This window comes from Protopterus annectens, chromosome 2.part0 (genome assembly GCF_019279795.1).
Source record: "Protopterus annectens isolate FY-2018-M chromosome 2.part0, PAN1.0, whole genome shotgun sequence".
Lineage (NCBI taxonomy): Eukaryota > Metazoa > Chordata > Ceratodontiformes > Protopteridae > Protopterus > Protopterus annectens.
In genome coordinates, this window is record NC_056728.1 from 1,857,422,057 (window position 1) to 1,857,494,145 (window position 72,089).

Here is a 72,089-nt window from a genome sequence, read left to right on the forward strand (position 1 = left end):
CACCTCTTAATTTTTTATTTTTTGTTCCCCTCCACCCGCCAGTCACTGTGGGAAGGAAGTAATCAGAAGGATGAGGAGATTCCAGAACAAAGTTTTAAGCAAGGAGCAGCAGGAGAGACTAGTTTAAAGAGAACAGAGTTGGGAGAAAATTAGTTGAGGGGTAGAAACTCAGAGCAACAGGGGAGAAGTTCATTATGTCTGTCTTGTAGAAACTCAGAGCAACAGGGGAGAAGTTCATTATGTCTGTCTTGTAGTAACTCAGAGCGACAGGGGAGAAGTTCATTATGTCTGTCTTGTAGTAACTCAGAGCGACAGGGGAGAAGTTCATTATGTCTATCTTGTAGTAACTCAGAGCGACGGGAGAATTTCATTATGTCTGTCTTGTAATAACTCAGAGCGACAGGGGAGAAGTTCATTATGTCTGTCTTGTAGTAACTCAGAGCGACAGGGGAGAAGCTCATTATGTCTGTCTTGTAGTAACTCAGAGCGACAGGGGAGAAGTTCATTATGTCTGTCTTGTAGTAACTCAGAGTGACAGGGGAGAAGTTCATTATGTCTGTCTTGTAGTAACTCAGAGCGACAGGGGAGAAGTTCATTATGTCTGTCTTGTAGTAACTCAGAGCGACAGGGAGAAGTTCATTATGTCTGTCTTGTAATAACTCAGAGCGACAGGGGAGAAGTTCATTATGTCTGTCTTGTAGTAACTCAGAGTGACAGGGGAGAAGCTCATTATGTCTGTCTTGTAGTAACTCAGAGCAACAGGGGAGAAGTTCATTATGTCTGTCTTGTAGAAACTCAGAGCAACAGGGGAGAAGTTCATTATGTCTGTCTTGTAGTAACTCAGAGAGACAGGGGAGAAGTTCATTATGTCTGTCTTGTAGTAACTCAGAGCGACAGGGGAGAAGTTCATTATGTCTATCTTGTAGTAACTCAGAGCGACAGGGGAGAAGTTCATTATGTCTGTCTTGTAGTAACTCAGAGCGACAGGGGAGAAGCTTATTATGTCTGTCTTGTAGTAACTCAGAGCGACAGGGGAGAAGTTCATTATGTCTGTCTTGTAGTAACTCAGAGTGACAGGGGAGAAGTTCATTATGTCTGTCTTGTAGTAACTCAGAGCGACAGGGGAGAAGTTCATTATGTCTGTCTTGTAGTAACTCAGAGCGACAGGGAGAAGTTCATTATGTCTGTCTTGTAATAACTCAGAGCGACAGGGGAGAAGTTCATTATGTCTGTCTTGTAGTAACTCAGAGTGACAGGGGAGAAGCTCATTATGTCTGTCTTGTAGTAACTCAGAGCGACAGGGGAGAAGTTCATTATGTCTGTCTTGTAGTAACTCAGAGCGATAGGGGAGAAGTTCATTATGTCTGTCTTGTAGTAACTCAGAGTGACAGGGGAGAAGTTCATTATGTCTGTCTTGTAGTAACTCAGAGCGACAGGGGAGAAGTTCATTATGTCTGTCTTGTAGTGACTCAGAGCGACAGGGGAGAAGTTCATTATGTCTGTCTTGTAGTAACTCAGAGCGACAGGGGAGAAGTTCATTATGTCTATCTTGGGTAGAATAAGTCCAACATAGAGGTAGTGGACTTTAAAGTGAAAACTGACTAGAGGTGGAATAGAAAAGGAAGAAATAGATGATAACGATAACAGGATGAGGACATCTTAGTCAAATATAAACTGTGGCCTGCTACGGATCACCTTCCATGACCCAGAATCACCACCCACCTACCTGGAGACAGTGGAGAACATGACAGTCCTAATGCACGCCCTGGCATTGGTCGATGTCAACTACCATACCATTAACTGGGAAACTTACTCCGGTACTCACTTCCAAGCCCAGCGCTTTCTGGAATTTATCACCTCATATCAGGTGATAACCTCCCTAACGTGGGGTGGACATTATTAGAAGTGGTCATCACAAACATGGGCAACAGGTGCACCACAGCGGAGGTTAACTGGTCACTGGTTAGATCTGACCATGAACTATTCACTGTTTCCACACCCAAGCATGTCCCCCACCCACGGATACCACAGTGTATACCTTTACTACAGCTAAATTTACACTACTATTGACAGGGGTGGGGGGTTTTACAGCCCCCACTCTAAGGGAAAACACTGCTCAAGATACAGACAGATTTACAAATGCAATCTATATGCACCTACACGGATGTATGGATCGTTCCATCACTGGTAAACCAAGACTCACTCCTTCTAGACAAGGACACCAGTCTGGTGGACCTCTGCAATAAACAGGCTATACTACAGAAGTAGGACAGTGTTCCAGACAAACAGCAAATCCCACAAAGGGGACATCCATGACCACTATTAGTATGATACATAGTTCCCTCATGACATCATCCAAGGCTAACATCAGCAGGAGAATACACAACAATTCAAAAGATAACCACAAAGCCTTCTTTGGCTATGTCAAGGATCTACGTGGTGACACACTGATTTGCACTGTGCCGATGAAATATAACACAAAATATGCTGACCATACTGATATCACCAACATCCTTGCAGATACATTCAGTGCATACTTCACCCCCTAAAAAGCCCACAACACTACCCAAAAGGTACAGTATCCCACACATCAGAGACACACAGGTGGAAATGGCCCTCTCTAACAGCAGAACACAGCGTCAGTGGAGGCAGATGTTGTCCCAGACTGCATCTTCCAAACTGTACAAGACAACCTGACCTCCCACCTAATTAAGCTTTCCTAACTCAGCTTCTCCACAGGCTACATGCCCATACAATGGCACATGGCAATGGTTATTCCACACCATCAAGGTGGAATCACAACTGTCCATGGTAACTACCACTCCATAAGCCTGACTAGCCTGGTCTGCAATGGTATGGTTCGCATCCTCATGGCACTCATTAACAAAGACAATGGCAACCTCCGAACACATGACCCAACCCAAGTCAGCTTGGTTGAGTGCAGTTCATGCCCTCTGAACCTGTTTGACGTCTTACATACAGTCACCAAGACGTTAGATGATGGGGGAGGTGGTTCACACATACTACCTGGACCTCGCCAAGGCTTTTGACACCATGCCCCACTCAGGTATTATTGATAAACACACCAGCCTGTACATACACCTATACATCATAGGTTGGGTTGCCAATGGGCTTACACACAGAACCCACATGGTATGACTAGCAGTTTCCAGGTCCAACTCTTGACCAGTCACGACTGGTGTCCCACAAGACTCAGTCCTGGGAGCCCTACTGTTTGGCATATACATCTCACAGGTACAGGCAAACACAGGTGGACTATGGCAGACAATGTTTGGCAATGACTGTGAACTGGGAGCCATGATTGATAGTCCAGCTGACACAGACATCCCTCAAGGGGCCTCACAGAGAACATCACAGGGTGTCAACATCATGGCCTCCAGCCAAGCGCCACTAACTGCATGGTTATTCCATTGTGGAATTGGCACCCACATATTAACACATAAGTGGCAGCCACTTTAATACAGATGAGGTAATGGGGTATCTGGGGAATAAGGTAGATAGTGATCTCCCCTTTGACAGTCATATCTCCACAGTAGTTTGAACATCCTTCTATGTAGGCCATCTGATTACTAAAGGATTCCCATCTAGACATACTGGGGTTATAGTGCCCCTTTACTCATCATTCATCAGTCCCATCATAGGGTATAATAATCCATGTGGGATGTACCTCAGAAGACACTTCCAAGAGCTGAGAGGTCCATGAATGTACCTCACCAAGGGGAATACTGGCCTCCAACATATGGCCTATGCAGCCAGTCTGAATAAACTCCTGCTTTACTCAGTGGCATCTCGTTTACCCAGAGATGATCTCCACTGGCCAACACAGCCATGTCAAACTCAGGCTTGATGGATATGCTCCACCTATGGGAATCCATGTCACAGTGAGCCACACACTGTAGTGAGCTAAACCTTGCCACAACAACAACTGGAAGATGCTAGAGGGACAGCTTCCTGTTACAGACACTCCCCATACTTTGGAACAACATCCCTAACTACATTATACAGAGCCCCTCACTAACACTCCACAAGAGAAACCTTGAAGAGTGGATGGGGAACAGTAGATGCACCCCTGGGATCCCGCCATTGGCTCTGCTCCACAGAGGGACAGTTAATGAATGAATGGGGTGGCAAAAGCAGTTGGCCAAGTATCTACCTATGAATCTATACATACAGTATCTGCATATGCTGATAGCTTAATTTACTGTTCAGGTGGTGACTTACCTTGTGCCAATGGCAGTTGTGTGTGCAATAGTTGAGGGCTGCCTGTGTTGGATGCACACAGTAGACTGCCTATACATGACAATTTACAGGTAGTCTTGTGTGTGTGCCATCCATATTTACTATGTATGCAGGTGGAGAAAGGTGTCAGTCCCTAGGTGCCTTCACTGTCAGTGTGTGTGCTATACATTCCCTCTTTGCCAAGGCATGGGCATACTGGGCATGCCTCTGTCTGCCTACTGGGGCTGGCTCAGTGTGTTCATGGTCTGAGTACCTCTGTGCCTGTGGGGCCCTTGGCAATGGTGGTGGGCTGTGAGGGCCTTCACCATTCTGTCCCTGCTGCAGCTGTTTCCGCAGGACCATATTGTGTAGCATGGCACACACTATGAAGATGTGGGCACATTTGCCTGGAGAGTACTGCAAGGCTCCACCAGATATGTCCAAGTAATGGAACTGTGATTTCAGCATCCCAAACACACACTCTATGATGATTCTGGTTTGTGCGTGTACCTCATAATGGGTGTGTGTGCATTTCTGGTGGGAGTCATCATCCACAGTTCCAGTGCATATACAGCATCCCTCACGAGGTGGCCATTTGGGATGAACCCCTTGGCAAATAACTGATACAGCTGTGAGGCATGCCAGATGTGGGAGTCTTGATAGCTTCCAGGGCCGCCAGCATACACATCCATGATAATGTCCTGGGCATTGCACACGACCTGGCAGTTGATCGAGGGGTATCCCTTGCAGTTTATGTAGCGCCTACCCTGCTCACCGGGTGGTGACTTGATGTGTATGTGTGTGCAGTCTATTGCACCCAGTTCCTCTGGGTATTCTGCCACACAGTGGAAGAGACGCATGTTGCTGGCCAACTCCTCCTGCGTTCAGGGGAAGTATATGTGCTCATTGGCATGTGGTAACATGGCATCCAGGAACTGGTGTAGTACCCTGGGTGCTGTTGCCTGTGAGATCCCCATGATATCCCCAGTTGGTCTTTGAAAGGTACCTGTAGCTAGTATTCTCAGGCTTACACATACTTTCATATCCACTGGGATGGGTTCCCCTCTGTTTGTTTTGGCTCTGAGGCGTGGCCGGCACAGCTCCACAAGTTGCTGTAGGATGTCCAAGTCCACCCTGTAATGCTCTAATGTCTCCAGATCATGTAGCCCTTGGTAGGTTACCCTGAGTCTGAAAACTTTCCTCCTCCTCTGGTGCCTGGGGTGGTTGTGTGCATCATCCTCCACACCACCTTCAGTCTCCAACACATGCTGGTGGATCAAAGCTATGGCAGCCCCTAACATGTACATAATAAAAGTTCCCCATCTATATACACCACTGGTGCAGAGTGTATGCGAATACACAAATGTGTGTGAGGTGCTTTCACACTTTATAGTATTGTGCTATGGATGGTGCTGATGTCAGTGGGTGTGTATGAGCTATTCCAGCTGCAGTGTGTCTTAATTATGGGTTTTGCAATGAGTACTGCAAGTGTGGGTCCTTTACTGTGGAGATCTACTTGCCTGCCTTGATTAATCTGTTGCCCTTTAATTCACTTTTAGACCTGGATCCCCTCCCATTATAAGGCATGCATCCACCTGCTGTCTTTCTTGTTTTGTACTTTCCCTACCCAGTCAAATGTGCCTTGTAGCTGATATACTGCAAATCGGCTTTGTTCTGCTTTGACACTTTTCTGTTTTCTTTGCAGTACAGCCCCTCTCCTTTCCTGTTCTGCAGGTAGCTGCTTGCAGCCTTGTTAGCTGTTATCAATGGCCCACTGTAGGCGCCTAAGTGTTAATTAGTCATTTGTACTCCAATTTCACTGCTGCAGCATTTCCTTATTTCTTTCCTATAGCCTTCCTGTTTCAGCTGCAGTGCTCGCTGCGCATACCCATTTAACGGGTTTACACATGTTTTCATCTCCATTCACATGCATAGTCAGTTACCTTGTATACTCTCAGCTAAGCATAGCTATGGCCAGTTCGACACACCCCTATCCTGCAGCTTTGCCTAGCTAGGGGCAAACCGGTTTAGCAATGCTCCAATGTACTTACAGCAATGGCGACACACCCCTCTCTTGATGTCATCTTTATCTCAAGGGCACACCTCGGTATTATAATGCTACGCTGTAAGGTGCACCCTTACACCAGCGGGGAATCTGCGATTCACTATTACTCCTCTCATTTGCATGGCATTGCCTACTAATTCCTAGCTACTGTGCATAATATTGTCACTGCCCCTTAGCAACCCTTGCGACATAGTATGGTGTAGCATGCCTGCCATTGACTATTATGGGGAAATCGTGATATGTGTTCCATTGTGGTTTTATTCTATATTATTATATATTCCTTGCGATCTCCTTTGTGCACCTCTGCCCTGCGCTTCCACGTCGCGATAGTGCGACTATATATATTAAATGTTAATTTTAGATTTTGCACATTTTTTTTATGCCAATGGCTATATATTTAGCTATTGGCATATATTAACAATATAATAAATGTGTCTGGTCGGCTGTCATGGCTCTGATTTTATGTTTGCAAAAATGTAAACTATTTTCTGCGGTTTACATTTCTGCATGCTTACACTACACCTGCACCACTTCCTGAATCACTACATACCTTCATTTGCATGCTACACTGCTGAACATGGGGTAATTAGCATACAAGGCTTGGGAGTTGTGCGGGTATAGCGTACGCAGGTAGTGCACATGGAAACAGCTCGTACCTGAATCGCTCTGCAGCCATATTTGGTGTTAGAATGCTGACACTACACCTGCACCTGGCGCAAGCTTCATGAATACTTTTATTGTGTATTTGTATGTTTCACCTGTCTAGCTGGGGGGGGGGGGTTGATGCTACGTGTTACATGTTTGTTGATTGGGCCCCTGACCCCCATTGGCACGGCCTGTGAACATATGTAATTCTTAACTGCTGTATCATATCCTGGCTATATTATGTCTATATTTACACACACACACACACACACACACACACACACACACACACACACACACACACACACACACACACACACATATATATATATATATGTATTTGTATGCATACATATATATATATATATATATATATATATATATGTGTGTGTGTGTGTGTGTGTGTGTGTGTGTGTGTATATATATATATATCTGTGTGTGTGTATATATATATATATATATATATATATATATATATATATATTGCTGTACATATATATCTAATGACATATGGATGTATGGGTGTCTGCAGATGTATATATCTATATGTGGGTATTTATATATATGTCTGTCTATGTATGTGTACATTTGTACCACAGAGAGGGGGAGGTATATATCTAGTTATGGGTATTTATACTAACACATATAATTCTAAATCTTTAGCTACATATCCGGTAATGTTGACTGGTATTGCTGGATACTGTGTTTTGTGTGCATACCGGCCAACCTTGTGTGCCACGTATGCTTTGCAATACCTACAACTAAATCTGCTGGTGTACACAGAGTCACACGTGACATCTATTGTTAGTACCAGGAATACATTCGTCCCATGCAGGACGACCCAAACATAGGGTATTCAACCTTCATCTACACCCAGGGTTACATAGGTACCCCTGACTATGTGCCTGGTCTCCGGCGTGTGCCACATCTAGGATACTTGGGTCGGGACATCATACGGGATGGGTCCCGAGGGGTTAGGGCCGGTAACCAGGGTAGGGGTGGTGACTGCGTGTGTGCTGCAGGTGGGGGGAAGCAAAACTGTGGGTTATGCATGTATGGTTGGGGATGGCCTGTGTTGGATGGGCCTGTACTGCTCGGCCCGCCTAGTGGGTGGGGGAGAGGGGTATGTGATGTCGACATGTGACACATAACAGAGGGCTGATTTAAATCCCTAGTTCAATGACAAACGTACAATACTATGAACTTGGTAGTGTATTGCAGGGCAGACGTATTTGGCTGGGCGGGGGATGCAAATTCGTACTTGACGTATATTGTTTGGGGCCTCTCATATATGTTTCTGTTCATCTACCGTTGGTATCTACAGATGTCTGGCCATATATACCTCTGTGGGTATATATATTTGCTTACATATGTCTAACTATGTCAGAATATACCTACAAAGAAATAAATGTGCGTACATATGTCAATTGATGTGTATATGTGGACATATAGATGTGTAGTTGTCAGCATTTGCATGTATATCTGTTCATATACTTGCATATATACGTATATATCTCTGGATATTTATATATATATATATATATATATATATATATATATATATATATGTATCTATCTATATATATATATATATATATATATATATATATATATATATATATATGTGACTACATCTATAGATATGTTGTATCTGTTTGGATAGTGATATATTTGTAGACACACTCCCATCTAGCTGTAGGTATACATTCTCTGTACTGTTGCATGACTGGGCTGGGTTATGTTTCCGACAACATACAATTTCTGCATATCTGGCATGGCTTAGTGTTAAATAGTTTTGTGTATGGTGTGCACTGTCCTGGGTTCCGGCCTTGCAGAGGCTGTTTGTTTTGTTGCTGGGCATGTTGGATACGGTGTGCTTAAGGCACTTTCAAGTGGTTGTAAGTGGCTTTGCGCAGAGGTAAGCATTGCTGACTTCCAGTCACAGTGTCTTACATGAAATTAGCTTCTCCTTTGCTTAATCTGTGTCGATGGTGCTTCACCCCACCCAAACGCACTTGCACACACTTACTAGTGCGTACATATGCTTACTACTGCTTATCTGTGCTTACGCTTGCTTACTGCTGACTTATTCATTATGGTATGGACTCTTCACATGTGCATTTAATGCAGTACTCCAGTTCACATTTAAATGTTATTTAGTAGGTTATACAGCAATAAAATGTAAATAAGTGTTCGTATACAGATTTCACATGGAAAATGGTATGTGCTGCAGTGAGACTTAAATTGGGAATGCCTGCTCGTTAGGCAGATGCTCTGACCACTACACTATTGCTGTGCTGCTTCATTTGCATATATCTTCCTTGTTATCCTTTTCAGCCTTTTAAGCTGCTTTAACCGTAGCTAAGCGATGGGCACACCCACGCACCTACGGTTAGCTGTACTCGGAGTTTTAAAAATAATTACAGGGGTTAATTTTTTTATTTTTATGTCCTGTTGCTGTTGTACACATGGGAGACTGTTGGTGGGGATATGTGGACACCTATGAGTGGTCTCGCTCATTTATTTACAGTTTCTGCTGTTCTACTTTGCAGGGGCGTGTTTATTCTGAGAGCGCTGCTCTCAGACACACCCCCTGCACTCGCCCACACTTCGTGTAAGATTAGCAGGTCAGGCAGCGCGCCTTTATTAATATGCTTGGCACATTGCCATCCTCCTCCTAAATAGCCACTTCCGTGCAGGACTAGACTAGTCCTGCATGGAAGATTAGTGAATCCGGGGGATCCTCTTTTTGCCAAACAACTAAAGACAGCCACCTCATGTGTAAGGTCTGTTTTTGATGGTTAAGTGAAAGAAAATATAGCCAGCTTGTTGCTCTTAAATATATTGCAAACAAGTCACCCCCCCCCACACATACACACACACACACGCATAATGGCAATGCTGATGATGTTTGTGCTAGAAAGTTAAATAAATTATAGCCAGCTTGTTACTCTTACACTGCAGCATACAACACAGATACGCATACATGCACATACAAATTTTGCACAGATTTCAGCCAACAGCAATACATTGTACAACTAAGTGTTGTTTAGCAGTTGTCATACTAAAGGAGGGTTAAGTCATCTGTGTATACCTCATTCATGCCTGTCACTGTCCACAATTCCATAGAATGTCCCTGATTTTGCCTCACAATTTTGCTCTGTCTCTCATAAATCATTCAGGATTACAGACAGTCAATAAGTCCAGACATTGGAGTTCCATACGTCTTGTTGTCCAAAGCATGCACGTTGATGCAAAATGCGTTATTCTATTAACTATTAAGTGACCTATTGTAATATTTTAGTTTCCTGATATTGAGCCTTTTATTCTGCTATTATTTTTGGCTTTGCTCAAAATGTTTATGTATATACTCATGTATGTCTGCCCTTGGTGTTCTTTGAAAATGTATCCATTTAGTTGTTTAGAACTTTTGAAATTATGTATCATTCTAAAAGCCTGAAGAACTCTGGAAATAATTCATCATTCGGAAAGCCTGAAAAATATGACATATCACTTGTGTAACATTGAATGGAAGGATTTCTTCCAGAAATAAATTCTTAATTTGTCTTAAAAGCTGGATCAGAATGACCAGTGCTCTATAGAAAGCACTGTATGATCATATAACTTCCATTCTTAGTATAACACATTGACTTGACAAAGTTAATCTAACATTATGACACTTGAACGGGCTATGTTTCCTTTTTCAAACCTTACTGCAGCTCATGGTATTGAATGTCAAAATTTTTGTGCTCTTGTTTGTATGCTATAGTTCACATTTTTGCAGTAAATGCTGTAGTATCTCTTCTCAGTCAAGTATTAACATTTATAGCCATGTTTTTCATTCAACCTGGCGTGCATATTGTCTTCCTTTCTGCTGCATACTGACGTCTGTTGTTCAGTTTCATTCATGCCATGTGTGCATCAGAGAGTGATGCAAGTAAACATTTTATTTTTGCTCCCCTCCAAATGATCACACTGCTCTTTCATTCTAACTTCGAGGGAAGGTTGGGGTCCTAAGAACAAATTCTGAGTTGTGACATCTTCTGTTATGTTCCCCTGTGCAAGACATGTTACGTATTAAAATGTTTGTAAACATTTTCTCACAGCATTTTCATTGCCACAAGTTATCCTCATTGACAAGACTGCTGACAGCTGGCTAGTCATACCAACATCATGTCAAACTGTAGAATATTTTCCTTAACCCTCCACTGAGAAATCTGAACAGGCAATATGCTGCTTATTCTGAGTCTATGAAAGCTAATCATACCATGGATACAAGCTGTTCAAATTTGAAACAGAGGCTCTGTTATCAGGAAATGAAATTAATAAAGGGGTTGGTTGTAAGCAACAAAAAAGGAACGTTTCCATGCTATAATTGTTCGTGTTGTAAGTATATTTTAACAGATATGAATTGTGTGCATCCAAATATTGGTCAAATGTTTAAATTTGCTTGTTATGCGAACTGTATTACTGAAAATACAATATATTTAGCTACCTGTATTAAATGTGAAAGTTTTTATGTAGGGAAATATAATCACAGACTTAAGATCGAATTATTAAACATTTATCACATATTAGGATAAATATAGGTACGAATTTGCTTGCGAAACATGTCCAAGAAAAAGGAACACACCATAACCTTAAGTTTTGAGTTATACAAGTGTTACATCAAAACAGAAGGGGTGGCAACTTAAAGAATTTTACTGAAGTATGTGAATAAAATTGGATAACACAGTTGAATGCGGATAGCCAATCTGGGTTAAATTCTGTTGTCAGCTTAAACCTTTTATTGAAAGTTAAACAAAGTAAGTTGTAAAATGTATACTATGTGATCTGTTTTTATGCTGCATTTTTAGATGGGTTATAAACTAATTATGTACCTAGGATACAAAGTGATTGCCTAATTGTTTAATTACAAAAAACAAAGAGCCAGTAAAAGTGACTGAAAATAATGTATCCATGTTTCTGACTAAATATTTAAAACCTTTGTTACCATCTATTTGTTCCAGGTTACAAGATACAACCAACTTTCTACAAATAATATCGGATACACAACTTGAGGCTGATTGGCTTCTATGTACACTTGATGTGAGTGCGCTATACATGAATATACCACACCAGGCAGGATTAAAAGCTTTGGCATATTGGTTGGACATTACTAAATTGTATAGTTCATCATTTAACTCCTTCTTGGTCGACATGGCCAGGTATGTTCTTACATGTAACGTCTTCTATTATAAAGATCTGTGCTTCTGGCAAACTAAAGGAACAGCTATGGGGGCATCTTTTGCCCCCATATATGCTGACCTTTTCATGGCTTATGTTGAAACAATGATTATTTATGATTCCACCAGAAATACATATCTATCTGATATGGACATTTGGAGACGTTACTTAGATGATGTGTGGTTAGTTTGGAGAGGTACTGAATCTGGACTTGCAGAATTTCTTTTATATCTTAACAATAATGAATGGGGACTATCATTTACTGAACATCATGATACCAACAATATTACATTTTTGGATGTCCTTGTACATAGGTTGCCTGATGGCACTTTGGAGACAGAAATGTATAGAAAGTTCCCACAATACAACTCACTTCTGCATGCTTCCAGCTACCATCCACCGCACATAACTAGGAACATTCCTAAATCCCAGTTTATAAGAGCCAAATGTATTTGTTCGAAACCATCTACATTTTGTCTTAATCAATGTGATCTAACAGACAGGTTTAAACAAAGGGGCTATAAAGTTGGCAATATAACAACTGCCAAAAATCCGGTGAACAATATGGAGAGATCAGATTTACTTCAATACAGGGATCGTACATGTACAGCATCATCAACATTAAGATTCACTACCACTTATGCTCGGAACACTAATTGTCTTTTAGATAGTGTCCGTAGAAATTGGAATATTTTACAATCTGATCATACAATTGCTAATATCATTCCAGATAGATGTACCTTCTCATATAGAAATGGTGAAAATTTGAAATCTTATTTCATTCATTACAAATTTTGTGATAATAAATATTCTGTATCAAAACAGACTACCATATCAGGGAAGACTATATTTGGATGCTTCCCATGTGGTCACTGTTCTAATTGCAAACATGTCAGTACATCCAAAGCTTTTTCCAGCAGAAATTGCTCCCAGGTATTTTATATAGGCTTTTTTGCTAACTGTAGTAATGATTGGGTTGTTTACCTAGCTACATGCCACTGTGGAGCATTCTATGTAGGTCAGACAGCCCCTTCAGATCACGTATTTCTGAACACATGAGTAACATCAAACATAAAAAATTGACAAATGCTTTGTATAAACATCAGTTGATGCATCCGACTGCTGAATTCAAGTTCATTGTTATTTATGTAATATATGGGAATCGTATGAAGAAAACTGGATGGCATAATATACTAAACAGTAAAGAAAAAAAGTGGATTATTAAGCTTGGGGGTCTATTTCCCCCTGGACTAAATGAATATTTATGAGTACTCAACCAATGGGTAATGACTTTATAATATTTAAACAGCATGTTTTTTGTGATTTGAATCTATACACTGAGGAAGGCTGTGTTGTTCCAGCCGAAACCGGTTTGTTTTTTGCTGTATGTATTTGTGAATACATTATTTTCAGTCACTTTTGCTGGCTCTTTGTTTTTTGTATGTATTTGGTTTGTGAGCCTGGCAATTGCTCTCGCGCAGGGGGACCTTGTTTACTAATTGTTTAATTGACATTGTCTTTTGATTGTTTTTTTAAACATCAGAGAAAACAGGAGTGACCAGAACCACAAAGAGAATATAAACTGCTTATTTGCAAATATTACACTTTCACAGTTAGACTGCTTCCTCAGCTTTGCAAAACAGACAATGATACTAAAACTACAGCGCTTTAAATAAGTATACAATCAATTAATCAATTAATATAATAGTTAACACTTTAAGTACATTGCAATGAAATGTAACACTTAAAAAGAAAGATGGTGAATAATTTACTATGTAAAGATATGAATAAAAATAAATAAAAATTATTTAATGCAATTGTGTAAATATTTTAATTCTGGTTTCAAGGTAAAAACTTCATTTAAGCCTGGTGGGTAAAAGGACTTAAACATAGAATCCGTTTGTTTTCATGTCTTTCTGTCAAGTTAAGAATGTCACCACCTCTGAGGTGTACTGGAATGTGTTCCATACCTCTCAAGTGTACCTCATTACGAGGAACGTACCTTATTTGGGGTCTTAAAAAGTTCATGTTCCTCAAAGTTCCTCAAAGTTCCACATTGAAAGACTCTGTCACACATTCAGTGTTAGGAATTTTTTTAAGTGAAATCCATGGTAAATAGAAATTAATCATATTATTTCATTAAAAGATCTTCTTTATAAGTAAAACCAGCATATTTTAACCACCCTATGACCTTCCTAGTTGGAAGTTGTTAGTAAGCCATTAGTATGTGTTCCACATTTTGCCCATTTGCTCCACATTACGAGGGCTAGTGCTCCTCATTTTGGAGATGGAAGGTTGAAAGCTATTTTGTGTTCTAAGATTAAAACATTTAAAACCATGAACATGATTTGTGTCTCATATATGTTTATATAATGAAGTTGTTTCAACACATCTTATTTTAGATAAATGATTACATATACAATCCTTCAACCTTTGATTGGTTTTACCAACATAATAGGAGGGACACACAGTGGCTCTTGCCATGTATATTAAATTTTGAAAGTGTAATATTTGCGAATAAACAATTTATATTCTCCTTGTGGTCCCAGTCACCTCTGTTTTCTCTGATTTTTATATTTTGCGGTTGCACCAGATTTATTGAACCAGGACTGAATTTTCATTTTAATTCATGGTTTTTAAAACATTTGATATGTTTTTTAAAAAAAACACTGCTGCTTTGGGAAATTTTGTATGCATTGATAAAAGGTGAAGACCCAAAAGCTTTGCTGACTTATATTAAATGAATTTTTATTAGTGTTGAACTCGGATGTGTTCTTTGATATGCTTGTCCAGCAAGAAATAGCTCTCCCTAGAATGATCAGAATTCATGTTCAATACAGTCTTAGAACGCAGGAATGTGTAAGGGAACAGAAACTGAACAATTTTGTAAGTAGTACTCATAGATTAGGTGATCACAACTGTTTTGTCAGTGTGGTCACCTGTGCACACATAATGGCAAAAATGTTGCTCACAATACAATGGTCTTGAGTCTAACCCATTTAGTGCATACTTGTTGACATCCAACAGTGGCTGACTGTCTGTATGAGAAACTGCCTAGTGAATTCATTAAGTAAAGCTGGAGAACTGAAGATCAATGGAGAAAACTGAGCCTCAGTTATACAGGCAACATTCATGTACCCCTACATAAACAGAAAAAGACTATCGTTCTCAAAATAGTTCATGACAAAGGCGTGAGATAAGACGTAAGAAGTAAAACTAGTCTCAGAAGCAGCAGGGTTGCCACTCAGTTACAGAAAACTCAGTCAGTAAGGCAGTATAAACAATAAATGTTCACACAGATTAAAAAGAATAAACATTTTAAAGAAAAATTACAGAGCACAAAATGGCAAAGAAAGCTACAGTGAGACTTTATGAAGCAGGCAGCTGTGCTGGAGAAAGACAGAAAAAGACAAGTCAGGCAATTATATTTTTCTGGTAGTTGCCAAAAAAGGGCTGGTTGCAAAACCATTCTGGAAAGTCTCTTGGCAAGGTAAAGCACTCAAAAGGAAATTGTTCAACTAACAACAGAGAAAGTAATGATCCTGATTAAATTCAACCTAGGAAAAAAAACTGAAGTGATGGATATGTATTAAACAATTAAGTTATAATACAGTAAATCACAGGGGGTGGAGTAGCATCTAAAGACAGAAAGAGAATGGCAGCTGTGACTTACCAGTCATAAGAACACTAGCAAGACAAAAAATAAAAAATACAAATGTGATGGTTTTAATTTAACACAAGGAAAAATAAACATATGTTTAAAGGGAAAAATACTCTTACATAGAAGAGGCAGGTGGACCACAGAACAAGAGGCAGCATGGATTAATTTCATAAAGTTATTTCTATAGAACTAAATACTTGTCTTTAACCTTCAACATTCTTAGGAAAGTTATAGTCAGTAAAATAGTATACAAACTATATATCTATGGCCTAGTTAGTCCTCAGATGTGTTTACCATGACTTTGTTATGAAAGATCAATACATTTTAACAAACACACTAACAAACCTAGCAGCAGGTCCCAGTTAGGGCGCTTGGATACCAGTACAGTGGCAGGCCCTGCTACTTCCCACATCTAGAGTCTATAGTTCAATTCTGACTCCATTTTACTCTCACGTGTGAGACTTGTTTGTGTTCCCTTCAACTAGTATATTAGAGTCAGCACTTTGAAATACATAACAATCCATATTAGCAAGTAGCCAGGCTCACAGTACAAAATAAGGTTGCAGTACTAACAAAACAAAAATATTGGAAAATGGGGACAAAAAGTTATTTCAGATGTTTCTCAGATTAGCAATACCAGAAAGCAGTAAGTAAAAAATGGTGATATAGCAACCATAGAGCCATTACAATGAAAAACTTTAAAAAAAGTTATTCCTTTCTACAAAAGTATCATATGAAGTTTTGAAGAAGCTGCCTCACCAACAGCATAAAAATGAGGAATGTCCAGAAAGTTGTGACTGATAATTCTTAGTGGAAACATTTTAATCCCTGTGTTTCAAGGAGTAAACTATGGGTGGACAAACATTCAACTCTCAAGCTTCAATTGCACAAGGTTCAACCTTCCAGTGATTGGAGTCCTTCCACAGGAAATCACTATTCATGAGTTCTGCTGGCAGTGATGCCCTTTTTGGGTGAAGTTCCTGCTTCTATGAATTGGTGCAACCATGGAGTTGGTATATATAAGACAGGGGGTGTGAAAGGATTGCTCCCCACATGGGGGGGGGGGTGCAGGAGGGGTGGGCAAATAATTAAAAAAAATGTGGGAGTTGGCTTTTTTTTTTTTTTTTTTTTTTGCAAATGTGATAGTCATCCTCGGTGCATTCATTTTCATCCTCTTATTGTGGAGGCTCTTAAAGTCAACTATGATTCCTGATGATCCATTAGTACTTAGTATTATGGGCTGCTATAGGTTGGTGGTCACAAACTAGTGTCACAGAAACTGACCACTTCCATATAGCCTGGAAGCATATTAGCAATGAACCTTTTAGCTCAAGAATTCTGGACAAAGCCAAAAGAAATGGGGGAAAGGGGCAAAGGCCCAAAATCAAGGACAAATTTTAAACATCACACTTATAAAATCAAAAAGTGATATAATCATGGTTTTTGCATATCATGCTTATTCTGTAGAATTATCAAGTCTGAAAATCAAATGTCTTTCATTATTTAGCGACTTTGATCATCAGTTATTGGCCAAAAAAACACAAATTGTATGAGAATCAGACTAAAAATATGAAGCAAAAATCTGGGCATTCTGTGAAACTCTAGACAGTTGAGAGTCATATATGGAAGTACAACTTTCAGGCAGTTCAATTTATTTTGATAATGTTTACTTTATTCTTGCATGTAGCTTGCAGGTAGCTTATTTTATCTATGATCTGTTTATTTTATTCTGCAGCATATAAGCATGCATATTTTTTTCTTGGAAACATGATTATACGCAACATATAAAAATAATATACTTGTAGCAAATCAGAATACCATTATAAGGTATTATAAATTATTTAAAACATTTGTAATGAAAATGTTACTGCAACAAAATCTTATGTTTCATTTTAGATAGTGCAAGGCCAACACAAGTGTGTCCTTGGGTTAAGAAGGTTGTCATCAAGCTTTGATACAAAAGGTGACAATATAAACAATGGCTTGGAATGGTAGTTATGGGTCAATAACGGGGCCCTTCCAGAAGCCGATTTCAGTTTGTCCAAAGCTTTAATGGCTAAAGAGGACATAATAGTGTGCACACTTGTGTGTGTGTGTGTGTGTGTGTGTGTGTGTGTGTGTGTGTGTGTGTGTGTGTGTGTGTGTGTGTGTGTGTGTGTGTGTGTGTGTGTGTCTCTATGCTCAGGATGCATTCTTGTAACTTATTCTTTCAATATGACCTGCGGGATAGATAAGGGTCAATGTTCATTGTGGCAAAAAGACATTTATGAACAAATAAGTATTCAAAACTACATGGGCGGGATCCAGATGCATTAAACTTGACATTTGCTGGCTTCTGCTGAAAAATTAAACCATTCTTAAGGAATACCAAATACTTTGTTCCTGGGGAACAACCGGTAGTGTTTCTGCCTGCCAGAATAAAAGCAGACTGTAAAGGAGAACCATTTGACAGATAACAATATGATAGAATGGCAGCATAAATAAATGAGGGAAGTTAGCAATAAATGACAGAAATAGGATTTAAAAAGAAATTGTCAAGTTTTTCTCCAGGGCTGGGTCATGCACTCATCAGGATGGCTCTGCCAAGCTGTGTCTGACATTTTCATTAAAACCCAGACTGACTAGCGTGATATTTAGTTGGGGTGGGAAGCATCTGTAAATCCTAGAAGATTTGGAACTTTTTGAAGTTGGCTCATGTTGTTACAAGATGCCTCAGTATTTCAGACCACACAGGTGTCATATAAAAATAGTTATTTCTCGGCTGCAGTTCACAGTACTGGGGATGCAGGGTTAGTGGGATTATAAACTGGGACAATAATGTAAGTATTTTTATAGTGTGCCACTTAGTCTAGTGAGACTACAAAATATTATGTATTAGTATTACTTAAAAGCTCACGGATCATCTACAACCCTGCCCTCAAACTTTCTAATTTAAATGCTTATCATGATGCATGACACATGTTTTTTGATTCCTAGAGTGAACTTTCCTGACTCAGTCATGAACTTTCACATAGGTATAACAGACTCTACATGCCATACTAGTTCTTCTTGGAATAAAATTACCTGTATGCTCATTCTGTGTACTGCCACATTCCTTCTTGGTTTTACTATTTACCTGACAACTGCTTCTCTGGTTGCTAACCTTTGTGTTCACTGTTATTTATTTTACAGATTTTGCCTTATACTGTGATAACAAAACAGCTTCTTGTGCCAAGCGTGTTTATTGACAATGTCCATTTATGGTTCTGCCATCATGTCCTAACATTGTGGCTTAATATTTTGCTGTGTTGATGTTTTCTCCTTGTAGCACAGATGCATTATAAAAAGATAATCTCAGAAACAATTACTGGGCAGAACAACAATTAAATCAAACTGCTGTTATGTAGAAGTACTGTCTGATACAGAAACTATATCCTCTTCCAGGATATTTCATTGGTAACTGCATTCTGTCTTTTAAAATAAAATCTACTCCAGTAGGCTCTTCCAAAAAAAGTTTTGTTGGCGCAATGGCTGTTTGGGAGCTAGCAGTTTAATTTATGCATTAAATATGATGAAAGTGAGAGAAAAAAGGAGTGTGCAGACACAAAGCTGCATAGTTACCGAGTGAACATATATATACCACACACACACAGTGCCAAAGGTTAAGAGTGACCTCCAGACCCTGGAATTGTAAAGCACAAACATTACTGAACCACCATACTGTCTAGTCCCTGATTTTCTCATCAGTGTTCATTTAACAATGCCTAAGCACTGAAAAGGCCAAAAAAATTAGAGCTTCAGCAATTGTTCCATACAAAGGCTGTCAAAAAAATCACTAATACAAAATGGATTCAGAAGACAGGCTACCTATGTGTGGAAGAGGTATGAGGAAGGCGAAAGGTGGAAATGTAAGATGGAATGGGGAGGGTTAAAAAAAGTCCTTCATTCTTCAGAAATGAATGAGTCTATATAATGGTCTATAAGCAGAGCATATGGAGTAAACAACAGTTAAATCATTCCCTAATTTTCACATTAGGCATTAATCTTTACCATGACACAGAAGCAATAATTAGGAGGCAAGTTAAAAGTTACTGCAGTCCCATGTTGTTCAAACAAAAATCATTGTAGTGTGCTACAAAAGTGGTGAATGGCAAGAATTTCGGAGATGCTTTTTTCTGTGCCTTTTCTGATATGTGTCCATGCTGATTTGAAGTAAAGGAGAATTGACCTACTTCACTTCAAATTTCTCCCTGCAGGAATCAATATTGTCCAGTCATACAATGCAGCACCTGACTCCCCACCACCATCCAGTGTTTACTAGGCAAATACAGTAGAGTCATATATTTCCCGAACTTTGTCCCATATCTCACACACGGCAGAAACACCCATGGATGACCAAAAGTCAATCTTTGAGTTGGGAAAGAACAACGGAGTACCCCTAGAAAATCCATGTAAATGCAGAGACAACAAGCAGACTCTGCACTGAAGGCACCCCTACCAAAAACCAAACGGGAAGCTCTTGCTGTGAGGTGATGATGTTACTAAGTGCACCACTATACTATTCCAATAGTTGAAGCAAAATACTGCAGCTGTAGTCCCAGACTACTCCAGAATAAGTCACTATAGACAACTGTGAGACAGTGCTTCCCAAGGGCAAAATTGTAGCTATTCAAATAGCAAATACGGACCCTTCCTAGCACTTCCTATCTCATCAGCTGAAGGTAAGAGTTCGGCTATGAGACAAGATTCCATGATAAACTAATACTAAGCATTCATCTAGGTGTGACATAAGTCCTCAGTAGCAGCAAAATTATGTTTGCTTGGCCATAGAATGACAAGACATAGCTGAAGTTAAGTTGTGTATGCTGAGAGCTAACACTGAAGTTGATGTTGATTGTTCTACTAGGGATACATTTCATTATACTTTCATTCACAGAAACTTTCTTTTTCAACAACAATCCTGACAGTAAATTCAGCAACTTCAAACACCGAAGGACACAGAATTAATAATAGATACTAAACATGACATAGGGTTCAGGCCTGTAATTAACTATAAATTATATATTATTAGAATGATTTTTGGGGTTTTCATATCTGGCATCTGTGAATCTTGATGAAGAATTCAGTTTAAATAAACTCAATGATGAAGATTTCTTAGAGATCTATTTACCACAAATCTCTCCTTGTGCTTGGTTAGTACTGCAGCTACCTTAGGGATTTATTTACCATGAATCTCTCCTTGTGCTTGGTTAGTACTGCAGCTTCCTTAGGGATCTATTTACGAGGAATCTCTCCTTGTCCTTGGTTAGTACTGCAGCTTCCTTAGGGATTTATTTACCATGAATCTCTCCTTGTGCTTGGTTAGTACTGCAGCTTCCTTAGGGATCTATTTACGAGGAATCTCTCCTTGTCCTTGGTTAGTACTGCAGCTTCCTTAGGGATTTATTTACCATGAATCTCTCCTTGTGCTTGGTTAGTACTGCAGCTTCCTTAGGGATCTATTTACGAGGAATCTCTCCTTGTGCTTGGTTAGTACTGCAGCTACCTTAGGGATTTATTTACCATGAATCTCTCCTTGTGCTTGGTTAGTACTGCAGCTTCCTTAGGGATCTATTTACGAGGAATCTCTCCTTGTGCTTGGTTAGTACTGCAGCTACCTTAGGGATTTATTTACCATGAATCTCTCCTTGTGCTTGGTTAGTACTGCAGCTACCTTAGGGATTTATTTACGAGGAATCTCTCCTTGTGCTTGGTTAGTACTGCAGCTACCTTAGGGATTTATTTACCATGAATCTCTCCTTGTGCTTGGTTAGTACTGCAGCTACCTTAGGGATTTATTTACCATGAATCTCTCCTTGTGCTTGGTTAGTACTGCAGCTTCCTTAGGGATCTATTTACGAGGAATCTCTCCTTGTCCTTGGTTAGTACTGCAGCTTCCTTAGGGATTTATTTACCATGAATCTCTCCTTGTGCTTGGTTAGTACTGCAGCTTCCTTAGGGATCTATTTACGAGGAATCTCTCCTTGTGCTTGGTTAGTACTGCAGCTTCCTTAGGGATTTATTTACCATGAATCTCTCCTTGTGCTTGGTTAGTACTGCAGCTTCCTTAGGGATCTATTTACGAGGAATCTCTCCTTGTCCTTGGTTAGTACTGCAGCTTCCTTAGGGATTTATTTACCATGAATCTCTCCTTGTGCTTGGTTAGTACTGCAGCTTCCTTAGGGATCTATTTACGAGGAATCTCTCCTTGTGCTTGGTTAGTACTGCAGCTTCCTTAGGGATTTATTTACCATGAATCTCTCCTTGTGCTTGGTTAGTACTGCAGCTTCCTTAGGGATTTATTTACCATGAATCTCTTCTTGTGCTTGGTTAGTACTGCAGCTTCCTTAGGGATTTATTTACCATGAATCTCTCCTTGTGCTTGGTTAGTACTGCAGCTTCCTTAGGGATTTATTTACGAGGAATCTCTCCTTGTGCTTGGTTAGTACTGCAGCTTCCTTAGGGATTTATTTACCATGAATCTCTTCTTGTGCTTGGTTAGTACTGCAGCTTCCTTAGGGATCTATTTACGAGGAATCTCTCCTTGTGCTTGGTTAGTACTGCAGCTTCCTTAAGGATTTATTTACCATGAATCTCTCCTTGTGCTTGGTTAGTACTGCAGCTTCCTTAGGGATCTATTTACGAGGAATCTCTCCTTGTGCTTGGTTAGTACTGCAGCTTCCTTAGGGATTTATTTACCATGAATCTCTCCTTGTGCTTGGTTAGTACTGCAGCTTCCTTAGGGATTTATTTACCATGAATCTCTCCTTGTGCTTGGTTAGTACTGCAGCTTCCTTAGGGATCTATTTACGAGGAATCTCTCCTTGTGCTTGGTTAGTACTGCAGCTTCCTTAGGGATCTATTTATGAGGAATCTCTCCTTGTCCTTGGTTAGTACTGCAGCTTCCTTAGGAATTTATTTACCATGAATCTCTCCTTGTGCTTGGTTAGTACTGCAGCTTCCTTAGGGATCTATTTACGAGGAATCTCTCCTTGTGCTTGGTTAGTACTGCAGCTACCTTAGGGATTTATTTACCATGAATCTCTCCTTGTGCTTGGTTAGTACTGCAGCTTCCTTAGGGATTTATTTACCATGAATCTCTCCTTGTGCTTGGTTAGTACTGCAGCTTCCTTAGGGATCTATTTACCATGAATCTCTCCTTGTCCTTGGTTAGTACTGCAGCTTCCTTAGGGATTTATTTACCATGAATCTCTCCTTGTGCTTGGTTAGTACTGCAGCTACCTTAGGGATTTATTTACGAGGAATCTCTCCTTGTGCTTGGTTAGTACTGCAGCTTCCTTAGGGATTTATTTACCATGAATCTCTCCTTATGCTTGGTTAGTACTGCAGCTACCTTAGGGATTTATTTATGAGGAATCTCTCCTTGTGCTTGGTTAGTACTGCAGCTTCCTTAGGGATTTATTTACCATGAATCTCTCCTTGTGCTTGGTTAGTACTGCAGCTTCCTTAGGGATCTATTTACGAGGAATCTCTCCTTGTGCTTGGTTAGTACTGCAGCTTCCTTAGGGATCTATTTACGAGGAATCTCTCCTTGTGCTTGGTTAGTACTGCAGCTACCTTAGGGATTTATTTACCATGAATCTCTCCTTGTGCTTGGTTAGTACTGCAGCTTCCTTAGGGATCTATTTACGAGGAATCTCTCCTTGTGCTTGGTTAGTACTGCAGCTACCTTAGGGATTTATTTACGAGGAATCTCTCCTTGTGCTTGGTTAGTACTGCAGCTTCCTTAGGGATTTATTTACCATGAATCTCTCCTTATGCTTGGTTAGTACTGCAGCTACCTTAGGGATTTATTTACGAGGAATCTCTCCTTGTGCTTGGTTAGTACTGCAGCTTCCTTAGGGATTTATTTACCATGAATCTCTCCTTGTGCTTGGTTAGTACTGCAGCTTCCTTAGGGATCTATTTACGAGGAATCTCTCCTTGTGCTTGGTTAGTACTGCAGCTTCCTTAGGGATCTATTTACGAGGAATCTCTCCTTGTGCTTGGTTAGTACTGCAGCTACCTTAGGGATTTATTTACCATGAATCTCTCCTTGTGCTTGGTTAGTACTGCAGCTACCTTAGGGATCTATTTACCATGAATCTCTCCTTGTCCTTGGTTAGTACTGCAGCTACCTTAGGGATCTATTTACCATGAATCTCTCCTTGTCCTTGGTTAGTACTGCTAGCTGTCCTTACCCGTGATTGTGATCTTTCTGTTCTAATCCTAGCATCTTCCTGCACTGACTTAATACTTGTTTTGTCTGATCTTTCTTTTCCTTTTCTGCTGACTCTGTTGTTGATCATGGCAGTGTATTTTTGTACAGTTATTATGGCACTTTTACCTTTCTGCTAAATGAAGGTGGTGCCCAGAGTGTTCCTTTGAAGGAATAATAATTAACTTATCGGTGATGAGTCTATCAAAGCTAAATAGAAACAGCATGGAACAAAGCAGAAATGAAACTAAATAACATGTTCCAAAGGACAAACCACAAAAGTTCTTCTAAGATTAAGCACTTTCATTCTTTTATATATTCACCATAGAACTTTCTCAGAATCTCTAAGAGTCTATCAGTACTATTGCTTTAAATCTAGTTACCACAAACACATTACAAAGCTGCCCTTTTTTTTTTTTTTTTTTTTTTTTGAGCAAGCTGCTCCTGCACCTCCATGTCAGGGATACCCTCATACCCTGCACAGTTTTATACGTAAATATATAAATATATATATATATATATATATATATATATATATATATATATATATATATATATATGTATGTATGTATAGAGTTACTATCAAAATTCTGAAATGCACACAGTCGAATGCAGGTTGATCGAATGCATGGTTTCTAAGTTGTCGTAATGTTGAACTGAAAGTGGTTGAATGTATATCAGAGAAAGTGGGTATACTTTTGCTAATATAAACTTGGTGTTTTAAATGGAGATTGGAGTACAGTGCGGACTGGGGTAATTTACCCTTTTTCTCACTGTAGTGTGATCTTGGTGTTGGTATATATAATAAGCAGGGGATGGGGGGTAAAAGTGCTCATGGATTTTTGAAACAGGAAGTCTGGCATGTTGAATGTCAATCATTATGTTTATAATGTTTGACATTCCGGCCAATTTTTGTTTTTGTTTTTGACTTTTTATTTCAATCTTTTAATGAAAAACTGTTCTGCCTTTCGGAATTTTGATAGTAAACCATATATATATATATATATATATATATATATATATATATATATATATATATATATATATAGCTAAAGATATAGATATAGGGGATCCGGACACATGCTCGACTAGCATATGTCTGAATCACAGAACGTCAGACACACATAAACGAAAGCGCTTGACATTGACAAGCACTTCAGTGTATGCGTGCCTGTTTCATAGATCGGATTACAGTGCGAGTAAGGGAAAATTCCCTTTTCCCCAATGTAGTGCGATCTCGGAGTGAAAATAATAAAGTAGAGGGGTGGGGGGTGCAGGGGGGCAAAGCCCCCCTGCAAAAACGTAGATTTTTTTTTTTTGAACGACACATACACGGAAGTGCTTTCCAATGTTAAGCGCTTTCATGTATGTGTGTTCAATGTTTTGTGATTCGGGCATATGCTAGTTGAGCATGTGTCCAATACCCAGATATAGATATAGATATAGATTTTAACCCCATGGTTTTACAACAGTACATAAAGTGGCAAACCACAGGTTCACCAAAAGTGGATTTCAGCATAATGTGTTCATGGAATCACAGGATTAGTAGTCAAACACTTGTCACATTCCCTAATTCGCATTAATGAAATGTCACAAAAATCTGAATTGTAAACTTAAGAAACAAACCTTGACTGTGAGAGATAATGATTAATTATAATGATGAACCTATGTAAACACTTTCAGAGAAGAGAATAACTTCTTCACTGTTTTTCTGAGCATACCTAGTCTCTGTAGAGACAGCTTTTATTATCCAGTGTAATAAGTGCTTTCTCTTCTCTCATACAACTAACTGTGGTGGCTTATGTCCTGTTTGTTGCTGATTAGCTTCATATCTGATGATAGTGTATGCATCAATCATCAGATTGATTCAGAATAACAGTTGTACCCACCAGTGGCTAGACCGAGCTTATTTTCAGTGTTTGCACCTTATTTTGCCTTCTAGGCCCATCATCATATCCATGAACCCCAACTGCACTTAGGTACCCACTCAGTGGTTATGTACATCCTCTTAACTTTAAGATCCTGTGAATAAGCAACTGTCAGGTAATTAACTCAGGCCACATAATCAATGATATTGTTATTCTGCCAAAAGAGAGAAAGTCCTCTAAGAACGTGTCAGCTCAAAAACTATATGGAGCTTAGGGCACATGGGCTGTTCAGTACTGCACATTCTATATTTTGTGAAAATAACTAGTGGCCTCTACTGCCCTGACCACTAGTCCACAGTTCTATAAGCAAGTCATATTCCAAAAGAAGCAGATCAAATCTACATGTACCTGCTAAGAGATAGGAACTTTTCTTCACTCAGAATCAATCATGAAGGCCAAACACAATCCAAAAATATCACAGAAAGCACATCCTTTGGAAAATGACATCAACAAGTAAAATATACATTTTTTTGAGTCTTCGGTTTTGCTATACTCCCACCCATCACATGCCAACTTCCCATATAGCTCCTCATTTGCCCACAGTGCGCAGATCTTTCAACATCTCCACCACAAATGAATAACCCCGTCCCATCTTCACTACAATTCCAACGTACATTATCTAGTTTCCACCCATTCTACGGAGATTAGTCAGTGACTGGCGTCAAGATCACAAAGTCTCACTACAAATTACACACTGACCTACTTCTTTGAAGCATCCACGTCTTTGACATAGTCCCTCATAAGAACATAGTGCATCCATACACCACCTTTGTTCAGTCCACTTTCCTTTACACCATTCCAATCAGAGCTATGCTCTCTCCTAACAATTTAACAGCCATAGATTTACTTTTCCTTTCATTTTTCTGTGTCTAGCTACTGCCACATGGCAGTCCTCTATAAAATTAGCCTATAGCCCTTAATATCCGCAATAGTTTTCTTTTGGTAACCCAAACTCTTTCCTAACATCTTCAGAACTTTTAAATATCTTCCACAGACCCACCTCCAGCATGCATTTAATACTGGAAACCCTTTTTCCTCACACCACTTCTTCCGTGAGGTATCAATCTCCCTTTCTCTCACTAAATATCCTTTTGGAGGTTAAACTTTTTCCCTTGAAATCTAGCCTTCCCTAACAGTATTCTCTCCATTTCCCACCATTCCATAATGCCCACAGTACACCTCTAATTCCATTTTTCTCTTACTCACTCCATCTGTTTCACTCTCTCTCTCTATTTATGTCTTCCAGGTGATCCACCTAGGCTGCAGACTTAATCCTATTTTCAGCACCCTCACCAAGCTAATTCCCAGCATTATTCCCAGCTGCAACCTTCATCCTAACCTATTTGTTCCACTTCTTTCCCTCTTTACTTAGACTCACATACACTTGCTTAGATAATCCACAAATACATGTTTAGAAAGATATCTTTTTAACATATAGATTTCTTGAGCGTATCAATACCATTGTTATTGCACAAGAAAGTCTCAAGCTAGAGGGCCCTACTTCTAAAAATGAACTTTCTTAGCTGCCCTACCTATCGTACTGCATGTTTACAAAGCCTTCTTTCTCCATTCTCCATTGATTTTCTGTTTCTCATACATCTGATGGAGCTCTTTCACCCCACAAAATAGTCCAAATTTATATCTAAAACTGCATTGAATTACACACCATAACATCCTTATTTTCCCCTATACATAACAAAACTAAGAAATGTCTCTTCAAGATATTTCTCTCTATCTCCCTTTTTCATATCTTTATTCAGACTACAAAATATCTGCGTTGGTGCAGTGGTTAGTGTTGTCACCTCACAGCAAGAGGTTCTCCCATTCGATTCTCGGATGGAGCGCCTTTTGTGTGGAGTCTGCATGTCCTCCCCACGGTCAAGTGACATTTAAAGACTTGCAGGTAGGTCTGTGCATGTATTGGTGTTCCTTCCTTGAAGCTTGGGTGTCGGGCTGGTAACTTGGCACTGTAAAAATCCACTGCCAATCATTAGCAGACTGGAGTTCCACTGTGATGACCCCTAACTGGGAAAAGCCGAAAGATATTACTATTTAGACTACAAAATGGACCTAGCATCAAACCACCTCCTTCTACCATGGGACATAGGAAAACTTATTTCTCCCTTGCTCTTTCTCTCACACTACAAGTAATTTCCAGTTTCAAACATTTCACTTCTTTCCCCAATTGCCTGCACTTTCAACCTCTTCCATCAAGCTCCTTTCATTGCAGCAAAACATTTCTTTCTTCGCTTCCCAGCCCTGCTAAATGGGAACTTGATTTCCTACAGAAATGTCACCTTCTTTAGCCTGCAGATTACCATCACCTTTTTAAATGACAGTTTAGTTCCCGCTAGTTTCTATGAAACTGTATGTATCGTCCCCTCTCCCATCCTCCTTCTCAATTACCCATCTCTCCTTTCCTCTCTACCCTTGCACGCTCTGGAAACAGCACAAGCAAAGCTAGGCAAAGGTTTCAGAATTCCCATCCTGAATGTCAATGCTTAGATCTTGTAAGACCATGTATTTCAATCTAAGAAATGACTATCCATGTCCTTCACCAGTGATAGTTACAAGTCCACCATCACACTTCCCTGGACTATCCTCAAACCTTTCCTCAAATGCCTTCCCATATTAACCCAACCCCTCTTCTCTGCATTTTGTTTCCCTTTACTATCTGTCCCATCTCCCATCAACACCTCAGGTCAGCCCCTTTTACACTCACAACAGAAAACAATCAAGACAGCCCTTTTTTACACTCCCAAAAAGGCACATTTCCCTTCTCACTCTTTATAAACAGTCAAAAGCCTCTTTTGTGATGCTAAAAACCTGATCTCTTTACAATTATGATCCTAACTTCAGACAACTCTAAAAAAAATAGGATGTAACGCCGAGTCCCCTATAAACAGTACCTACAATATATTTCAAAGATACATGACTATGAAAACTATGACACTGTACTGTGTGGGATGGCACTATCGTAGCCTCTTGTCTTTGTCTTTTCTTCTTTTCCTTTGCAACTCTTCTACACTATTCTAAACAGTGTGCGATCACAAGACAAAGGATTGCTCCATACCCAATAAAAATAGACTGTTGACACCATAATCTACATCCCCATGGTCCTTAACCAGCAGCTCACAATATCCATAAGTCTAACCCCTTGCAATAGCCTCATCTCCCCAACACGTACATCATCATCAACCTTTCTTTTTTCATTTTCCACATGGAGTTGGGGTATAGTGTCAACTGCCAGCATCTCTCTCAATTAAATGCCCTCTCCTACTTTCTTCAACACTCATGCCTGACTGTCACAGGTCTTCTGTCACACAATCCATCCGTCTCTTTGCTGTATGCCATCCTTGCATCTTGCCTTCTTTATGTCTGTTCCAAACTTTCTTCACCAGATTGTACTCTGCAACTAGTGCTGCTTGGGCTTCTGCTCTGATGTTCTCAATTCTTTATCTGTCTCATAGTATACATGCTACCTCCCATTTCAGACACTTCATTTCCATCATGTCTAGCTTCCTCAAATGATGTGCTTTGACTGCCATGTTTTCTATACCATGCAGTAGAACTGTTTTGCACTACTGTTTTCTACACCATACTTTTCAGCTTCTTTATCATTCTTTTGTCACACACTACCCCTGATACTTTGTGCCATATGGCTTCAGCCCCTCTGATACTAGCCTTGACCTCATCATTCAGACTTCTTTCCCCCTTAACCAACCCTCCCAGATACTTGAAGCTGTAATCTGTCCCATTACTTTCCCTTCTATCTCATTTCTCAGCTTCTTTTGATTCCCCCATTTGTTGCCATTACAACGGTCTAATCTGGACTGACTTTCATCCATGTGCCTTCAGTTTTGCATTCCATTCCCATATACGTCGATGAAGTTCTTGCTCAGAGTCTACCTGTAAAATCACATCATCTGCATACAACAGCTCAGTTGATCTCTCTCCTCCAACCTGTCTCCTAATATAGTCCATCACCAGTATGAACAGCAGTGGGCTCAGAGCTGAACCCTGATACACATACACTCCCACTGGGAAAACCTCTGAGTCCAAACACTGTTCCTACATGAGGCATTTGGTCCTTTACATAGCCTGTACTAACTCTACCAATATTCCTGGGACTTCAAACTACTGTACAACTGCCCAAATCATCTTTCTTGGGACCTTGTCATATGCTTTCTCTGAATCTACAAATGCCCAGTTGGACTCTTTCCTCATCTTTAGCTTCTTCTCAACTGTCTGTCTCACTACAAACTTCAGATCAGTTGTTCTGCATCCTGACCTGAATCCAAACTGCTCATCTCCCATCTTACTTTCTACTACTCTGCATGTCCATTTATCAATCATCCTCTCCAGCACTTTCATGCAATAGGACAGTAGTTTGATACGTCTGTACTGCCCACAGTTGTGGATGTCTCATTTGTTCTTGCACACTGGTACTAGTATGTTTATTCTCCCAACATGTACGTGTTCATCTGTCAATATCCTTAAGAGTATAATACCAAAGGCACATAGTTAAAATAACCATACATACTGGAACAATAATTCCTCACTAGGAGAATCCAGGGTATGAATACCCTGTCCTACACAGATCACCTTAAGACCCTATCTCTGTACTCAGTCTAAGAGTTAATAGGTTTATAAGAAGCAATCTAAGCCTGGCATATAAGATATCCTCAGATCCAACTCTGATAAGTCTTTTGCACATCTACAAAATAAACAGCACAAGAAATACTAGATCCAAGGACTTGACATAAATAGAACATGCTGGAGAGGCCAATAGGCATCTCAAAGGATCCCCACACTATGGAATAAGCTCCCCATCAATGTCAAGCAGAGTTCATCCTTGACCTTATTGCATTGAAACCTTGATCACTGGATGAGAAATCGTAAATTCACCTCTGGTCTCTCTCCCATGTGTCTGATAGAGGTTGACAGTAATCACCAACTAACATCCCAAATGCACACTAACACGCGTGCGCGCTCGCGTGTGCACACACACACACACACACACACACACACACACACACACACACACACGCACGCACACGCACACACGCGCACACGCACACACGCACACACACACACACACACACACACACACACACACACACACACACAAACACACACACACACACACACAGAAAACCCTCAGGTACCTCCTTACCCCACCATATAGGCATCCAAGGTACTCAGGGACAAAACTGGGTTAGGTTGCACAGCCTGGTTGTTGTTAGCCTACTAAAAACCTATGAAGCTATGAACCATCTCTCCCATTTAAACTACTCAAGTCTTGGCCTCAAAATACATAAGAAGTCATAGGATAATGTTAATAAACTACATAGCAGATATTAACAAACCTGAAGCCAATCAAACATTTCATACCCACTCCATTCCAGAATATGGATATTGCCAGTTCTAACCTTTGGCCACACCCTTGAAGAGCAAGTGCATTTTGCAGTACTGCACTATAGCCCAGTATGGACCGTTATTTCTAATAAATTCTGGTAAATAATGTTCACTGGAGTAGAAATTATAGATCTTATACAGATCAAATAAAAGGCAGCACAGAACTGTTACCCAAGTTCAGCCCATCTGACTACATCAGCATTAAGCATCATGTATAGGTAGGACGGGAACAAGTTGGGATTCTACAATCATTTCTGCTAAACAGGCATATGTCATGTATCCATATTTCAAAGCTATTGGTAGAACTCACTAATTTACAAGATGACATCCAATAGATAGACATGATATGCCAGCCCACAGAAAGGATGGAGAGAAGATGAAATGCAGATGTAGAGAGCAAAGTTATATAACAACACAACAGCACCTATCCCTCCCATGGTTAGTATTTACTTTGACAGTGAATGTTTGCTCTTACTCTTCCAATGCACCAACTTGCTGGTTATGTTCAAACTGACCCCTCACATGTGAGCTTTCTGGCTCTATGGGTTAGTGACTTTCCTTCCTACACAGTTAAGGACCTTTCATAATGCTTTCCTCTCTAAACTCATCCATATTTTTCCTATGCACTTTCATCTCTTCCTTTCATTACAAACATCCTAGGCATTCTACATAAGATGAACATCAGATTAACTACCTTCTGCAGCTCTTCCATTCCTGATGTAATGATAACCATTCCAAACTATCATTTGTTATAGTGATTCATGCTGATTCATTGATGGCCATTTTTATGAATCCCAATGAATCAAATCCAGATTGCTGGCTACAACCTTCAGCAAACACCACAATACTTTTATTTTTGCAGATGAGCAAGCCCCGTTTATCCCCAGTATGGAGTAGACCCACTTACATCCATCTTATATATATTAACTTCAGTGTTGCACAGCAGTGGGTACAACACAATGTCACTGATATCTGAAAGTGTAAATGAGTGATAGTGGCTTGTCTGTTGTACAGCTGTTTGGTTCTCTTGCTCTCTTGCCCTTATCTCCAACTCCAGGGCCTCCCTCTAACTTGATTTGCAGCACTTTGTTCCGCCCCCCAGTCCACAGGCCTTTGAAGAGATATCTGTCACACATCTGCTCTCTACAATTCTCTCAGCTTCCCATAACATCTCCAAAGAAGGGTGGACATCACCATAAACCTCAAAAGAAGCATGCTTAGACATGCATATTACAATTACAATTTCTGCAAAAATACGTTTAATGATTCTCCACTCATGTCTCCTCTTTGAGGTTAGGAATTACATCCTCCAATGTCCTTCAACAGAGAAATTTTTTGAAGATGTACCTTATGGCCTGCTAAGGATATCCTTTTTTACTTACCCTATCTCCTCAAAAGCCACAGGACAGTGAAGTGTGATTGCAATTTATTTATTTATTTGCTTGTTTATTATGTTTATTGGTCATTAATGCCCAAGTAGAAAATTCTTATTCCCATTGGAGTCTTAGAGATAAAAGTTCCAATAATTTATGTTATTATGTTACTTAATTAGTTTGCAATGAAAATAGGCTATCAGTACAAACAAAATACATTCAGATTAATGCAGGCTCATTATTACCAAAACTGTAGGCATAAAGCATGTCAAAAAGAGCCAATGTTATTACAGTGTAGAAAACAAAAGATTAACTTAATAAGTCAATATCTAGATACCCAGGTTAGCAGCCAGACTGCTGAGTTTGAGCTCACAGCAGGTGATCAAGTTCATAATCAGGAAGGACAAGGTACATGGCATTAAGTGGCTCAGTTTAGAGCATACCAGAGCATGTACCATTAGGGGAAGGTTCTGCAGGAGGGAATTTGATGCTTAATAAAGACAATGTTCCTGAGATAGAAGCATGAACATTTGATAACAGCTTAAATCTGGTCCTTTAATGTTAATTTCTTGTCGTAAAGAATGTCTTGAAATTTATAAACCAACAAAATCTAAAGGGCACAGCTCATATTCAAATTGTGTGGCCAAATTTTGGTATTCAGTCCCAGTCCCTACCAGTTCATTACTTAATATTGATTCATTCATGTCTTTACTAGAATAATTATTTTCCATTTTTGGCTCGATTCCTGTACCACATCAGGCTAATACCAAAAGTTATTTTTTTTCCAACAGTATAATATTTTGTATGCTCTCTTCCTTATTTATTCTGTCTCAGACTAATATTTCTGCTCGCCCGTTTGCCTGTATCAGCCACAACTCTGCTACTTCAGCATATTACACTTTACCATGCAACTCAGTATTTCTGCTCTTGTGTGACTCTGCGAAGGGAAACTTACTTTTTGCCACCAATACAACATTTGTTTTCTTTTCATACTCAGTTTGCATTTATTTTGTATATTTTTTCTTTCATACTTATTTATCTCAAATGCATTTATCTGGTATATTTTCTATAGATTGGTTTGGTATTTATATTCTCTTACGATTGAACATTTTATTCTAAGTGATACTAATTATTGATGTAATTTATATTCTATGGAGCTTTTCTCCCTAGGCCTCCAATGAAAGTGTTTTTTTTTTCAGTTTGACGTTCCCCTATAAACAAATGTCAATAAATAAATAGACAAACACATTTTGAGTGAATGCCAGTTTGTCACCATGATCCTCCCATTCTTAAAGATTTTACTTTCTATTTGTATTTGTTTGATCAAGGAAGGGAGTGGGGAGGGGCTTGCTTCCCACATGGGAGGTTCAGAGGCTTGCCAAATGCAAATAAAGCTTATTTAAAATGCTGCCATGGGGGTGAGTTTCCAAACAACTGAACTTGGTGATAAATAAATAAATAATAGAACAAGTACACTCATCTTCTTGGAGCATGTTTTTATCGCTTCCATAACTAAAATACACATTCCCAGGAATTCAGAAAGACCCCCACTGCTCATGTTAAGAGCTGTGCAAAAAGACCCTGTTTCCACGATGTAGTATTTTGCCTTTTCAGATTCACCTTAGCTGCAATAAGAAAAAAATTCATTAATGGCTGATTTTCATGTCTCTGACACAATGTTAACTGCTTCAAGGGCAGATCAGCATTTTCTGTGGTAGTTAGCAGTGGTGGCTGCATCATGTTAGCACAGACACACACACACACACAAACACACACACGCTCACACACAAACATGCTCACACACAAACATGCTCATACACACACACACACACACACACACACACACACACACACACACACACACACACACACACACATTCACGCTCACATGCAATGCACAAATTCAAACACACATACTCACACAGTCAAATACACACATACACCCATTCACTCTCTCACACACAATGCACAAATTCAAACACACATATTCTCACACTCACACAGATACACACACACACACACACACACACACACACACACACACACACACACACACACACACATTCACTCTCTCACATGTAATGCACAAATTCAAACACACATGCTCTCACACTGAAACACACAGACACACAGACACATGAGCGCACACACACACACACACACACACACACACACACACACACACACACACACACACACACATACACACACACACATACACACACCACTTACTGCATACTTGTCTCCGATGTCGCCTTTTTTCTGCCTTCATACATCACTGATGATAAAAGCCAGTCAGTAATGCCAGGTATTAGAGTTTCATGTTTCTTATTTTGCATGAGCTGCACTGCTGTGCTAGACCTGTTGCCCTATTAACATTTTAAATGACTCAGAATCACATATCTAAAATTCTGTGGTGTCATCTAGTGTACCTCCTGTTCCTGTCCTCAAGACCTCATTGAAACAGACACCCCCCCCATTACTCTCAAATGTATTAAAAAAAGCCGTTGCCACACTAACTTATTAGTTAGCATAGCAGGTTAAAGCTACTTTTTCCTAAGCCTTTTTTTATTTTTCACTCCATAAGCTTAAATAAGGAGCAATGCTTGTTATCTTCAAATGATTAGGAGCATAATGTATGTACTAACAAAACTTGAATTACTTATGGCTTTAATTATAATAATAAGAGATTTTTGTAAAGAACAAACCACTAGGCAGGTTGGACAAGTTTAGCAACCCTAACCCGATACCAACCTAACAAACAATATAATGTAATTTTAAAAAGTTAAACATCATTTAGTTAATAAAACTGGTACTGTAGGACCAAACAAAACTAAAGGTACAAGAAGTCATCAAGTATGGTGATTATACAATAGCAATGATAAAACAGGCAGGAATCAAAGGAATTACAGCATGACACCCTATCCGAATCCCCTAACGGCTGTATTCCACTACTTACAAATGAGGCCTCGATGGTTCAAAAACATGTACATATTTCCCCTTCTGGTAATTACATTCATATCTCTGCAATATAATTATTCTATAATGACCAAATATTCTGATGACAGTGGTGATTCTGGTAATTTCCATTTGAATTTAATGGCTTTCTTGGATGCAGTCAGTTATATCTGCAACAGAAACAGTGGCTGTAGGTCTCCTTCTTCTTCAAGCAAACCACTTTCAAAATACCCTGACAGAGTATCTGTCAGGCCTGCAGGTCAGTGAATAAAACAAACAGTGTAAGCAATGTGGTAACAAGGCTTGATGTAGGCCTCTACTAAGACTGAAAAAGTTGAAGTATTCAGATCTTTTTCTGAGAGGGTTCCCTATAATTGGGTCTTTCCAGCTGGTTTGGGAGGTGCCTTAGGAGATGTGTGCCTCATTTGTGGTTTTCTTATGGGACAATCACTAACATGAGTGAACTAAGACAAAGACTGTAGGTTTCCTCTTTCTTTAAGCTTGTTTTTGAACTGGTTTATCAGGGTAATGCTCAGGGGATGCATTAACAACAATACTAAATTGTTTGCAAACAATACACCTTCTCCCCTGGCTGTTTTAACCTGTCCAGCAGTGAATGAGAATCTAGAAAGTATATTCCTCAAAAGATCTGATAAGGGCTGTACACCCAAAATAAACAAGATGATGCCAGAAGGCAGCCTTGCCTTATCCATCTTCTTACTTTTATAGGTCTAGAAACATGTAGCCTCATTTTGTCCACAACTATAGAATCATCATACATCAGTTGTAGTACATCAACTAAGGTGTCTGGTTAATACATTATTTGAAACTTATCAGAGGCACCATCTTTACAGAAATAAAATGAGACATCTATTGTGAGGACTGCTCATGAGGTGCTTGTCCATATTTGCATTTCCAGTGATTGTACAACCTTCAGGATGTTTCCCTAAGCATAATGGCCTTTAAAAAACAGCTTGATCTTCATGTACTATTGCAAGGATGAGTGTTTTAAGTATTCTTGCTCACAGACCTATGAAACTCTTGTACTCAGAATTATGTAATAATATGAGACAATAACTGGGGTACATGGGATCTTTATTCAGCTTCAACACAGGAAATACTAGTGCCTATTTCTGTGAGGGTGGGGCTGTTTTTACTATAACAAAGTGACCTGCTTGCCCAAACAAGCTATCTGCAGCCAGTGGAAGCTGTTTATATAGTTCCCCTTGTAGCCCATCTGGGCGCAATACATTAGGATTCTTTAGCTGTATTATGCTTCTTATTAACTCCTCTTTGGTTTACGAGAATTTAAATCTAGCCTCAACTTCTTCATTTAGGCATCTTTTTGGGAAGTAGCTTGGGTCCAGATCCTGTGGGAGATCAGAATAGAGGAGGGACAGCCTGTATTATTGATGTTTGAATCTTAAGGATTTCTAGGCTTTCCTCCACAGAGTTTGTAGCTGCAGTGGCTTCTGGGTTTTTAAAAAAGGAGAGCCTTGACTGCCTAGATTGAAGTTAGCAATCTGTGGCTAATCTGCTGCAGACCTACAGTGACACTTGATAGCATGGGACTTATGATCTATCTAGGGCAAGCTCAGTTTAGCTATTAATGATAACTCAAATCGGTTGTGTTACCTTGCCTTTTTTGTACAGATGCCACCCACTGTCACCTACCTGACTTCTTATTCAAAATATACAAACTCTCTTGAAGGTTATGTAAATACTGTGCTCATTGACTCTAGGCACCTACTCAAGACCTTAACTAAGCACTGTACTAGATTTAAATGCGTCCCATAGGATTAAGGGTGTGTCAGCTTCAACACTGTGTATCTCCGCAAAAACTTTAGCCTCCTAACAAAAAATGGTGGAATCTTCTGTAACTTTGGCTGATCTGCAGCACGGTCTGCTAAAACTATAATCGGTCTCATATGATCTGAGTAAGGGCAAGGCTGGATCCACAGGTCAGAAGTACTATTTAAAAGAGCTACATCTATTATCTTACCGTGTGCATGTTTTATACCTGAATAATGCATATAGGCACTGCTGCTATAGTTGCATATGACTTGTTTTTATATGATGTTTTATACTTGATGTTTTTTATATATGATGTTTTCTATATATATATATGATGTATTTATGAGTGAGTTATTTTTGTATTGTTTTTATCCTCACAAAAACAGTATTAAGCAGGTTGCATTGTGCTTTTAGGTGTGCACTTAATTAGTTAATTGGTATTTGATTGGTATATATAGAGTAGGAGAGCTGTTTTTACTAGGTCTGAAGAAGCAGTTGTATTACTTGACTGTGAAAGCACTCACCTTTTTACTTGGTTCTGTTTGTTGATTTTGCTTTTATGTGACATTAAAGTGTGTGGAGTTGTTGCATCAGCCATGGATGTTCGATCATCTTTTTTTTTTTTTTACTGCATGAACCACAGTAAACTGTCAATAAGTCCCTTATTCCAAATTCTGCAAGCTGCTTCCCTACTATCTTAGAAAAAGATAAAAAAGATAGACAGGATCATGTGGTAATATCAAACCTATCTGATCTTCTTCTTCTTCTTTCGGCTTTTCCCAGTTAGGGGTCGCCACAGCGGATCATCTGTCCGCTCATGATTGGCAGTGGAGTTTTACGGTACAAAGCTGAAATCACCCCCAGTCAGTAGAAAACCTTGAATGATATCAATAATATGTCAAGGACTCTAGCTACACACTTTTGCATCAATTCCTGGATGATGATAAATCAGACAAAAGGTTATTCTAGAATGTCTGAATATTACTGTAGCCAAATCACATAACATTCCTCAACATTGTTGTGCTCCTTTATTTAGTAAAACTTCCACCCCATCCAGTTAGCCTGATTAATGAGATTAGGCCAGCATTAATTCATAGCTATTTCCAGCTAACTTAACATGTTCCACAGGGGTAGATGCAAATTTCATGAAAGGAAAGTAAATTGGGACAGAGCAGTAACTAAGGTGGGGTGAAGGGGGTAGTTACACCAGGCACAAGCTTCTAAAGGGGTCTGATCAGCAGGCAGGTACCAATGGGGTACAAATACAGCACTTGCATTGATTCATGAAGGCGTGATGATATTGCAGCACCATAAATGAATGCTGATACTGCATTTGCAGTTATTGGAGCGAATAGCTTGCCAGAATTATAAAACTGTTTGTTTTTTTTGTTGTTATTTTTATGCTTCTCAAGTTTGAGTTGCCCATGGTGCCACAGATGGCCTAGCTAGTCTGGATCGGGGTAATATGATTTCAACCAGGAAAACCTTTTCAACCTCTTATAAGGAGAATTTAATCCTTTAGGGTTTAGACTCTCATAGTCTAATAATGACAAAATCACTTGATTACTTAACTTATAGTTAAGTTAACAGCAATCATCTGAGAGTATATGTTGATTGCTAGGTTTAACCCTTCAGAGACCTCATCCACCAAAGACATGCACTCACTACCAAGTTTCTTATTACAAGAATAACAGTGCTTCAGCCTTGTTGCAAGTGCCATTTGATAAAGAAAATAATCAAAACTATATAGATTCAACAATCTCACAAGAAAAAAAATTGCAAACACTTTGTTGGACAGAGCAGTGGTGAGTGGTTTGTGTTGTTGTCTCACAGCAAGAGGTTCTCCAGTTCAATTCTCAGCCGAGGTGCCTTCTGTGCAGAGTATGCATGTCCTCCCTGCATTCGTGTAGGTTTCCTCCCAAGTTATAAAGACATGCATCTGGAGCATTTTTCCCAGGCTTCTGCTGAAAATTGGCTCATTCCAAGTCGGACTTCTCAGTAAACAAATGTTAAATAAATAAAATGTAGCATATATATATATATATATAAAGTGCAAACAAGGTAGGCAGAAGAAAAATATGTCAGTAAAACAAAAGAAACACTCAAGAGAGGGCTCCCAAAACAAGAGAAATACATTATCTTACCAATTATCTCATCATTTTGCCCCTTCATAAAGCAAAATCTAGAACAAATGCCTTGAACAGTGAATATTGGATAAGAATAAGATTTAGATATAGCAAAATGTAAAGATTATTCTATAGAACCATCAACAGTAACTGTGCTATCTTCTTCAAAGTGCACTTTGTACGAGATGACTAAAAGTTATCTGAGGAGGTAGTTAGAGGTTCCTTATGAGTTCTTATTATGCTCAGATTACAAAGGAGATACCAATACCTGCATGCATAACCTTATATAGTTTTATATGCTACTACCTGAGACCTTTCCCATTTAAGCATCTTTGATCTCTTTAGGGTAGTATAAGTATACTGCCTGTGAAAATCATATTGGGAAACCTTAGATATTGACAAAATGTAATCCCCTTCCTGTATCTAATATTTCTTTTCAGTAACCAAGACCGACTATGAAATGTAAAATGGAGCATTTTGTTACACAACAATGAGCACCTTCTATAGTTAAAATCTTTAATATTTGTGTCTTATTATAAGTAGTTGCCATGGTACAGGGGGTTCATCGAATAATAACAAAATCAATTCCCATATTAATGGAGTAAGTCAAGCTCAGTCCTCTCCTAATCATACAACAGTTTGCATCTCATTCTCGTTATGAAATAGTCTGTCATGTACACATTTAAGCCAGCTAGCCAGTATATAAAGTGGGCACCACCTGAACTGCAATATAAAGTTTGACTGCTGGTCTCCGTGAAGAGGCACAGATGCTGGAACCACCAAAGGTTCCTTCCAAAGTTGCTTTGGAACAGGAGGTAACACTACTGTTGATTAGATCTGTAGATATCTTTCTTTTTTCTTTTTTTTTTTGCATTTGCCATTTCATTATGTCTTTATATTGATGTATACCTTTCTGCTACAGGTACTCCAGAATTTGGTGTGGGAGTTCAGATGCTGCTGACCTCTTTTGAAGCATGGGTTTCAGGCGTGATGGATATCCTCAACATGCTTTAATTTTTTTCAGTACTTATACAGTAGCCACTATATTTTTCTTTATTCTATTAATCCTTGAAGTTATCACTGCCAAATCCCACCTTTGGGTATAGACAGACGACAGGTGGAAAAGACTACAGCACAGTATAGACAGATGACAGGTGGGAAAGACTGCACCACAGTATAGACAGATGACAGGTGGGAAAGACTACTGCACAGTATAGACAGACGACAGGTGGGAAAGACTACAGCACAGTATAGACAGACGACAGGTGGAAAAGACTACACCACAGTATAGACAGATGACAGGTGGAAAAGACTGCACCACAGTATAGACAGACAACAGGTGGGAAAGACTACAGCACAGTATAGACAGACGACAGGTGGGAAAGACTACAGCACAGTATAGACAGATGACAGGTGGGAAAGACTGCACCACAGTATAGACAGATGACAGGTGGGAAAGACTACAGCACAGTATAGACAGACAACAGGTGGAAAAGACTGTACCACACACAGCAGCATTTCTTCTTCTCCGTAGGTAAGGAAACTGACAATCACTGCCAAGGTTTAGACCCACTAGAGACTGAATAATCAACAACCAATATGTCTTATATGGGTCACTTCTTAATTTCGAAAGATCACAATCTCAAGATTCATAATATCGAACCCAGAATCTCGAGGTTGTGAAATCTTGAAATTAAGAAATAAAAAAAAAAGCATGACAATTGCTAACACCATTTTTTTTTAGGGAGGCAAGCCCCCCCCTGTACCCCCCGCACCCCTTGCAACTTAAATATACTAACTCCAAGATCGCGCTACAGTGAAGCGAATGGTAATGTTCCCATTCCACACTGTATAGCGATGTATATTACCATTCTCTTCACTGTACAGTGATTTGGAGTTAGTATATTTAGTTTGCAGGGGATGTGGTAGGTGCAGGGAGGGTTTGCCCCCTGCAAAAACATGTTTTTAGCAGTTGTCATATATTTTTTTTTATTTATTTCTTAATTTCAAGATTTCACAACCTCAAGATTCTGGGTTTGATAATATGAATCTCAAGATTGTGATCTTTCAAAATTAAGAAGTGGACCCATCTTATATAGCCGCCTTCTAGTTTATACTAGCTTAATGGAAGCTAGAAGCCAAGCCTGAAGAAACAAAATGGAATCCCACTGCTCACTTCCATCTCACAGATTAAGTACTCATGTATTATTCCATCTCCCTTAGGCACCCTCATTATCAAGTAACTTATCAACTTATTCTGTAAAATTTATGAGAAACTGGACCTGCATTTCGGTTCCCTACAGATTGAAGGTAATTGCTGACACTGAAGAGTGCAGCACCCTAGTCCAGGTGCTCAAATCTAAAACAGCTTGTCTGATTTATCCCACCTGTACCTGTAGGTTTTGTTGAAACCAAGTCTGAGTTGATTAACATCACTTACCAACTACAGTTCTCCCATTCGATTCTCGGCATGGCTTGGGAGTGCCTTCTTTGTGGAGTCTGCATGTCCTCCCCGCAGTTGGGTAGCGTTCGAAAGACATGCGTGCGTAAATGGGCATGCCTTCGTTGAAGGTTGGGCATTGAGCTGGCACCTCGGCATTTCGTAAAAATCTACTGCCAATCATTAGCAGACCGGAGTTCCGCTGTGGCGACCCCTTACCGGGAAAAAGCCGAAAGACAAACAAAACAACCAACTACATTGAATCTGAGGTAACAAGCTGTGAAGAAGAATGACTGGTAGGATATTCTTTTGCAGTGGACACAGTAATAGTAGTTCACATCTCAGCGTCTTTGCAAAAAGGTGCCATTCTTGAAAATGATTCCCAAATTGATTTTGATTTTACTGTGACTTTCTTCTGGCTCCCATTTGCAATAAAAATAGGAAATAAATCCTGGGTAAAAGCCAATCTGATAAAAGTGCATGAAACATGTGCACACACACACACACACACACACACACACACACACACACACACACACACACACACACACTATGATGACCAAGTGGCATAGATGGGGCTGGAATCTCACAACTGCCAGCAAGTATGTCACAAAAGGACTAATATGGTACCAGAAGGGTGGTGCATTGTGTCAGACCAGAGATATAGAGGAGGTTAAAGTAAAAGAAAGAAAGTGCGCAGAATTCTTATTCAATAATCAATTTAAAAAAGGCAATCTGGATCCAAGAGCATAAAGGTTATGTGCATTACTATCCTGGGTGTGGTCTTCCAATATCCACACCCAGACTAGAATGCACACAATGCAAGCAACATACAAAACTGAGTCTTTATCCTAGCACCCCAAGACCCTTTTTCATAACTATGTCAAAGTGCCACAGTGTTTCCAGTACGTTTCAAACAAGTTATTATTTACACATATGCAAACACGCAAACACTCATGCATACACACACACAAACACACACACACACACACACACACACACACACACACACACACACACACACACACGCATGCAACTGCTCACATGCACACACACAAATTCCCAGGGATGACTGTCAGTATTCTCCAATTCCCCACAACTTTCTTCCTTGCATAGTAGTAATGTCACCACTCTTCATATTGCCAGAGGTCACCAGCTATCTGATGCTGTTGATTAAGCCAGATATACATATCCAAATGAATGTCTTACATTAGTAGTAGGGTCAAGTGATCTAGCTAAATGGAGACAGAAACCACAGCTTGTTAAGCTACAAAGGTAAATAATGATAGACATCTCCTCTCATAATCACCATAACAATACATATATAATAAAGACAAGAGATTAAAGTGAATAAGTAAACTTTACTTAAACAATAAAACAAACGGTATAGCTTCAAATTAGAATTTACATTTGCAGATGAATGAGTAATTGAAAATATTTCATCATCTCAGAATGTCATGGTTAGAAGCCAAAATAACCTGATAATTAAGCTTCAATGTGATAAACTTGATTTAGATAGCCTGTGTACAGTCATAGGCTGGTACATTCATTTGCCAAGTTTATGACCAACTGGTCTTTAATAAGCTTGACTAAGGTAACTCCATGTTAGTAATTTCTATTTCTAATAGAAATATCAAGATTATTTTTGAAAGAAGTTAATGGATTAGTTATTCTGATTGCAGGGGGAAGCTTATTCTATAATGTTAAAAGGCATCATGTAACGTATCTCTCATTTTTTTATTATAGATATTTATTTTTAGTATTAAGTTCCCTGATGTGGTGTTAGTCCTTCCAGCTGTGTATTCCAGGTGTAGATTTCAAATAGAATGATGTTTCCTGAAGCCTTTCAGAACAGTTTACATTTTCTCACCTATGTTTTTTTAGTACGGCATCATTGTACCATTTAATTTGTTTCAGGTAACTTGATTGAAGGCTGAAACATGTAGCATTGTACTGAATACCGGCTCTGATATGTGATGTATAAAGTGGTACAGTGATCTCCCTGAATTGAAAAGGCATGCTCTGTGGAATTAGGTAGGCTACAGAATATACTTTTCTGTTGTCTAAATATTTATTATAAGATTTTTACACATTGGCCAGGATTCAGTAAACTCCGTATAGGAATAGTGTCATTCCTACACAGAGTGAATGGTGTCCATGTCCGCATCTCCCTCCTGGCAGCTCGACTTACATATTAATGAAGGCACGCTACTGAGACAGATCTGCAGACACTGATACTGAATTAGTGCAGGGGTTGTGTTGTAGTAGTGCTCGCATATCTGTAACATGCCCCCTGCACTGTCAAAGTGCCGTATGGCACTTTAAAATCCTTTCAGTGTCCGTGGACACTGAAAAGAGGATTGTGAATGGAATGCAATGCAGGGGGTGTGTGACAGGAGCTGTAACACACCCCCTGTATTAAGAGTCAGGTAGTGTTAACAAATATTTTCACTACAGGGCTCACAGGTAAAAAAATGCTTGTGTTAGCTGTATGAAGGGTATAGTAATAAACTGTGTGCAAATGTTCTAGTGTCCAACCCCATGCCTACAAAGGACAGCAGGATAGGTATATAGACCATGCACTTCCCAAGACATGTCTCTCAAGTGTCACGCTGTCATGGCTAGTGAGCACTGTTGCCAATAACCTTGTGCACACATATAAATTCAGTACAAGTATGCTATTAGCACACTCACACAACATCAGTGCAGGATACACCTTGTTAGTAATATATGTAACCCTGTCATGTATGAGTCCCCTCTACTCATGTACCTATAATTGTCACAGCTTGCCCCATACCATTACAGGTTGACAGTTTAACAGGTATGTATGTGCTACAGAAGCTATACACCACAGGTAGATGTAAAGTGAGGGCAGACCTGCAGAGTACTGAGCAGTACTGTTGTGAAAAATATAAGCCTATACAGTTGGTAATGGACTTTTTTTCTCTCCCCCCACCCCTTATCTACATCAATAATTATTATTCACATACTATGAATATGTTGTTCTCAAAACCTAATGTTGGGACTTGTGTTCTATTATTGTACATATATTTAATTGGTTGCATACTAACATACCTTGTTCAGATACCATTGTTGGTGGCCTGTTGCCATAAATGTAACTGGCATGCTGTTACAATATTGACTGTTATTCCATTTATGCATGTGTTCTGCTTGCTATGCAATTCTTTCAATTTTCTTGTTCTGGGTTAATTGGAACTCCCATGTATGCTGTTATAACTAATTTTGAAATGTGTTGTTCATGGTTAACCAATACATTTGGAAAACCTCAACACCATAGCACATTTGGGAAGGAAGATCCCATCGGATCCACCTGTCCCACCTCATCTGGCCATGGCACCGGCCCCCAACCTGGAACTGCCTCCTCTGCTGGCCCTGCACCACCCTCAGGTGGAACCACCTCAGGGGATGGGGCCCGTCCCCCCCCGGGTGGGGGCTCAGAGAGGAACCAGTCACCCAGAAACAATTCCAAGGCATGGTGCGCAGGGTCATCCAGACAAACTTGGATTTACGGCTGAACCAAATCGAGGGCAGACTGGTGCACCTCAAGAGGCAGCCTGCCCCTGTTGTTCAGCCCCCAGCACAGCCACCTTTGAAGTTGTGAAGGGGTAGTGGTGACTGCCCATGGGTGGGGACTCAGTCCCCTGTTTCCATCTGGAGGCACATGGTCCTCCGATTCCCAACCACCCTCCCTGTCTAAGGTGTTTACCCCCTCATGTGTTATACACTGCCTCTGTCTGCTGTCTTGTCTGTCTGCAAAAACAACCTCTCCTACCCAACTTACCTCCCCAAACATGCCTACAACCTTTCTCCAACATCCCATTCTCACCTTAAAAATAAAATAGCAGGCATTTGTCGCCACAAAAAAATCATGTCCCATACATAGCTCTCCATTTCGCCCCCATGTACACTGACATCAGTCAATTTACCCTTGAATTACTCAACCAATATATGTCACCCACACCCCTCCCTGTGTGGTGTGAGGCTCTAAATTCCAAATTGTCCACATCATTCACGGCTGTTGCTGCAGAAGAAATGGAGAGCTATGGTCCTTTCCTACACCTGTCCTGCACATCCCTAGCTGCCTTTCATAATGTTTTTCTCTCTGCTTGCCCCCATTTCACCACTTTTCTATCATCCCTTTTTTCTTTTCTTTTTTTTTGGAAATAGCACTGGTTTACCCGGGAATAAGCAGTGCTAAGGGAAGCTAAGCATCTCTTGGCATTGCGGCGCATCTCGCAAATCAGTGCAAACCCATTTAAAGCTGCTTAAAACTGTTTTAATCACTCTGTCTGAATCAGCCCCTGTTCTGCCCAGCAACAAAATAACCAGCACTGGCAGGTCTCAAACCTAGGACCATGTGCACTATAGGCACAGCAATGTATCATTACACCAAATGAGTTGTGGGAATTTGTGATGCTTTTTCAAACATATCATGCATTACAGTCATTTAACATTAGGGAAAAAAGACAAAGCTGAAGAGTCATGAACACAGGACCTTCTGAACTACAGTCACAGCAACACACCACTACACCAAATCAGCTCTGGGAAATTATTGATGTACATACCTCTCAACCTCTTAGTGCAAGAAATCTGTATGAAGACTGACAAATGAGGGACAAAGGCCCAGCAATAGACACATATTTTACATAGTGCAGTTATACATATAAGAAAGTTGCTAGAGTAACATGGTTTGTTTTAACATACATTTTCTGCAGGATTTGAAGTCTGTAACTCATAGCTCTGTGATTATTTAGTGCCAACAGACTTCAGATTATCCCAGTTATTTGCCAGAAAACAAGAAATGTTATGATGAACAGACCAAAAATATGAGCACAAAATCTGGACATTCTGTGAAAATATTTTCCTATGCTGATGCATTTGTAAATTTATCAGGCAGTAGAGAGATATACATTCAGAGCGAAAAACATCACTGCCAAATTATGAACACAGAACCATTTGAACTGCAGTCAGGGCAACATACCAGTAGGCCAACTGACCTCTTGAGTACAGCAACTGAGTTTTATGAACACATCCTGATAGCCAGTCACACAGTACTCCAACATATAGTGGACAAAATCAGTGTACTTGGGCCTCTGACACAGACACAGAATCAGTACACAGACAAATGCTGCAATGTGTCACATGTGACTGTACAGATTTCCACAGAATGTCCAGGGTTATGGGTCATATTTATGGCCTGTTCCTCATAATATTTGTGGTATTCTGCTAAATCACTGGGATGATATCAGGATGGAAGTCATTAAATCATAATACACATTCGAGTGTCAGACTTCAAATCCCTCAGAAAATGAATGTCAAAACAAACCCTGTTACTCTAGCAATTTTCTAAGGTTATGACACCAATATTTAAAATCTGTCCATATTTTTGACCCTTTGTCCACACATTTTATCTTGCTTTTACCACAGTTCCTGTAATAAGAGGCTGAGAGGTATGCAGACATAGCCTGCAAAACTGTGGACACAACACATCAATCCAAACAGTGGACAGTATTTCCACCTACCCTCTGTGACGCTGTAGCTCTCACACCTCTATAATATCCTCCTCACAGGCCAGGAAAAGGGGCAAGGCCCACATAAAGGCCTTAATTATAGCACTGTGTTGCCATGACATTGGCTAATGGGAAGGCAACCCAGCTGTTCTGGATGCAGTTAGGTAATGGGAGCAACAGATTGGTGCACATTCCATCACCTGTTCATGAACATTACCTACAAAAGGCAAGCTGCTGACTACACTAAACAGGTCTGATACTTTCATCAGGAAGATAGACTGTGACTTTTCACAACACCTTTTGTGAATTTATTCTGAAAAAGGAGTACAGCACTATACCAGGTATGTCAAACAATTAAGTATGTAATGGATTGCAGATGGGGGGTATGTAGTCATGGGGAATAGGAATTAAACAGTAGCTCTTAACAACAATTCCTGGACTGTCATGTTGCTGTTAGTCTGTGCCCAGCACCTACAGCCATCCCTGATGGCTATATCTGCAGCATACCTCTGAACTGTACAGATGTTTGCAGAATAAACTGATTTTTGCCTATCAGTTTTGGTCTGTTTTGCATAAAATTGATTTCTGGCAAATTAGTGGCAAATCATGAAGGACTGAAGTTAGAAAATAATGACAGACAATTCAGTTCCAGTCTTCATATGATACAGAAAAGTCATGCTAATGCAAAACCTGTTATTCTAACAACTTTCTAAGTTTGTAAAAGCAATATTTAGAACCTGTTCCTATTTATGGGCCTTTGTCACAAATTTATTTATGGCTTTGTCCAAATTTCTTGGGCTAACAGGTTGAGAGGTATGGCCTGCAGTGACATAGATCACAGCTCTGGTCCCTGAGTCACCCCAGCAAGGGTCAGCTCACATATGACTACTACTGGATTGTCTGTTGTACAATACTGACTGTGACACTGCCAGCCCAGCTAACTGTGATGTTGTAAATAATCATCTCATTTGTGTATATTTATATCATAATTATGCATGTCTTACAATTGTAAGAGACTTATATATGTTATGTGGAGATTAAACAACTGGTACAGAAGTATGTGTGTTGAACTGTATGTTATGTACTGAGCTCATACCTTACAATTGTCCATAGTTTTACAGACTGACCACATAATTGCCTTATATTTTTACTCATTTACTCCTACATGTGTGTTTTGTCTGGCAAATCCATGGCAAATGATTAAAGAGAGAAGTCATAAACTAATGGCACATATGTGAATGTTAGATGTCATAACCTTCAGATAACTTGCGCAAATCCAAAACCTAGTATTCTATTAACTAAGTGTGTAAGAGCAATATTTATAAAATGCCAGTATGTGTTAGCCTTTGCCCCCCCCCCCTTTATTTGTGCCTTTGTCCAGATGTTTTGCTCTAACAGGTTACTGGCACAGAACAGAAATGTATATTAAGTATTACCTGTGCAAATGAATGTATTAATAGTAGAAGCTGTAAGCCTCAAACATACAGACATAAGTTGCAAAACATCAAGTAAATAAGATTAACCTGTTTTATGAATGTGTTATCCCAGTTTCAGTGCAGCATGCAGACATAAATGTCTACAGCTAGAGGTTTTTGTATTGCCTTGAAACATAAATAATTACTAGGTTGAAAATGTAGAAGTGCTTAACTGTGTTATGACTTCCAGTTCTACACAAATATCAAACAGATCTTCTGATGCAGAGATGCTAAAATGTATGTTAGTTGCTGTTAGCTTGGCAAGTGAAGGCAGGTGACAAACACTGATGTAATCTGAGCTAAGCAGCATGAAACTGATTATTACTTTCAGACCTGTCTCGGAGAAAGACCTTTGCATGTTGTATGTGTCTGTGTATCTGTCATTATCCACTCATATGCATTTGCCTTGCTAATAATAAGGAACTAGGGACATGTAAAACCATTTACATATAGATGGGAATATAGTATATCTGTCTGATGTTTGTGTGGTCTGCATTGCTCTGAGTATCAGTCTTCTCTGCATTTAATGTTGATTTGAAGGTCTGGATTTAACGTTTGATCACTTCTATTTTGTATCTCATTCTAGTATTATATTTGTTTAGTTTTAAGTTACTGCTCTGTTGGAGTTATAAGAGTTCTTGGCTAGGGTCACTTAAAAAAAAGATTACCAAAGAATCAGTTTGCAAACTGTGAATAGCATCATTTAAGTAGTTGGAGGAGCTGACAGACAGCATTGTTCTTTTAGTTAAAAATACCTGTAGTTAGCTGAAGTGTTTGTGTCTTCTGCATTGCTAGGAGTATCAGTCATCTCTGCATGTAATGTTGATTAGAAGACCTTTATTTAAGGTTTGATCACTTCTATTTTGTATCTTATTATATTATTACATTTGTTTTTTTTTTGTTTTGTTTTTTTACATTTTCTGTTCTGTTGGAGTTATAAGTGTTTCCCTACCCACTCGCCCAGTCCTTGTTGTGTTCTTAAATTTGATGGCTTGTGAGTTGCCCACCCCTACTATACATCTAATTTTGTACACTCCTCCCAGTCCCAACCCATCAGCTTATTCTACTGAGTAGAGAGAGATCATTGGGGAAGCCCCCCCCCCCCAACTTGGTTTCTCAAACTTAAAGTATTATGTTTCATCCCTTTCCACTTAACCTAAATAAAAACTGATTTTACTGTATTTGTGTTTCTTCATATTTTATTACTTTATATTGCTTTTGATGCCTTTTTTTACAAGTACTCAACTGCACGTAGTCTGCTGTATGTATTACTGATTGTTAGTAGCCTGATTAAAATGTAACTGTCATTCTAAGCCTTTTGGTTTAAGCACTTGGGCTTCAGGCCAGTTGTTTTATAGTAAGATGGTTTGTGGTCTGCACTCTTGTGGTGGGGTTACATCCTTGAAAGTTGGGCTTTGCTGGTTGAAGGCTTTTACTGTCTGTTAGTCTAATAGTGTCTTACTTCTGGTTGAAGCACTTGGGCTTCAGGCCAGTCATTTCACATGAATGAGGTTTGTGGTCTACACTCTTGTGGGAGGAGAGGGTAGATTCTGCCCTTCTGAGCTATGAATTGCTAATTAAAGGAGTATTGTGCCTGCTTATTTCAACTGCTCCTTAATGAAATTGGTGTGCCTTGTTTGCTGTAGCACACACTACCTGCAGACCTGCTGAATCAGGCTTTGTTTGTAGAACTTGAGCAGTAATCTAGGCTTACCCTGCACCCTAGTAGCAGGAGTGTGCAGTTAGAACTTGTCTGACTGAAGACTGCTGGAACAGTGCTCAGTTTTGAGCTTTCTTGTTGGTTAATTGCTGCATTTGTTTAAATCAGTTTGCTCTTGTTTGCTACTGTGATACTTTTCTGTGTATCTGTTCTCCTGTATTACATTTACCCACACAGACTTGAAATATCTTTAGCATAGTCCGATTACCTGTTTTGTTGTATTCAGATCTGTTTGTGTGATTCCTGTGTTTGCTGCTAGGCCATCTTGTGTTGGTCAGGGCCTGCCTGCACTTACTGGGAGTAAGCGAACTGGTTGGAACTTGTCTGGCATAGGGTGTTGAGCTACGAACTCAGGGACAAGGGTTGGTTGGTTGGTCAGTTCCAGTGTTTCTAGTTTACCTTTGTTTTAGTGCTATTCAAACCCAGCATTTGTGTGTGTTTGTACTTGTTTGTCCATTGTGCACTGCCACTGTGCTGTATTAACCTTTTGTGAGGTATCTCAGTTGCAATGTTTGTCCCTTACCAGCACTCCTGTGTGAGTGAGGCCCACAGCTGCAGCTACTGTATTGATTTTATCCAGCCATACTCACTCCTGTGGTACTCTTCTCAGATAGCACCCACTCTCCTATCCCTGACCTCTGTTCCACAGATAATGACAACTATGGACGGACAATCTCCTGTACTTTCTCCTGCTACTGTGGTTGATATGGGCATCCTGAGACAGTATAGCAACTGCCTTATGTACACAGACCACCCTCTACTACTACCACCTAAGAACACAATATCTGAGAGATGCAATCACATTAAGAACCTAGGCTCCTTGCTGTCTCACTCAAAAGCCAATACATGAATGACAGACCATGATGCATTGCCAGAGATGGCCTTCATCTGTCTCCCCTGGGCATCTCTGGCAAAGGCTCTGGTCTGCCCCATAGAGCCTTTTGTAGGCAAAGTCATGAACACAATATTAGCAACATGAAAAACTAAGTTAAACGAAATGTAAAGGTCATGCTGCTAAATGCAAGGAGTCTTAGCATGAAACTGCACTCGTTGCAAGCATTCCTTTCCCTGGAGGGTGCTAACATTTGTGCAGTCCCTGAAACCTGGTTCAAAGCTGTGGACAGCACCCCAACCTTACCAGGTGACTCATCCTACCGTACTTTCAGACCCCAAATGGAGGGCTACAAATGCAAAGGAGGTTGGGTTACAATATTTATCAAAGACATACACAACTCCAGGCTGATCAAATGGTATTATGCGCATGACACACACCAAGTGCAGTTAAGTGTCGGCAGAACACATATTCATATCATAGCTAGCTACAGACCCACAACCATGATGCAGGACACCTATCTGGACTTAGTTAAATCCATCAAGATTCAACCCTTTAGGCTGAACCTGTGTGCCTTTAACTACCCAAACATAGAGTGCAAGACCTATTCTAGCCCAAACATGAACCCCCAGAGATTCCTCGGCTTCGTCCATGGCAATGCATTGCCTCGGGTGGTCGACACTCCTATGAGAGGTGAAAATATTCTGTACCTGGTCGTACACAACATGAGTAGCCATGGTAGCACTCCTACTGTGTCATCCTCCTTGGTAAGATCCGACCATAAAGCGATCACTTCTGAAGTCACCATCTCCCTTGACCCTCCACTTGTCAGAGTCAAATAGAAAAACATTTCCAAAGCTGAATACAATCTCCTCAGAGCAGTTATAAGTAGCTTCCCAGCCACTCTCCCTTCAGTTGGAACTTGAACTAATGTCCAAGTCTACACAGACAAAATATATGAGCACCTACATAGCTGTATGGACTCAGCAATACTTGACAGGACCAAATCATCTACCTCAAGGAAGAGTAAACCTGTCTGGTGGACAGCAGCAATAAACAAACAGTATAATAGAAGGAAATATTGTTGTCCAGGGCCAAGAAGGAGCAGGTGACAAGTTGGCAGCAATCACTCCTTTGTATGAATAAGCATATTTGGTCACCAGTGTTATCTTCTAAGGCTAACTCCACTTGTGCAACCCGCACAAAGGCCTTAACCTTGTCTGTGATATGAATGGAATGTGTTGCCGGGATAGATTTGTGTCCCAAAATATCCATACATCTGTGTAATAGACTCCCTCTCCATGGGAAGCAGAGTATCTCTCTAGCCCTGTTTAAGAGGAACCTGGATGACTAGACAGGAAACAGAACATACACCCCTGGCATACCACCTGTGTCCCTGCTGGACATGGGTAGAATTCCTGGCTAGGCTTATAAGGGCCTCCAGCTCAATAGCTGGATATCATCCTATGAACCTATGCACCTACTACCTTAGATGTCTGCTATGTTTATTTCAGACTGTCCTGCAATGTTGTCTTAATGTATTCCCTGTGAGTCTGAACTCTGAAGTCACTGTATTGATAGTGTATTGCCTTGTTCATTTATTAGTTATCATTAAATATAGTTGAACCTTGTAAGTGTGTCTGGTCTGTATAGAACTAAGTAAGCTCTTAGACTATTTGCATATGTATTGGGTAACACTGTATATCCCACTCCAATAGCCTTAGTCTCGGTCACACTTACCATTTGGCTAATAGGCACATCACACAGTAAGAATCGTCACCTTTTGGTAAGGGCCTTACAGTAGCTGATAAATAGCTGGATTGTGGCAGTTGGAACTACCTGTAAATGTGCTTGAAAGGGGCCCTAGCTCGTAAACCTATGCCAGCCTTTCCCAAGAGTGTGTGTGTGTGTGTGTGTGTGTGTGTGTGTGTGTGTGTGTGTGTGTGTGTGTGTGCGCTCATGTGTCTGTGTGTCTGTGTGTTTCAGTGTGAGAGCATGTGTGTTTGAATTTGTGCATTACATGTGATTCATAAATCAAATCTCAAAGTGTGTAAGTGTGTGTGTCAGCTACATGGCCAGGGACACAATGCACTGGTCAGGCAGACAGGGAGATGGATGTTCTGGCTTGGCCGCTGTGCTGAGATGTTAACTGTATAGCTGTGCCAGTGGGGAGTTTTAGTGAGGATCTGGAGAGAGAGGGGGAAACCAGCACCAGACTGACTGTGATATCTATGTGCTTTGAAGGATAATTGTACTTTACTGTGTGTGTGTACTTGTCATCCTCCCATTGTGTACGTCCCTCACTGGTGGTAGTGGTGAGTATTGAGGCTCCTTCATTACTGAGCCAGTGCAGGGGCATCACACTGACAGTACGTAATGGTGGATTCAGCTGGCATATCACATCATGTACCATTACTGAGCCCCTATCGGTCTACCAATGTCATACAGGATTATTTCATAGATTATCCAGGTCTCCCTGACCATTCCTGACATACTCTGGCTAGGTCAATGTGTACTCCACACCTATATCTGATTTCCTGACACCCATGGCTAGCATACCTGGTTAGCCCCTGTAGCAGGACAGCAGGTTATAGGTAGTAGTAGTGGGGGGATGCTGGCTCTGGCTCAGCAGCAGTGCATACATACTGAGCATGCAATGTAAGGGAATGGATACAGTACCAGATATTCATGTACCATTACTGTGTCCCCAGGAGTCTGGCATGTCACAGACACATCTCCCAAACTCTGTGGACAACCATCACGTGTTGTCCAACTTGTGTGCAGAAATACACAGTTGTCTGGTAGGGGAGTCTACAACTATTAGGCACATGTACCCATTCTTAAATAAAAAGTAGAGGGCTCATTTTAACTGTTTATTATAATCACAGATGAGTGCTTTCATCTGAATTTAAATTCAAATGGACTTCATCAGTTTGTTTTTTTGTTTTACATGTACACCTTCTCCCAACATCTGGGTACTGCAGATGTCAGACACCTTTGAATATGTCACCCTATACCACATATGCACTGCTCTCTGTTATTATGTACCTCAGATATTCCTGGAATGTCCACATGCACCTGTAGTACCACTCACCTATTTGCCGGATGTAGGCTGGATGACCTGGTACTGTAACGTTGCCCATAGAGGACACCCAGCATTCGATGGCAGTGATTCATGTGGACACATAACAACACAGTCTGTCACAGCAGTCAGACCATTTCTGGTAGTCCTGCTACCATCTCAGGTTGCTAGGCTATGAGCCATGAACAGTCATATGCTTAGGACACAAGTTAGCCCATGTGTATGCAAGGCAGCACCTGATGTCCCCATCCATCACAGACACAGGTGGTATCCCAAGGGTGTATGTGCTGTTAATCATTCATTTCACCAGGTTACACCTGCAAAAGTTTTGGTAGCTACCCTTCCTGATGTGGACATGGTGTCCATTGCCCATTCCACTTCAGGGTGAATGTGTGTGACACACATGTGAGCTGCCAACAAGGCCAGTCCAGGTCACTTACCAGGTTGTGTGTGTGTGTGTGTGAGTTAACACAGTGGAGCATGACCTGCTCTAGTGCAGCCAGCAGTCCCAGCAATGTGGAGACCATGATTTCCTCGCATGCCACAGTGAGGTCACTCCTGAGGAGTATGTATGAGACTGGGTAGAGGGTTGGCCTTATAGCCTATAAGTGTATGGTAAGTGCTTGGTGGCCTAGTATTCCCTGGTGGGGAACCTCTGTGATGACCCCAACTGCTGCATGTGCTGTGTAATGTGAATGATGAATGGTGGATTATTCACATTAATGGTCCTCAGTGAGGGGAACATGACACATCAGGATTAGGGAGGCAACATATGCTGTAATGTTGGTATGTTCACAATACTCACACACATACTGCACTGATAGATTGCAGGGGTATAATGTGAGTGTTAGTGATGGATAGTGCTAGCAAATGTGGATATGTATGGTCTGTACATGATGGTAGCTAATGTATGCGGTCCTGTGATGTGTTCCCTTGTTCATGTCTTTCAGGTGGGATGTATTGTAGACATCACCCACCATACATGCAGGACAAGACTGCGGTGATCTTGGATGCCCTGAGACTACATCACAGGGTACTGTTGGGGATGAGCTGGCAGCCCATGCAGGAATGCAATGCCCTGTGGGCAGAACTGGTTGGGACCATCAACAGCACTGGACACCATGGCAGGAGCTATGAACAGGTCTGACACTATGCCACAGACCTAATACACAATGCATGGCAAAAGGCTACAGCTGTGGCCAGGGACCATGTTGCCACTGGTGGAGGGCCTGCTATGGAAGCACCACTGGAGTTCCTCACCAACCTTGGTGCAGCCACTGCCTCCCAGGAAAACATCACCACATATGTCGTGGAGGTGTGTGGCACAGAGTCAACAGCCAAGGAGCTTCCAGGTAAGGCCCCAGTGGTCATCACATCAAGTAGCATTCATAGTGACAGCCTTTGCATACTTGGATGTATATGTCAGGTCAAACTTCATTTGTGGGTGTAATTTTGTAATGCACATAAGTGCACACCTATTGTGAATGTCAGTAATTTTGGTAGTATCACAGCTTGTACTGTACATGTTCATAAATGCGCATATTATCCTGTACCAATGTCAGATGTGTGTGTGCTGACAATACCTCTCCCCCACAACTACATAGGTCCCTTTGGTCTGGCTGGGGAACAGCAAGCAGAAGCCAGTGAGTGTGTAACTGTCTTGTTGTGACTCAGTAATACCCTAGGCATGTTAAGGGCAGGCACTTTTCCATGCATACAACTGTTACACTTAGCCATATTGCAATATGTGCATGTTCACTTGCGGTTCGGTTAACTGCAGTGCATTACATTGGTCATCACAGGAGCTTATTCGCAGGAGCTGTAACATATTGGCATGTATGTTTGTATAGCTGTTGCCACTGTGCTATACAGGAGTACATTAGTATTGTGTACACGGGTGCGCTGTGTGTTAGGTGAAGGTCCATCACATAAAACCACTCCTCACATATCTCAGAGGTGTATAGTAGTAGCAACATTAACTGGATGTAGCTGCACTGCATGTTGTTGAGGGTGCACTGTGTGTTAGGTGAAGGTCCATCACATAAAATCACTCCTCACATATCTCAGAGGTGTATAGTAGTAGCAACATTAACTGGATGTAGCTGCACTGCATGTTGTTGAGGGCCTGCCCAGAGAGTGTCTGTTGTGGTCTGATTGTGTGTCATGCATGTCATCATCCAGAAACTGTGGTCTGTATAATGGCTTTGTGCCACCTCACGTGTGTGTGTGTGTGTGTGTGTGTGTGTGTGTGTGTGTGTGTGTGTGTGTGTGTGTGTGTGTGTGTGTATCAGCAAACATTATAGTGCAGTTAGTAAACCACAAACAAAATGTTCGCAGAGCAAAACAATGGTAGGGAAACCAAGTACTCCAAAAATATACGATATACTCCAAAAAATGAAAGAATCCCAAATCTCCAAAATTGTAAAAGACAGGTTTATTTGAATAAAATGCGGTGAGCGCTTTCACTGAGGTAGCTTCATCAGACCGTATTACAATACATTCAAAAAACAATTGATTTAAATATGTAAAAAGGCGCCAAAAGGATGAAATTCCCTTAAAGAAACATACTACATAAAGGCTGCCTTGCATGGTATGTGATTATTAAGAGGTAAAAAATGTACTAAAATAATCAACAACACATTTAAAAATTCTAAGTTTCCCAAACTTTAATAATGGACATAAGGGGATAAACTACCTAAGGAGACATACTACATGTAGACTATCTAGCATAATACATAAGATAAAATAATGACATACAATAAAAACCAACAACTTACTTAAAAATTCTAAGTCTCCTGGACTTTAACAATGGACGTAGGGGGACCCTGCCATTGAGTCCAGGTGGTAAATCAGCCCTAAACTTAATAATCCAATTGATCTCACAATTCTCCATGTAGTTTCCAATATCCCCCCTTCTAAACGTCCTGAAAATCTGCTCAAGAATCCTAAATCTAAACTCATGGTCAGGTCCACATTCGATGGTGTGTTTAGCAAGGGCATTGAAGGAATGGCCTTTCCTGATGTGATACATGTGTTCACGTATCCTGTCCCTCAATAGGCGGTTGGTTTTGCCTATATAATATGCTTGGCAGGAGATGCAGGATGCTAAATACACAACGTCCTTGGACATACAACTACCTTTAACTCAAATGGTGTAGATTCCAGTCCCATGGGGAGGTCTAAAGGTTGGATCAACAAGGATGTAGGAGCAGAAATTACATCTATGGCAGGGTTCCATATAGGGTCCCTCTATGCACCTGCCATGTGAAGAAGGTTTGGGGTAACATAGTAATTGCTTAATATTTTTCTTATTACGGTAGACGAATTTAGGTTTATCCCCAGTCAATTCCTTAACAACGGGGTCCACTGACAAAACATGCCAATGTTTGAAAATGACGTCTTTAATGGCACCAACATCTTTGGTATAATATATAGGGAACAATACGTCATTATCTTGTGCAGAACTTGCACTGGGTTGTTGTGTCACAGTATGATCAGCACGGGCCCTAGCTGCTCCTTCAAAAAAATAGGGCATGGCTCTATTGTTTCTCAATGTGGTAATCCCCTCCATACCCTTGCTGACATCTAAAGCACTATAACCTCGTTCCCTGAACCTCTTATCCAGGTCTTCCAGGCCTGCGATAAAGTCAGAGTCTCGTGGAATGTACCTGGACGTTCGCATGGACTGTCCACGGATAACATTGTTGTATACATACCCAGGGTGCATACTGGATCGGTGCAACAGGCTATTCCTGTGACTAGATTTCCTATATAATCCAGTGTTGACAATTCCTCCTGGTAGTTTCTCTACATATATGTCCAAAAAAGGAATACTGACATGTGACCATTCCATCGTAAAACTAAGAAACCATATGGAATCATTAATCAATCTAAAGAATTCACTCAATTGTGCTGGTGTACCTCTCCAAACCAAAAACAGGTCGTCCACGAAGCGCCTGTAGAAGGGTACATATGATTTGAATAATTCATTCCTAAAGAGGTATACATGTTCCCATTCAGCCATTACTAGGTTGGCGTAGCTATTGGCACATGATGTGCCCATAGCTACGCCATCCCGCTGCAAATAAAATCTGTCCTGAAAGCAGAACACATTCGAATCCAGGACCTTCCTCAATAAGGATATAACTAGCTCAGTATTAAAGGGAGAATCCAATCTCTTGAGATATGTGTCTATCATGTCCAGTCCCTCTGCATTGGGAATAACGGTGAACAGTGACTGGACGTCCATCGTCACCCAAAGCAATTCATCCATCTGCGTACAAGTACTCACAAACTCATAAAAATCCAATAAAAATTGTTTGGTATCTCTAAGGATAAACAAATTTGCTTCAACAACAGGTCTCAATAGAGTCTCAACAAAAATTGAGAGGGGTTCAGTCGACCAACCTCTACCCGCAACTATCGGCCTCATAGGAGGTACGAGCGGGTCTTTGTGGATTTTGGGAAGGCCTTGAATAATAGGTACTAATGGATGTGCAACATACAAAAAGTTGTAAAGTTCTTGATTAATGACACTATTGTCAAGTAAGGTATAAAGTACAGATCTAACTCTGTCAATAATGACCTCTACTCTTGTCTCAGTGACCGATTCATAGAATCTATCATTCATCAACATGTTTGTCATATCTGTGTTGTATCTATCTGAGTCAAAAACAACTATCCCTCCCCCTTTGTCAGCTGGACATATTGTAATGTCACGATTATTACGTAGGGTATCCAGAGCTGTCCTCTGCTCAAAACTCAAATTGTGTCTATATCTATTGTGTGGAGTCTGTCTACCACTCGTACAATAAAGTTCATCCTCAACCAGTTTGCTGTAAGCTGCAACCAGTGGATGAAGGGGTGGAACAAATGTACTAGGTTTCCTAAGCACGCCAGTAGTTAACATGCGATTGGACTGTTTGAAAAAAATCCTTAATGAGAGATTCCTAACAAATAACTTAAAATCTTTCAGGGTTTCCTCTAGTCTACTACATCTACTGGGAATGAACGTCAGGCCCTTTGTGAGTACCTGAAGCTCAAAATCACTCAGAGTATAACTGGACAAATTGAAAACAAACTCTGTTCCTTTCTCTCCCACATCTTCTTGATACTCCGATTGGAGGAGGTGTCCGGGGATAGTTTCCTCTTGTGACGTCCCCTGCTGTTGGACCTGGTCCTCTCCTCTCTCGTGTATGTTTTGATGGGAAAAGGGAGTTTATCAATTGGCTTAGGGGAACCCATTGAGGAGGTAGCAGTCTGTCGCTCACTGATGTTGGTAGAGACACGCTCCCTCCCAGCCCCTGAGAAAACAGTTTTCCTACGAACCACAGGTTTCTGATAATATGCCCAATTATGACAGCATGAGTGTGATTTCCAATACCGGCCTTAGTGCCGATGCTGTTGTTGATAATGACAAAGTTGCAATAAATTCCATCAATAAAGAGGGGGATTGCATTCCAGCCCTTTGATTTCACCCCTTGATCCCATCAAAACATACACGAGAGAGGAGAGGACCAGGTCCAACAGCAGGGGACGTCACAAGAGGAAACTATCCCCGGACACCTCCTCCAATCGGAGTATCAAGAAGATGTGGGAGAGAAAGGAACAGAGTTAGTTTTCAATTTGTCCAGTTATACTCTGAGTGATTTTGAGCTTCAGGTACTCACAAAGGGCCTGACGTTCATTCCCAGTAGATGTAGTAGACTAGAGGAAACCCTGAAAGATTTTAAGTTATTTGTTAGGAATCTCTCATTAAGGATTTTTTTCAAACAGTCCAATCGCATGTTAACTACTGGCGTGCTTAGGAAACCTAGTACATTTGTTCCACCCCTTCATCCACTGGTTGCAGCTTACAGCAAACTGGTTGAGGATGAACTTTATTGTACGAGTGGTAGACAGACTCCACACAATAGATATAGACACAATTTGAGTTTTGAGCAGAGGACAGCTCTGGATACCCTACGTAATAATCGTGACATTACAATACGTCCAGCTGACAAAGGGGGAGGGATAGTTGTTTTTGACTCAGATAGATACAACACAGATATGACAAACATGTTGATGAATGATAGATTCTATGAATCGATCACTGAGACAAGAGTAGAGGTCATTATTGACAGAGTTAGATCTGTACTTTATACCTTACTTGACAATAGTGTCATTAATCAAGAACTTTACAACTTTTTGTATGTTGCACATCCATTAGTACCTATTATTCAAGGCCTTCCCAAAATCCACAAAGACCCGCTCGTACCTCCTATGAGGCCGATAGTTCGGTAGAGGTTGGTCGACTGAACCCCTCTCAATTTTTGTTGAGACTCTATTGAGACCTGTTGTTGAAGCAAATTTGTTTATCCTTAGAGATACCAAACAATTTTTATTGGATTTTTATGAGTTTGTGAGTACTTGTACGCAGATGGATGAATTGCTTTGGGTGACGATGGACGTCCAGTCACTGTTCACCGTTATTCCCAATGCAGAGGGACTGGACATGATAGACACATATCTCAAGAGATTGGATTCTCCCTTTAATACTGAGCTAGTTATATCCTTATTGAGGAAGGTCCTGGATTCGAATGTGTTCTGCTTTCAGGACAGATTTTATTTGCAGCGGGATGGCGTAGCTATGGGCACATCATGTGCCAATAGCTACGCCAACCTAGTAATGGCTGAATGGGAACATGTATACCTCTTTAGGAATGAATTATTCAAATCATATGTACCCTTCTACAGGCGCTTCGTGGACGACCTGTTTTTGGTTTGGAGAGGTACACCAGCACAATTGAGTGAATTCTTTAGATTGATTAATGATTCCATATGGTTTCTTAGTTTTACGATGGAATGGTCACATGTCAGTATTCCTTTTTTGGACGTATATGTAGAGAAACTACCAGGAGGAATTGTCAACACTGGATTATATAGGAAATCTAGTCACAGGAATAGCCTGTTGCACCGATCCAGTATGCACCCTGGGTATGTATACAACAATGTTATCCGTGGACAGTCCATGCGAACGTCCAGGTACATTCCACGAGACTCTGACTTTATCGCAGGCCTGGAAGACCTGGATAAGAGGTTCAGGGAATGAGGTTATAGTGCTTTAGATGTCAGCAAGGGTATGGAGGGGATTACCACATTGAGAAACAATAGAGCCATGCCCTATTTTTCTGAAGGAGCAGCTAGGGCCCGTGCTGATCATACTGTGACACAACAACCCAGTGCAAGTTTTGCACAAGATAATGACGTATTGTTCCCTATATATTATACCAAAGATGTTGGTGCCATTAAAGACGTCATTTTCAAACATTGGCATGTTTTGTCAGTGGACCCCGTTGTTAAGGAATTGACTGGGGATAAACCTAAATTCGTCTACCGTAATAAGAAAAATATTAAGCAATTACTATGTTACCCCAAACCTTCTTCACATGGCAGGTGCATAGAGGGACCCTATATGGAACCCTGCCATAGATGTAATTTCTGCTCCTACATCCTTGTTGATCCAACCTTTAGACCTCCCCATGGGACTGGAATCTACACCATTCGAGTTAAAGGTAGTTGTATGTCCAAGGACATTGTGTATTTAGCATCCTGCATCTTCTGCCAAGCATATTATATAGGCAAAACCAACCGCCTATTGAGGGACAGGATACGTGAACACATGTATCACATCAGGAAAGGCCATTCCTTCAATGCCCTTGCTAAACACACCATCGAATGTGGACCTGACCATGAGTTTAGATTTAGGATTCTTGAGCAGATTTTCAGGACGTTTAGAAGGGGGGATATTGGAAACTACATGGAGAATTGTGAGATCAATTGGATTATTAAGTTTAGGGCTGATTTACCACCTGGACTCAATGGCAGGGTCCCCCTACGTCCATTGTTAAAGTCCAGGAGACTTAGAATTTTTAAGTAAGTTGTTGGTTTTTTATTGTATGTCATTATTTTATCTTATGTATTATGCTAGATAGTCTACATGTAGTATGTCTCCTTAGGTAGTTTATCCCCTTATGTCCATTATTAAAGTTTGGGAAACTTAGAATTTTTAAATGTGTTGTTGATTATTTTAGTACATTTTTTACCTCTTAATAATCACATACCATGCAAGGCAGCCTTTATGTAGTATGTTTCTTTAAGGGAATGTCATCCTTTTGGCGCCTTTTTACATATTTAAATCAATTGTTTTTTGAATGTATTGTAATACGGTCTGATGAAGCTACCTCAGTGAAAGCACTCACCGCATTTTATTCGAATAAACCTGTCTTTTACAATTTTGGAGATTTGGGATTCTTTCATTTTTTGGAGTATATCGTATATTTTTGGAGTACTTGGTTTCCCTACCATTGTTTTGCTCTGCGAACATTTTGTTTGTGGTTTAATTTTCTATTGCTGTTCATTGCAGAGCATTTACTCCATGTGGACTGTTTGTTTTTGGATAGTGCAGTTAGTAATTTACATATGTTACTGAGTCTCTCCCCCACACAACCTGATGTCAGGGTCTTATCAGACTCTGATGATGGTGGTCATAGTGAGGCACAGGTGGGGTTGTTGGTTGCTGAATCTGTGCCATTGGTTGATATCCCACTTTCACCCACAATGTCCGCACACACAGTCAGTATGCCCACACATACCCAGTCCCCAGCAGTCACAGATAATGAACAGTCAGAGGGTGGTGGCATCAGACAGGCTGGTGTAGTGACTATGGCAACTGCCAGTGTAGACACTAGCCATAGCCAGAGAGTTGGTCAGTTCCCACACAGGCAGATTGATGGAGGTGCTCAAATGAGGACTGCTGTCCATCCAGTCCCTGTCAGAGGTGTCACAGCAGGTGTCACCTGATGCATGTTTCAGTCCATCATGGAGGCACAGGCACATTCTGAACGCTACACAAGACAGATGCTCAGGGTCATGAATGCAGCACTTCCTGCCATGCGTGACAACCTCCACGGCATTGGTGATGTCATACGTCATTTTGCTGATGTTGTGGATAGATGGTGGGGTGAGACATTGTCAGTGCTCAACCGTGTAATGTCTGTGCTTGAGTATGTGGTGGGAGTAGGGCATTGGACACGTGGACATAGGTCAGCAACAAGATCAGCTGAGAGCCCACACGGCCGTGCACATTCATACTACTGTAGTGGCAGTACCACCAGCACTAGCAAAGGGAGGGTGCTGTCCACACCGCAACGTATCAGGCCATGGGCACGTGATCCTTGCCAGTCCCGTCAGGGACACGGATCCAACAGGCAGCAGTCACCATCAGGGAGTAGTACCGCATTTGGACTTGTGCCTGGTGGTGCCAGTGACACTCCTGGCAGAACCAGTTCCCATGTCCATGGCCGGAGACAGTGAGCTGTAGATCCTGCCATGTATGGTCCATGGCTGTCCAAAATACCACCATGTAGGACAACCACATGGCTTGACTGTGTGCATACAAACACTCACACATCACTATCATAGGCAGGTCACCACCAGACACACACAGCTCCTCTCCATGGCCCAGTTGAACACCACCCCCCCAGACAAACACACACACACACACACACACACACACACACACACACACACACACACACACACACACATGATGTCAACTGTATGGCCCAGCCTAGGCCTCTGGCAACCCCACAACACACCCTGTGCATATGATGATACCTGTGCTACATACCTGTTATCCATACCATCGATACAGGGACATGCTAATATGGGTCTGATGCACAGGGTGAATATAGTACAGTGTAGTAATGTTATGCTGTATAAGGTGCTGTCTGCTGGCAATTGTCATGGCTGCACATCGAAGTGTATGTACCTTTCTGCCATGGTGGATTATTACTGTTAGTACTGCTGAGTGATTGTTGTCTCACATACCTTATTCTGTTTCTGTTCCAGGTGTCTGTGTGTGTACTGATGACATTACTGCAGCTGAGTATGGTGGAGTGGAAACATCAGTGACCTTTTCATTGCCAAGGTATGGCTGTATATGTACATGTTTACCAGGGGTGTATACATGCAACAGTGTGTGAGTGACAATGGAGGCAGACAGTGTGACCTTGCATACATACCCTTACATGTCACCTGGGTGTTCTATAGGACCACAGGTTCATAGATACAGAGGAGGTTACTACAGTACTGGCCATGGTTCCCTCACAAGCCTAGCCATTACATTATCCCCAACAGAATCAGCCATCAGCACCTGTTGCCCCTGCCATTGCTGGACACTGGTCGAACCACAGGGACAGATGTTTTTCTTTCTCATCCACTCAGCAGTTGATGAGGGTATGCATGATAGTGTGTTTGACATGTTCGGGAGTATATTCCTGACACAGGGCAGCCTCTGGTAGCCAAACTTGACTCTCCAACATGTGTGTCTGCTATCTCATATGCAAGTCAGGCTTCCCATGCTGGTTATGCACATGGAGTCATACTCTTGTACATGGGGCAGCTGTTGAAGGGCTGACCACAACATTGCCATCTTGGCATGCCACAGACACCTGTGGACAACCTGACTGGTAAATATTGGGCCAGTACTGATTACAGGCTGTCTGAGTGGAACAGCTGTTGAGGGACATGGCTGACCTTTGTGAGTGTTAACATAGCCTTTAAAATTCTGCAGATGTCTACATAGGTGCACAGCAGACTGGCTATGCTGCTAATGTATTGTTTTACTGACTGAGGACTATTCAGAGGTCATGTCTACCTTTTGCCTGGATGTGGTCCTTTCACCTATGTGGTGAACCACATATAGGCAATTCCTGACAGCTGCCAATACTTGTTGCCTGAATGCAAATCCTGGGTACTCAGGCTTGTCATGGCAGTCTGCATGTTAATGGGGTTGGTGCTGATGTGGGACATAGTGGTGACATGTACTTGCTGTATGGTATGCTGGCACTGTTGTCTGCATACAGCTTGAGGCTAGGAGCTTGAGAGCACTCCATACCTCATTGGTTCATTGCAGTGTCTTAACAGCAGTTTGTGGCTCAATGACAGACTGCAAAATACTTACAGTACACACAGCCTTAGGGTGTACCTACATATGTGGATGGAGCTAATTAGCATCCATGCCTATATACTTGTGGGTTATTGGGGGCACCAGGTAGTCACAGGGCCTTCACATGTCTACATTTTGCACACAGATAGGTGACAATGAATGGCTTTGTGACATTATCAAATGTGGAGTGTGGGACACAACTTGTAGTAACGTGACAGTTGGCAAGACATACCAAGCCCACGGTAAGGACTTACTCTGGTTTGCAACTATGACACCTTATTTGTGTAACATTACCTTAGCTTACACTATTTGTCATAACATTAAGTTGTTTCTGATGTGCAATAATTGCTCTATGCAATCAGAACAGGACCGTATGACATTTTTGTTATCCTACAGTCTTGGGACCTCTTTACTGTTTCATTTGTTGTCACAGGTCACACCTTGCCAAACATGGACTGCATGCTGCAGGGTGGTACAGATGGTGGCCATACCTGTACCCTCTGCATATGTCTGCAGATTGTCCTGATGTCTGACACATACTTTCTTTCCATCTGTCATAAAATTGTGGTTTTCTGGTAAACTGTTGGAAAATCATGGCAGACTAAAATTGCAGATTGATGACAGATATTGTCATGTAATGATGCATACACTTTGAAAAGTGCATTGAAATGCACAGCCTGTTCTGGTATCTGCTTTCCATGGATGCCACAGCAATATATGAAGGCTGTGCCCAATGTTTATTTGCCACATTTTTATATATGGATTTAACCAGATGTCTTTCTGTGCAGGGTTGAGAGGTATGCTGGTGGCCATAACACAGATAGACTGCTGCAAGGGGATGTATGCACATACATACATACATACATACATACACACACACACACACACACACACACACACACACACACACATATACACACACACACACACACACACACACACACACACACACACACACACACACACACACTAATGACCTTCCCTTGCTGATAGCAGAACCTCAACCTGCCTAGTAGTACAAACAATACTGTTGTATACATAACACAAAGACCACAGAACTACAATAGTGTTGCACTGTCTGCCACTGCTATTCAAGTGGGTGACAATTGCAGGAGCTGTTAGGATTACCAATGGTGAGTTCACAGGCCCTTAACATGGTATATAGCCATCTGAAACACAGACACACAGCTGCATGGGGACATGCACTGAAACACATATATACACAAAGCTGACACCTTTCCTATTAGATGACCTACCTCTCTAGTTATGTACAATACAGACTGGCACTTCTAAGATGAATGACATCAGCAGGCCTTGTAAAGTAGGGCAATGGGAAGTGTACTGGGTGGAACAGACCTCAAAATGGTATAACCAACACACACAGGGGATATGCTTCACACACAAACACACACAGCAGTATAGTTGTCAGTATTGAGATTAGAACTCCTACCTATCTAGTTATTTGTACTACAGTGTTACACAGTTCTTGCACACACCATAGAGCTTAAAAGGCTGAAGGGTGTCCAAAGATACTTTTATGGTGAATGACACCAGCGGGCCTTGTAAAGTAGGGCAATGGGAATTGTACTGGGTGGAACAGGCATCAAAATGGTACAACCAACACACACAGAGGATATGGTTCTCACATGCGCACACACACACACACACACACACACACACACACACACACACACACACACACAGTATTGAGATTAGAACCCCTATCTATCTTTTTATTTGTACTATAATGTTACACAATTATTGCATGTGCCAAGAAGCTTAAAGGGCTGAAGAGTGTCCAAAGGTACTTCTAAGGTGAATGACATTAGCAGGTCTTCTAAAGTAGGGCAATGGGACGTATACTGGGTGAGAAAGGCCTCAAAATACTTTAACCTATAAATATTTGCTATGACTGAGATTAGAACCCCTACCTATCTCGTTATTTCTACTACAGTATTACGTAGGTATTGCATGCACCATGGAGCGTATAGGGCTGAAGTGTGTCCAAAGGTACTTCTAAGGTGAATGACATCAGCGGATCTTGTAAAGTAGGGTAGTGGCAAGTGTACTTGGTGAAAAAGGCCTCAAAACACTTTAACCTACAAGCACACAGTGCCAGGACTGAGATTACAAACCTACCTATCCAGGTTTTGTACTATAGTGTACCCAATTATCACACATGCCCTAGAGCTTACAGAGCTGAAGACTGTCCAAAGGTACTTCTAAGGTGAATGACATCAGCAGATCTTGTAAAGTAGGGCAATAGGAAGTGTACTGGGTGGGAAATGTCTCAAAATACTTTAACCTACAAACACACACACACACATTTGCCAGGACTGAAATTAGAACCCCTACCTATCTAGTTATTTGTACTATAGTGTTACACAGTTATTGCATGCACCATGAAGCTTAAAGAGCTGAAGTGTGTCCAAAGGTACTTCTAAGGTGAATGGCATCAGCAGATCTTGTAAAGTAGGACAGTGGCAAGTGTACAGGGTGGAAAAGGCCTCTACAAGCACACAATGCCAGGACTGATATTACAACCCTACCTATCAAGTTTTTTGTATTACAATGTTACACAGTTATCGTATGCACCATGGAGCTTATAAGGCTAAAGACTGTTCAAAGGTACTTTTAAGGTGAATGGCATCAGCAGACCTTGTAAAGTAGGGCAGTGGCAAGTGTACAGGGTGGAAAAGGTCTCCAAACCCTTTAACCTACAAGCACACAGTGCCAGGACTGATATTACAACCCTACCTATCCAGTTTTTTGTATTACAGTGTTACGCAGTTATCATATGCACCATGGAGCTTATAAGGCTAAAGACTGTTCAAAGGTACTTTTAAGGTGAATGACATCAGCAGATCTTGTAAAGTAGGGCAATGGGAAGTGTACTGGGTGGAAAAGGCCTCAAAATACTTTAACCTACAAACTCAAACACACTTGCCAGGACTGATATTACAAACCCTACCTATCTAGTTATTTTTACTATAGTGTTACACAGTTATTGCACACACCACAGAGCTTAGAGAGCTGAAGAATGTCCAAAGGTACTTCTAAGGTGAATGACATCAGCAGATAATGTAAAGTAGAGAAATGGGAAGTGTACTGGATGAGAAATGCCCCAAAATACTTTAACCTACAAACACACTAGCCAGAGCTGAGATGAGAACCCCTACCTATCTAGTTATTTGCACTATAGTGTTATGCAGTTATCACATGGGCCACAGAGCTTATAGAGTTTGAAAAGTGCCCAAAGGTACTTCTAAGGTGAATGACATCAGCAGATCTTGTAAAGCAGAGAAATAGGAAGTGTACTGGGTGGGAAAGGCCTCACATTACTTTAACGTATACACACACACACACACACACACACACACACACACACACACACACACACGTGGGTGATGTGAGATTACAACCCCTACCTCACTACTATTACACAATGGAGCTCACCTTCATTCTGGCACATGCCACTGGTTACAACTGGTATGCAATTGTCTGCAGCAGGACACTACTCTATGCCTTTCAGGGTGTCTCTGTCTATGACTCACTCTCTGTGTCTCCCTCTCTCTCACTCTCTCTATCACTGTCTGTCTCTCTCTTCCCTATGTATATGTGTGTATATGCTTGAAATATTTTATATGTTGCCCATATATATGTTTGTGTATCACACTCAACAGATGCAGATATAGCACATATGGGCCACCTACAGATAGCTGAGGGTACGCCATTACGATGGGTATAGTTAGAGAGAGTTAAGGTGTGCATAGCTGTCTGTATGCAAAGACATATATGCAAAATACAGTTGTATAGTCCGATGTGGGTTTAGACATGGGCTGTAATTCTCTAAGTGTAGGAGCATGCCCAGTATGACCTTTTGTAGAAAGAGTCGGACTCCATTCCAGAGATAGCTGTACTCTGGTCTGGGGTTTTGTGTGCTACAGCCATACCGCTCAACCTGTTAGTGCAAGAAATGTGGGGATAGCCTGCCAAAATGGGGGGACAATGGCCCAAACATAGGGAGATATTTTAAAAATTGCTCTTATAAACTTAGAAAGTTGCTTGAGTAACAGGGTTTGTTTTAGCAGCCATTTTCTGACATATATAGCATCTGACACTGAAATGTATATGTCATTACTTACTGACAGAAATCCTCAGATCATCACAGTGATTTACCAGAGAATTACAAGATTTATGATGAACAGACCAAAAATATGAGCCAAACTATAGACATTCTCGCCAAATCCAGCCAATTGAGAGGTGTGGTTACAGCCGATTGGCTGATGAAGCTGTGTAAAAAATCAAGCACCTCAGTGATATACTGGCTGGGGATCTCCTGGTTGTGTGGTATACTTCTTAACTGGAAAGTCATATCCTGGTGTGGTTACAGAGTTCATTGTACTGAGCAGAGATTTCCATAATATGTGTGGTATATTCTACATAGCACTGTGATTGCCTGGTATGTCAGTGGCAGAGCAGTATAGAGTAATGTGGTAAACCACTGACAGACATTTATTTATAGGTTCATAGGTTCATATGAGGTTACTAGGCTATTGGCCCTGAAGCCCTTATACCCTAGCAGATGAGAATGTAGCCCATGTTAAGACATTTCAGCGCCCAGAGCCCCTGTCCAGCAGGGTCACCGGTGGAATCATAGGACTGTATTTTCTGTTTCCCATGCAGTTATCCAGGGTATACTTCACAAGGGGTATTAAGGTACTTGACTTGATGTGGACAGGGAGTGTATTCCACAGATTGGGGAGTCTGTGAGATACGTATCTGCCACACCAAGTCCTATTGATATCACAGACCAGGTTGATGCTGTGACTACAGGTTGCTCGAGTGAGGCTTGACTTCTAGATGTGCAGCAGTCCCATCAAGGCAGGGTTTGGATTGCTTTGTAAATCAGACAGAGGTCACCTCTGAGGAGTCTGTATGGAACTGAGTAAAGGAACAGTGCTTTTACGCTATCTCTGTAGGGTAGGTGTTTGAGGGTCTGGATTCTCCCGGGTAGGAACCTCTGTGGTCTCTCCAGCTGCTGCATGTGCTTTGTGAGGGGGTATTGTACACAATAATTGGCCTTATAAGGGTCAAATGCATGGATCTTATGACCTCTTTGTCCCTGGATGAAATACCCTTACTTTTGATTTGGCCCATCTAGAAAGCTTTCCATACAATGGAAGCAACATGGTGCTCAGAAGTCAGGTTGCTATCAACCTGGGTGGCCAAATGGCTCACTACTGATTCTGTATGTAGGACATTGTTGTTAATGTGATAATATGTGGGGACATCAGTCTCCCCAAAGGGGATGATAATGTATTTTCTGGCATTCAGCTTGACAATATGTTTCTGGCAGCAGTCATTTGTTTTGGTGAGACCCTCTTGGAGGATGTCCACATCACTTTGGGAATTGATGACTGTTCCCAGCTTGCAGTCATCTGCAAACTTGGTCAGCCATAGGCCAGTGCTTTTGGGATGCACTTCAGGGAAGTATATTCCATATAACAGATGCCCCAAGACCAATCCCAGGTGTACTACTTGAGTTGGCTACCCCTATTATGATTAGGTGAGTTCTATCAATGAGCCAGTTTGCTACCAATCTGGTAACATATGGATTGATGCCTAAATGACAGAGATTATTCATATGGCCAAGTGCAGAATAGTGTGTATGGCTTTGGCCAAGTCAAGGTAAGTTTTGTGTACTGATTTTCCCTCATCCAGTGCCTTGGTAACAGTCTCAAAGTCAACCAAGTTCAATAGGTAAGATCTGCTCCTGACAAATATGAACTGGGTGGGGTCAAGTGCTTGGAGATTGCCTATGCCCTTGTTTATGATGTGCATAATAATACGCTCCATGGCCTTACAGATCAGACTTGTCAAGCTAATGGGGCAATAATTTCCAGGGTCAGTAGTGGTACCACCTTTGTGCAAAGGGTTATCCATTCTGCTGGAATGAGGCCTGTACTTCGGCTGTGGGTGAGTAGTTTGCTCAATGACGAGGTTACTTGTTGCTGGAGATATTAGAAAATACAGCCTGGGATATTATCAGGTCCCATGGCAGCTGCTTTGTTTGGCTTGGACAGGGACTTTAACACTTGATCTACAGAGATGTGAGGTGCGGGGCAAGTATTGGGGATGTGGGATGTGCCTTTGAGTGGGGACAGGGAGGTGATATTTGTGCTCAACCTATCTGCTAGCAGGTTGGCTAAGTTGACAGGATCAGTGTAAGTGGCACCGTTAAGATGTAATTCAAAACAAACCTGGCCTTAGGCATGGAGGTTTTTGATGTAAATGAAAAAGGCTTTGTGGTTAGCCTTTGTTTCAAAGGCTAGTTTCGATTCATAATT